Source organism: Lactuca serriola, chromosome 7 (assembly GCF_051521515.1).
Source record: "Lactuca serriola cultivar US96UC23 chromosome 7, Lser_US96UC23_V15, whole genome shotgun sequence".
NCBI lineage: Eukaryota > Viridiplantae > Streptophyta > Magnoliopsida > Asterales > Asteraceae > Lactuca > Lactuca serriola.
In genome coordinates, this window is record NC_136414.1 from 131,402,799 (window position 1) to 131,474,887 (window position 72,089).

The 72,089-nt window shown below is 39.2% G+C and overlaps 1 protein-coding gene across 1 annotated transcript; it reads left to right on the top strand.

Moving 5' to 3' along the window:
• Nucleotides 1–33,651: 33,651 nt before the first annotated feature.
• Nucleotides 33,652–39,250, top strand: LOC145063318 (auxin response factor 1). Its single transcript, XM_079010908.1, has 14 exons — nt 33,652–33,898; nt 34,433–34,556; nt 34,662–34,777; nt 34,889–34,984; nt 35,080–35,136; nt 35,226–35,378; nt 35,451–35,535; nt 35,611–35,701; nt 35,785–35,949; nt 36,173–36,368; nt 36,490–36,658; nt 37,261–37,697; nt 37,873–38,063; nt 38,855–39,250. The coding sequence occupies exons 1-14, from the start codon at nt 33,839–33,841 to the stop codon at nt 39,018–39,020; spliced, it is 2,106 nt and encodes a 701-aa protein (XP_078867034.1). The 5' UTR covers nt 33,652–33,838; the 3' UTR covers nt 39,021–39,250.
• The last annotated feature ends 32,839 nt before the right edge of the window (nt 39,251–72,089 follow it).

A 72,089-nucleotide genomic window follows, 5' to 3' on the forward strand; every position in this document is an offset into this window, starting at 1 on the left:
TTTGCCGAACCCCCAATCAACACAACCCTCAACCCAAGAACCCACTAGGGCCTCCATTCTCCCTATCAGGTTGTGAAACTTATCCCCGTTTCAAAACCTCTCCCACTTCCGCATCTCGGGGTAACACTCCCCCATTTAGATTCGACTAACCCTCATAATACATCAAGATTGGAGGATTCCCAATCCTTCTCACTTCCCAACGATCGATCTGATGACAACCAATTCTTTCCCACTAGTGCTCCATTACTAGTTAGTCACAATTCATCACACATTTCTAAGAACTAGATGAACACTTCCTGAATCCCAGTGAAACCGATAGCCACTAATGCTTGAGTGACCTTACACTCACGTCCTGAAGACCACAAGATAGATGCTCCAACTAATACCTCGGCAATGAGTAACTTCTCTTGGCGCTTTAGTCCGTCAATCACTAACGGTTGCTAAAACCACTGAATCTTGACAATGCTGAATAACCATCTTGTGGAACCCTATCTGCAAACCTCCCACATAATACCCCTTTTTTAATGAATCCCTGAACTCTAATCACCTACAATCCTTTGATAATAAATTTCTCCTGACACCTCCAATGGCCTAACCACTCATTAAACTTTGCGACACATAAAATAGACAGAACATGTAACTAACCCGAAATTACAGCTTGTCCACATTCAATAATACTCCAAGACAAAATAGAAACCAATCATGGACGATTTGACCAAAATATTATTACAAAATTGGGGCTTTCCAATTACATACCAACGACTTCTTTCGGCTCGAACTTGAACTCCTGAGGAACGATGACTGCTGGAATCTGAATCCCTTCCGTCCTCAATGCAGGACAGCTAGACCTGAAATGACCTGGCTGGTGACAGTGAAAGCATATATGATCCTTCTAGCAATCTCGTTGCATATGCCCTCTCTCGCCGCACTTGTAGCACCAGAATTTGTGACAAGAAAATTCGTAGGTTCCCCCACACTTGCCACACACCTCCTGACCCTCCTGACTTCCAGTACTTAGGTTAGCTGTCTCCAACTCTTCGTCCTCTACTGAAAAGTCCCTACTCCTCTTTCCAAGTTGTGACCCCACCACCGGCACTCCCCCAGAATTCATCCTGGTGGTAACATCTCTCACAGATTGCAACGCTGCAACATGCTCCTCGAACTTGGCGATCACCCTGGCGGTGACCCGGTCCACGACACCAAAAAATTCTTCTCGAAAAATCTGAGAAACCTCCACGGAAATCATCTCCCATAACTGATCGAAGGACAATACCGGCCTATCCTGGCCACTCGCTTCCGATACTGATCCGGATCCCGCCTTAAATCGATTCGCCATCACCATACTGAACATATACCAGGAAGATATCAGATAATCCACATACACGCCGGGGAACCTACTCCCAACGAAACCCTAGGGGTTGTGACTTCCTTGCTATGCGTATGGGTCATATGCTTTCGGTAATACGGACCCATACTACCTTCCACACCTACCCATATTTGTCTCAAGTATCACCACAACACCCTAACAATATTCATAAACATAGCGAGCGATCCATCCTCACTCCTAAAGGAACACTAAATATCTCATAACTGGCCTCCCTTCCCTTCACTACCCACCCATCCACCAACTGCCACACGACCCTCCATTGGTGCCAGTTAACTATTGCATGAATACAATCACATACTGCATGGCTTAAACAATCTTAGACTAAAAGATTTAATCCCATAACGGTTGGACTCAGAGAAGAGTTGCACAACAAGACCGAATCCCTTACCCTAAGACCATTTAACCCATGTAGCATGTTATATGGAGTATTCACCCAATAGTAAGTTCACACGCGAAAGAGTCATACAACAATCAATGAGGTACTCTACATAAGATAAGGCATCAAAGATCAGGCAATTCTATCATATGGTTCCTGAGGATCCCTATCTTAGTATTAGCATGTTGTCCTAACATATCACAATATCAAATAACGGTATGGTATTTTGGGGTCTACTTATTGGCTCCGGCTGATCGTACACTCTGCATCCTCCTTTACATATTTTGAAAACATTTTAAAATCTTTTCCTTGATTTGAGACTGGATTCACACGAGTGTTCCTCCAATTCACTCAAACCAAGGCTCTGATACCAACTTGTAACACCCATAAAATTCAAGCCAATTTAAAACATTTTAACCCATTCGAAAACCATTAAGTTATTACAACTTGTTTTCAAAATAGTTTAAACATCAGAGTATCTCCAGAACCAAATCACAAGATCAAGAAATATGAGGAGCGGTATGATCATGCCTTCGCCTTGCCACGATCACCTGATGTACCTGAAACAATAAACTAAAACCGTAAGCTCGAAAGCTTAGTGAGTTCCACGAAAATACCCGTACACACATAACCATACACATACAACAATGAACAACATACTATGGGTCCAAACAACCGTCGGGTTGGAGTACCCACACACCTATACATACAATAACTACTATGGGTCCACAGGTTTACGAGCTGATTACCCCTGGGTCCTCAGTACGAGTCTGGAATGCCTACCGGGCCCTCAGCTGGTATTTGAAATGCCATCGAGTCCTCAATACGAGTCTGGAATGCCTAATGGGCCCTCAGCTCGTATCTGGAATGCTCTCGAGTCCTCAGTATGAGTCTGGAATGCCTACCGGGCCCTCAGCTCGTATCTGGAATGCTCTCGAGTCGTCAGTATGAGTCTGGAATGCCTTTCCTGGCCCTCAACTCATATCTGGAATACTCTAGGGTTTGTTGGCTACCGCACGAAGCAGTACAACCTCAACCCATACCACATAACATGTAACACATAACATAACTACTGAGCATGCAATAATCATATAACATCATAGGTGGCCCTACAGATCTACCTAACTAGGATAACCACTAACATGCAACACTAACTCATACTCAACATCTCACTGCTAGGATAACATATCCAATGGGACGGACTTTGTGCCTTAGACCCCTTAGTATATTGAGGATAACTCACCTTGCAACTGCCGAAAAAAACAACGAAAGCACAAACTCGAAGCACTACCCCAAACTCCAACACCTATAGCCATCAATGATCCATTGACATAAATATCCAAATTACCATAATACCCTTGAAGGTCAAACTGGTCAAAGTCAAAGTCCTGGCCAAAGTCAACCTTCTTGATTGACTCTACTCGCCGAGTCAACCCGTCGACTCGCCGAGTTCTCAAACTCAAAAAACTCTCAAAGCACGACTCAACTCGCCGAGTCACCCCAAGACTTGTCGATTCCAATGATCTATGAGTCCCATCTTGTCAAACTCATTGAGTCGCCAATCGACTCACTAATTTGAGGCTTTAACCAAAAGAGATTGGGGTTCTGCGACCTGACTCGCCGAGTCCAAGAACAAACTCGTCGAGTCCAAGGCAATCTTCAACAGACTCTCCGAGTTGTTCTTCCAACTCGTCGAGTTCATTCCTATCTTCATATGACTCGCCGAGTCCACCCAAGGAACTCGCCGAGTCTCTTCAGTCCTTCATCCATACAGAGGCTTTTTGAGCCATGTAGGGGCTCCAAACTATAGATCCACTCTTCTAGGGCATTACTCTCACATAAAGTTGCAAACTTTACGTGAAACCAAGGAGTTAAAGGTCCAAATCACTCTAGGGCTAGGATTTAAGACAAAAGGGCTTCACCAACAACTCATTGACTGATGCTTTATGACATTCTAGACCAACACAAGTCTAGATCCGGAGTAGCAACTTCATATCTGAACTCCAAACCCGAAATAGATCTCAAACATACCAAAATGGGCCCAAATCTCATCCATGAATAGATCTAGATGCAAAAGAGTGAAGGTAACAACTTATTACCTCCAAGATGTGCCCAAACTGAAGTAGATTTGGGACTTACACCACTCTCCTGATTGAAGCCCTTTTGGTCTTAAAGTTTCTTCCACTAGAAACAACTTCCAAAGCTTCAATCTCTCTCCAAAGGCCTCACACACACGAGCTTAGGGTTTTCTGGTTCTCAATGGCAATAAGGAGGCTAAGAGAAGGACATAAAGACCTTTAAATAGGGTGCAACCCTCGAGATTAGGGTTTTTCTCATTCCAGCACCAAATCGTCGAGTCCAGCTTCCAACTCGGCGAGTTGGTCACTTAATTCGTGACCCAAAACCCGCTCCGACTCCGCGAGTAAGCATACCTACTCGTCGAGTCCCTTCTTCGAAATTACACTTTAAACCCTTAAATCATACTTCTGAAATTCGGGACGTTACAAATGGAAGAAGATGGTGTGGTTTTCGGCCTTTAACAGTTCCTTGAAGAGAACTTTCGAACTTAGAGGTTTTCTAGGAAGTATGATCACCAAATGAAGTCACGTAAGGAGTTGTTCTTAGTTTAAGAATGGAAACCAAGACTTATGTATAACAATAACTTACCAATGATGGTAATTTAAGTGAAAGATCTTCTTGGAGCCACACTAATTTTCGAGATTTTGTGGGAGGTAAGAAGATGTTCTTGAAAGGTTTGAGAGAGTTTGAAATGAAAGTTGAAGGTGGTGAGGGTGTGTGTGTTCGGTCGAGGGTAGAAAAGAAGAGGGAAGAAGAGAGAGAGAGAGTGAGGTGATAGATGCATGGGGATGTGAGAATGGTGCATTACATACAATTTTGAGGTGTCACCCCCCCCCCCCCCTTAATCTCCCATTAATCTCATTTATCTCTTTTTTTATCTTGGGCCGAAATGGGCCTAATGAAAGAAGATATGGATTAATTTGGCCCACTTTTGGCCTTGATTCGAAACTATGAGGTTTATAGAGAAGGTTTTCGACCCATTGGGCTCCTTTGGATAGTTCATGGCCTATTTAGTATAAAAGAATGGGTTTTTATGGTTCATTAGGGTTAATTTGTTTTGTTATGGCCCAACAAGGCCCATTAAGGATAATTCAATTCATTTTGGATCCATTATGGCTCAACATGTTAGGTTTCATGAAAGTGGGTCCAATTAGGGCCCATTTAAGGTTTCTAAGCCAAAAATAGTCAAATTGGAAACTTATTGGTCCATTGGGCCCAACAAGGAAATCCTAGTCCAAAACAAACTTATGCTGGGATTCTTAGTGTTTCCAGTCTTTCGTTGACCAATTGAAGTGTTTGTATAGAGTTTTTGATGGAGTTATGTTGTCATTGAATAAACATCAAGCATGCTTTCAAAAATTTGGTTACAATGGCTATCATTGTTATAGTTACAAGGATATAAAATTTCCTAGTTGTGACATCATCCCCCCGTTAGAGGGAATTTTGTCCCGAAATTCTTTTTGACGCTAGATTTGAGAATGCGAGAATAAGTTACGGTACTTTTACTTCATATGGTCTTCATGTTCCCATGTGAATTCCTATCCACACTTTCCGTTCCATCGAACTTTCTCAATCGAAATGTGACTTTTCTTAGTACGCTTCACTTCCTTGTCCATGATTTCAACTGGTTCCTCGATGAACAGGTGATTCTTGTTGATTTGATTTCTTCCAATGGGATGACAAGAGTTTCATCAGATAAGCACTTTTTCAGATTGGAAACATGGAACTCGGGGTGTACGCTGTTGAGCCCGGCACGTAGCTGCAGCCTATAAGCCACTGGACCGATTCAGGCTAGAATCTCGAATGGCCCAATGTATAGTGGGCTTAGTTTCCCCCGTTTCCCAAAACGAATCACCCCTTTCCAGGGAGAGACCTTCAATAACACCCGATCCCCGACTTGAAATTCTAGGGGCTTTCGCCGTTTATCAGCATAGCTCTTCTGTCGATCTCGTGATGCCTTAATTTGAGCTCTGATTTGAACTATATTTTATGTTGTTTCAGGTATGATTTATGGCCCTGTTAAAGCATTGTTTGGTGTCTGTCCTCTTGCTAGCTGAGTGTTACCTACCTCGGCCCAGCATAATGGTGATCTAAATTTACGACCATATAATACTTCAAAAGGAGCAACTTTGATGCTTGTGTGATAATTGTTATTGTACGAAAACTCGATTAAAGGCAAGTGGGTATCCCACGACCTTCTAAAGTCTATCACACATGCACGGAGCATATCTTCAAGCATTTGAATGGTTCGCTCACTTTGACCATCCGTCTGTGGGTGGTAAGCAGTGCTCATGTCGAGTTGTGTTACCATAGCCTTTTGAAGTGATTGCCAAAAGCGTGAAGTGAATCTACTATCTTGATCCGAGATGATAGATATTGGCACTCCATGAAGTCTCACTACCTCCTTGATATATATCCTGGTTAATCTTTCCATTTTATAGGACTCTTTTATTGGTAGAAAATGGGCGGATTTCGTCAATCTGTCGACTATCACCTATATTGCATCCAATCCATTAGTTGTTTTGGGTAATTTGGTCACAAATTCCATGGTAATCCTTTCCCATTTCCACTCGGGTATTACCGGCTGTTGCAATAGTCCTGAGGGCTTTTGATATTCCACTTTCACTTTAGCGCAAGTAAGGCACTTGCCCACGTAAATGGCAATTTCTGCTTTCATATTTGGCCACCAATAATGTTGTTTGATATCTAGGTACATCTTATTTGATCCTGAATGGATGGAGTATCGCGTCTTGTAAGCTTCATTCATGACTACTTCTCTGAATTTCCCAAATTTAGGGACCCAGATTTTATCCATGAAATATTATGCTCCATCCTCTTTGACTTCAAGGTTCTTCCGCATCCCGCGTAATGATTCACTTGTAGTGTTCTTGGGTTTCGATTCATCCAAATGGGCTTCTTTGATCTGCGAGATTAGGTGCGATCGAATGGTTATCAAGAGGGTTTTCACGTGACGACTTGAATATTCTTTTAGGCTCAGGGCATCAGCCACCACGTTAGCCTTACACGGATGATACTTGATTTCGCACTCGTAATCGTTTAGCAGTTCGACCCATCTCTGTTGCCTCATACTTAATTCCTTCTGGTTCAGGAGGTGCTGGAGGCTTTTGTGGTGGGTGAAGATGGTGCACTTTGTACCATAAAGGTAGTGCCTCCAAATCTTCAATGCGAAGACCACTGCTCCCAATTCGAGATCATGAGTGTTAAAGTCTTCGGTTCCTTCTGGTAAGGATAGCATAGGTGCACTGCAGAGGGCTTTCTTCAGGGTTTGGAAGGCAACTTCCTACTTCTCTGTCCATTCGAATGGTACGCCTTTTTGTGTAAGTGTGGTAAGAGTGTAATGCCCCATTCCTGGTACGTATTTATTTTGATTAAATGTTCTTTTGGGAAGAGCTACTCAGCGACTTGTAGCCCTAACTCGCCGAGTAGATGTCGAGTGGATGCGGGTTTTAAGTGATCTACTCGGCGAGTCCATGACTGGACTCGGCGAGTAGGCCAATCAGGAGGAGGCCCTAATCCTTAGGTTTTGCACCCTATTTAAACGTCCTTACAGCCCCATCTCAGCCCCCATCACCCTCAGAGCATTCCTTATCGAAAACCCTAGCCTCCATTGATAAGTTTGAGTGATTGTTGCCTTGTGAAGGGACTTTTGGTGCACCTTGGAGCAAGTGGAAGAAGGGAGAGGTTGAAGAGTTCAAGGAGGGGGACTTAGATCCATAACACATTCATTTGTGGTCATCCATTCTGGTAATAAAGTTTTCATCTTGGTTATTGATCTATTAGATCTTGTTTGTCCCTAAATTGTTGCTTTTAAGCCCTAAAACCCCAAATCCTTGAAGAGAAATCTTATGGTTGGGTTATACTCTAGATCTGGACTCTCATTACCTTCTTGAAGTGTTAAGTTTCAGTCATATTGGTGATTAAGGTCCCTCTTGAGCTTAGAACCCCATTAAGAGCTTAGTTTGGACATTTGAAGCCTCTAAAGCTATGCATGCACGTTAAGTTTGCAACTTTACATGATAAGCATGCCCTAGAATCCTAGATCTGTGGTTTGGAGCCGCTACATGACTCAAATCAGGTCTGTATCGACAAAGGACTGAATGAACTCGGCGATTAGAACGATGGACTCAGCGAGTCCTATGAAGTTAGCTGTGGACTCGGCGAGTTGGATGAGCAACTCGGCGAGTCCGATGAAGATTGCCTTAGACTCTACGGGTTGTTCTTCAACTCGGTGAGTCAGATGAACTTGGACTTAGTATGTATGCATCGAGAAAGAACGCGTCGAGTCTTCGCTAAGCTCGACGAGTAGAAATGGGTGTAGAACTAGAATAGATGGAAGGAACTCGGCGAGTTGGCGAGCCAACTCGGCGAGTCTGGTCAACCAGGAAGTTGACTTTGATCAGGATGTTGACTTTGACCGGGGGTAAAATAGTCATTTTACCCTAATATTAGTTATCAGTATCTGACTTAGTGTTTATGGAAATTGTAGCCGGGGAGTTCCGGTTTAGCAGTCAGGTGCTCAGCAAGCAAACTTTCAGCAACTACTTCGAGGTGAGTTACCTTCCAGTAGCGGTGGGTCTAAGGCCACAATGCTGGCCCACTAGTAGGAATTGTATGATTAGATGATTGTCTCTGTGATATTCATCTAGGGTTGCCACTACCTGTGTTAAGTTTATGTGTTTGTACGATATGATGCTATGTGCTAGCGATAGAAGGGGAGATAGTCCCCAGGTTACCGGTCGATAGGGCCGAAGGGGCAGTCGTGCCCAGCCATGCTAAATAGATTATGTGATACGTGTTATGTGGTAGTGGTAGGGGTGAAATAGTCCCCAGTATCCGGTCGAAAGGACCGAAGGGGAGACTAGCACCCAGATATGCTAGTCAGTATCCGGTCGAAAGGACCGAAGGGGAGACCAGCACCCAGATATGCTAGTCAGTATCTGGTCGAAAGGACGGAAGGGGAGACCAGCACCCAGATATGCTAGTCATTATCCGGTCGAGAGGACCGAAGGGGTAGGTCGGGCACCCAGATATGCCTGACAATATTTGTATGTTATATGGTTATTTGGTATGCGGTATGTTGGGGGAACTCACTAAGATTCGTGCTGACGGTTTTTAGTTGTTGTTTCAGGTACCTCTTCAGCCAAGGGGAAGGAGCTGGCGCGGTAGCGGCATATCACACACACGCTCTTGTTTTTCCGCACTATGAGACATTCTGGGATTTGTACTCTAATATTATTATGATTTACGTTCTGGTCTACAAATGCGAGACATGTTTTATTAAATGATATGGTCGAATGATATTTTGTTACTAACTTTTTGCAAATCACTTAATTAAAAATGAAATTTTTGGTCCATAATTTTTGGGATGTTACAAGTTGGTATCAGAGCCTTGGTTTGAGGGATTCAGACACACCTTCAGAGGTGTCTGAACTCAAATCAAGGGATTACAAGATTTTGAAAAAGAAAAATGTTTTCTAAAAGGTTAAGTAATGAATCTTAAGAAGGAACAAAGTGTGTGATGTGCGACCGGCCGAGCTCAAGTAAGTATTCCCCAATGTACACATACAAGTTTATGTATGTTTATCTGTTTCAGTAGAACAGCATGCTAGAATAGGACTAGGGATCTAGGAGTGATGCCTTATGTGCCTGCTTATTGTGCTTAAGTATATGAAAATTGCACGCTAGGATTGAGTAGACAGCAGTAGGATAGCCTGTTTAGGTTATGCCTGATATCATGAGCTTAGCATTGTATGCTTGTACAGTCTCCCATTGTGAGGATAGAATTGCTTGAGTAGTCTCCTACGTCTGAATGTTGCTTGCTTTATGCTTTGTGGGACTCTAAGTGATGGGAGTTAGCCATTAGGTGAATGCATCACGTCACATGCGAACAGGGTTGAATAATCTCAAAGTGCTAGACTTGGCCCTATTGCGCAGCTCTTGTCTGAGTCTAACCGTTGTAGGGACGAGTCTTCTACTTGAAGGATTATCTAAGCCTCGCCGCATGTGATGGTATTCAAGTGATGGCTAATTAGCATCATAAGGAGGCTTTCAGCAGCTGAGGACTAGATCAGGTATAGTCAAAGAACTCCCTAGGGCAAGCCTAGGATGGGAGTAGCAGAGATTATTAGCAGTAATAGTGACTTGGTGGAGTCAAGGCAGTACTTGAGGAAAGTACGGATAGATGTGGAAGGTAGTATGGGCCCGTACTACTGGAAGCAGAGGATCCGTACTCGAATCAAGGAAAGCTGAGATGAGTCAGGAAACTTGTGGTAGTAGTGATTCCTCGAGATATACCAGTGTTCATGACGTTTATTATGTTGTGTTTCAGAATGGTGGTATTACGCCCTAGACTAGCAGTTGGCAGTTCAGGGGAGGGAACGGGTTCGGGATCAAGTTCCGAGCTGGTGAATGAGAGGCTACACGATTTCATCACATCAGAGATCATCAGGGGCATCCTTCAGTCGACCCTCATTATCTTCGGGTCGATCAAGGAAGGGATAGTTGAGCTGATGGAGGATCGCCTTCGGGCATTCAGGAGCGACATGACATCTGGCCAGTCGCGATCTCGCACACTGTCCTTCAAGGACCTCATGGGCAGTGGTGCGCCGGATTTTCATGGGGCAAAGGACCCCATAGCTGCCAGGCGATGGATTTCAGACATTCAGTATGCACAGTTGACTAGCTTCTGACCTGAGGGGTCGAAGGTAAGATTTGCAGCAGGATGTCTGAGGGATCAAGCCAGGGATTGGTAGGAGTCCGTTGGTGACTCGTTGGGAGCCTCGGCTGTCGAGGCTATGACCTGGTCGAACTTCGTGACCAGGTTCAGGGCAGAGTTTGCACCAGCTGTCGAGCTTCAGCAGCTGGCCAGGGAGTTTTTAGGTATGAGGCAGATGACGGAGACTGTGGCAGAGATCACCGCCAAGTTCCGGGAGAGGGCGTTGTTGGTGCCCCAGTACGCGGGAGATGAGGATATGAGGAGGACCCGCTATCATGACATGTTACGAGCTGATATTCGGGAACATGTTAGTTTTTCAGCTTGCCCTACCCTGGAATCTATGATTGTCAGGGCAAGGGAGAGGGAGATAGATCTGGAGCACATCCGGAAGAGGAAGGCAGAAGAGGGTCATGTTTTGGGGGCTTCGGGAAGAAGGCCAAGGGACCAGATGCGGGGCCGAAAGGCTAACAGGGGCGGGGCCGCTGCAGGAGATGCGGCATGGCGCACGAGGGAGCGTGCAAGTCAGGATCGTCAGGCTGCTATAAGTGCGGCAAATCAGGGCACTTTAGCAAGGATTGTACCTCCCCTACGCCTGTGATACAGACGTCCGAGTTGCTATGTTTCCATTGCAACCAGAGGGGCCACAAGAGGGCCAGTTGCCCCCAGTTGACAGCAGCATCGGCGCCAGTAAAGGCGCCAGCTCCAGCGACCCTGCAGATCACGGATGGCCGACAGGGCAAGGCAGAGGCTCCAGTGGTGAGGAGCCGGGCGTTTCAGTTGACTATTAAGGAGGCACGCGTCGCACCCGATGTGGTGACGGGTATGATTCTTTCCCTCTATTTCATTTTCATGTTGTTATGTTATTGATATGCGCTCTATGTATATGCCTTAGGATCGTTCCATGTGAACGGTATCCCTATTCAGGTGTTGTTTGACTCGGGTGCCACCCGATCTTTTATTTCTCTTGCGCTTAGCAAGAAGTTTCCTGAGTCTTCAGGCATGTTGGATTACCCTTTAGAGGTAGAGATCGCCGATGATCTATCGGTGCGGGCATCAGCGGTGTTCAGAGATTGCGTTCTGAGGTTATTCGAGGAGCGCTACTTGGTGGATTTGGTTCCTATTCCGTTGTGTGTGAACCAGGTGATTATAGGCATGGATTGGTTGAGCCCTAATGGGCGGTGATAGATTGTGCACAGCAGCTAGTGCGAATCAAGACCCCAAGTGGAGGAGAGTTGGTGATCCACGACGAGAGGCCACAACGTGGACCCACAGTATGTTCAGCAGCGAGAGCTAGGCGCTACCTTCAGCAGGGTTGCGCGGGATATGTCGTGTATGTTGTGGATACCTGGGAGGCGGGTAAGGCGACGGTGAACGAGGTTCCAGTGGTGCGAGACTACGCTCATGTGTTCCCGGAGGAGCTTCCTGGAATAACTCCGGAGCGACAGATAAAGTTCAGGATCGACCTAGTTCCTGGTGCGGCTCCGATAGCCAAGACACCATATCGGTTGGCTCCTCCTGAGATACAGGAGTTGTCTACACAGTTACAGGAGCTGTTAGACAAGGGATTCATTAGACCGAGCAGTTCACCCTGGGGAGCCCCGATCCTTTTTGTGAAGAAGAAGGACGGGTCGCATCGGATGTGTATAGATTACCAAGAGCTGAACAAGGTAACGGTGAAGAACCGTTACCCGCTCCCGAGGATTGACGACCTCTTTGATCAGTTGCAGGGAGCATCTTTTTTCTCCAAGATCGATTTGCGTCCAGGTTATCATCAGATGAGGGTCAGAGAGGAGGATGTGCAGAAGACCGCGTTTCGGACGCGTTATGGCCATTATGAGTTCGTGGTGATGCCGTTCGGGCTCACCAATGCTCCTGCCGCGTTCATGGACCTCATGAACCGCGTATGCAGACCGATGTTGGATCGATCGGTGATAGTTTTCATTGATGATATCTTGGTTTATTCCAAGACGCAGGAGGAGCACGAGGAGCATCTGAGAGAGGTTTTAGAGACTCTGAGGAGGGAGAGCTTGTACGATAAGTTCTCCAAGTGCGAGTTCTGGTTGCGCGAGGTGCAATTCCTTGGGCACCTTGTCAACCAGAATGGTATACTGGTCGACCCGGCTAAGATAGAGGCCGTGATGAGATGGGAGGTTCCGAAGTCTCCATCCGAGATTCGAAGTTTCCTGGGTTTAGCGGGATACTATCGAAGATTCATCCAGGACTTCTCCAAGATAGTCGTACCCCTGACACGGTTGACTAAGAAAGTCGTAGTCTTTCGATGGGGGCCTGAGCAGCAGGCATCATTCGAGGCTCTGAGACAGAGATTGTGCGAGGCGCCAATCTTAGCCCTGCCAGAGGGCATACAGGATTTTGTGGTATATTGTGACGCGTCCATTTCGGGGTTGGGCGCGGTGCTGATGCAGAGAGGGCACGTCATAGCCTACGCTTCGAGGCAGCTGAAGCCTCACAAGGCAAATGTCACACCCCAAAACCGAAACGACGGAAACGTTCTGGGGTGGATGACGTCATGTCAAATATCACAACACATGCATTATAGTAATCAAAGTACAACAACCATTGCATTAATAGTAATAGTTTTACATAGTTTACATTATAATACATCAAGGTAATACAAGTAAATATAATAAGTACAGCATGGTACTAAGCTATCTTCATCAACAGCTCCGGGGATGTACCTGTCTAAATACTGACCTGAGAATACAAGTTATTTGAAAAGCGAGTATCAGCATTTTTACAAATGCTAGTGAGTTCATAAGTATTTAGTGGCATTTTATCCAAATAACTTAATAAAAGTGGTAGTTTTAGTGTATCCATTACATTAGTGTCTTTTCCAGAAAATCCTATATTTTCTTTAGTAAAAACAGTCTTCTACCAAGACTGGACGGAGTTATGTGGTAAAAAGGTAGTTTTTCCCTTAATCGCTATCATTATCAAAATACAGAATTTGATTATTAAAGAAAGCAAGAGGAATCAGGGAAAATAATGTGTGCCTCAGCAGTGAGGACTGCTGACTAAGGCAAAAAGAATCATAGACTCCAGGAGAGTATCGAATGAACGACACGCCTGGCTCAGTCTAATAGAAAGAGACACAGACCCCAGACGGTACCAAATGAAAGGTACGACTAGTAAGGTCTAAAACAGAGGATATAGACCCCAGACAGTATCAAATGAAAGATACAGCTAGTAAGGTCTAAAGCAGAGGATATAGACCCCAGACAGTATCAAATGAAAGATACAGCTAGTAAGGTCTAAAGCAGAGGAAATAGACCCCAGACAGTATCAAATGAAAGATACAACTAGTAAGGTCTAAAACAAAGAATACAAACCCTAGACAGTATCAAATGAAAGATACAGCTAGTAAGGTCTAAAACAGTGTGACTCTGAGAGTGGGTTCCCAGCATACAGTGTAAAGTACATTGTAAAATACAGTGTGAAATACCGTTACCTTAAGGCCATGAATTATAAGGAAACTTGGGATACTCGTAACCATACTAACCGACACTAGAGTACCTGACGCCCTACAAGCGTCTATAAAATATGACATTTGTCACCCCTTGGCTTGGTGGGTCGTGGACTGTAGCTAGCAGTCAGGGTGCGGGGGTGTCAATCCCGTATAGATCTATACACACGATGTCCGCTCTCCTTACAGGAGACTCTGGTTACCAACTAGACGACGAAGAAAGTCGTGTCCCGAAGATGCATCTCAAATAGTGGGTAATGTGTTTCCAATACAGTGTTGAACTAGAGGTAGAGACTCATAACTTAACTGACTAAAGTAAACCTATATGTCTATGCTTGTGTACATAATACATAACTAATGAATCAAACGACCTTCGGATGGACATCCGATCCCACCAGACCACATCTCAACGAAGAAAAGGAAATAGGGCGGACAATCCTTCCTAAGTCCTTTAATCATTACTTATATGCATCTAAACAAGCACAGACATACATCTATCTACGCTTGAGTGTGTAACAAGTGGAATCTTATCGCGAAGTATAATCGAATCGTATGGAATAACCGGATCGTGAAGTATACGTGTACAGTGTGGATTAATCGTATCGTGATGAATAACCGAACAGTGTGGAATAACCGGATCGTGAAGTATAAGCGTTAACTAATATAAGTGTATCATGAAGTAGAAGCGACAACAGGTGAAGTAAGAGCGTCTAACAGGTATAAGCTACCACAAGTATAAGCGAAGTATAGGTAATAACAGGTATAAACGCATCACGAAGTGAAAGCGTTATCAAGTAGGAACTTTAACTAAGAAAGAGTATCAAAACATGGAAGAAAAACCTTTATTCTTGAGAAAATCATGACAGGGTATTATGTTGTAAAATAAGTTTGAAAAACCTTTAGAAATCCTTTGGCAACTTTTCGTAAACCAGTTTAAAATGATCTTTGATAAAACAACATAAGTAAGAGTTTTGAACAAATGAAAACCTTTTAGAAAACCATTTATAGTGTCCTACTTGGTGAAACAGTTTACAGTGTGGTAAATCCTTGTGCATGCGGGTTATCAATCACATGTGATTGATATGATAACTGGCATGTTTAACTTGTATTCCCCCTATAAAACATGTAAAAACATTTAAAAGGTTCATTCAGGGGTATGAACTCACCTGGAGTAAGTGGATCCGACGAAGGCGCCGGTTGGGTGCTCGGTGTCAAGTAAGGACTTGGACACACTTAGTGACCTATTTAACATATGATAACATATGTTCACATACAATTAGTACATTTAATACTAATCAAATAAGCATACACACCCTAAAGAGCAGAAAACACTTTGGTTAAGTGTTTGGGGTGTCCCGGGTAACATTTAAGGGCTCAAATGGCTTAGGAATGGAGTTTACTCTTCAAGAGTAAACCCACCTTATGGTGTTTACGGCCCAGGGACAACTCCCCATGAGTTTACGGCCTTAAACTCATGGTGAGGGGTTCTAGGGTGTTTTAAGGCCTCATATCAATTGTGGAATTTTGCTAGACTCAAATATCAAATGTGTGAATGGGTTTAAAGCACCTATATGGACCAATTTGGAGTTTACGGTCCTAACCAAGGGAGTTTACGGCCGTAAACTCCTAGGGACATATTCCTTGGTTGTATTAAGTGCTTAAGTGATATAGAATAAATCCTATGTATTTTTCCAAGTTGAATGAAGGAGTTTGGGCACCATTTGGGCATTAAATGGGAGTTTACGGCCCATGAACCACCCCTATGGGAGTTCACGGCCGTGAAATCCTACTCCCCTAGTTTTATTGAAGTTTGAGGCTTCTACAATGTTGGTATTGCTTCAAGGTATTTTTCCAAGGCCATAAGGGGGGTGTTTGGGGCATTTCTAGCAAGAAATCTTGAGTTTACTCCCCATGAAGAGGAGTTTACGGCCCAAGCATGTTCTTGGGGAGTAAACTCATGTTTACTCTTCAAAACCTCGTTTCAAGGTGTTCTAAGTCCGAATATGTGAGCCTAAAAGTCATATCTAAGCCTTAGGGGCAATTTGGAGGGGTTTTGGGGCTTAAAAACCCCATTAAATGATGTTCACGGCCCAAGAGTGTTCTTGGGCCGTAAACTCATGATTTTGTCCCTATTTTATGTTTTAACCTCTAATTTGCAGGCTAGATAAGTTATAAAACGAGTTAGGATAGTTTACCTACTCGTTTGGGGCTCGAAACAGGCGATTTTTGGCTCGAATTTAAGTTGTAGAGAGAGAGAGTGGGGAGAGTGTAAAAAGTCTCCAATGGACTCCACTCACCCTTATATAGGGGTTGGAGTTGAGGCTCAGTGGGATTCTACCCGATACTGCCGTTAGACGGGGCTTTTAGTCGCACCCGATTTAGTGGTCGTAATAATAAAAACTAACTTTTTCCAATTAAATGGAAATGTATATTACGAGTCTTTATTTATCTTATCACGACGTATAAAGACATGGAAAATAAATAAATAAAACATTTATTTATTTTACGACCTCAAATTAACGGAACTTTTATACAGTGGAATATTCCGTTAACGGTAATGGGGTAATGTAACGGAATAAACTTGGGTTGTCACATCAAACTACCCGAGAAGTTGGCTGACATCTATATCAGGGAGATAGTGGCGTGGCACGGGGTGCCAGTGTCAGTGATTTCAGACTGAGATGTGCATTTTACTTCCAGGTTTTGGAAGAAGTTTCATGATGAGTTGGGCACTCGTCTGCATCTTAGCATTGCCTTCCACCCGCAGACGGATGGTCAGAGTGAGCGGACCATCCAGACTCTTGAGGATATGTTGCAGGCATGCGTGCTAGATTTCGGCGGCAGTTGGGATACGTATCTTCCGTTAGCAGAATTTTCGTATAACAACAGTTACCATGCGAGTATTGACCACCCTCCTTTAGAGATGATCTACAGGAGAAAGTGCAGGACCCCGATTTGTTGGGGCGAGGTCGGTCAGCGTGTCATCGGGAGCACCGAAGTGGTGCTCAAGACGACAGAGTTAATCCAACAGGTTCGTAGTAGACTGCAGATTGCGTAGAGTCGGCAGAAGAGTTACGCCGATAGGAGGCGTTCAGACTTGGAGTTTCAGGTGGGTGACATGGTCCTCCTGAAGGTATCACCCTGGAAGGGTGTCATTAGGTTCCGGAAGAGGGGCAAGTTGGCCCCCAGGTTCATTGGTCGTTTTAGGGTTTTGGCCCGGGTGGGCCGAGCTGCCTATCGATTGGATCTTCCAGCAGAGCTTAGCCAGATCCACAACACTTTTCATGTTTCTCAGTTGAGAAAGTGTTTGGTGGACGAGTCAGCAGTTGTACCCTTGGAGGATATTCAGGTTGATAGAAACCTGAATTATATCGAGAGACCAGTTGTGATCTCAGATCGAAAGGCGAAGACCCTGAGGAACAAGGTGGTTCAGTTGGTGAAGGTGTAGTGGCAGCACCGGAAGGGTTCGGAGTGGACTTGGGAGGCGGAGGAGGAGATGAGGGAGCACTACCCCGAGTTGTTTCTGGAGACAGCAGACTTCGAGGACGATGTCTAAGATAAGTGGGGGAGAATAGTAACGCCCCGTTCCTGGTACGTATTTATTTTGATTAAATGTTCTTTTAGGAAGAGCTACTTGGTGAGTTGTAGCCCTAACTCGTCGAGTAGATGTCGAGTGGATGCGGGCTTTAAGTGATCTACTCGGCGAGTCCATGCCTGGACTCGGCGCGTAGGCCAATCAGTAGGAGACCCTAACCCTTAGGATTTGCACCCTATTTAAACGTCCTTATAGCCCCCATCTCAGCCCCCATCACCCTCAGAGCATTCCTTATCGAAAACCCTAGCCTCCATTGATAAGTTTGAGTGATTGTTGCCTTGTGAAGGGACTTTTGGTGCACCTTGGAGCAAGTGGAAGAAGGGAGAGGTTGAAGAGTTCAAGGAGGGGGACTTAGATCCATAACACATTCATTTGTGGTCATCCATTCTGGTAATAAAGTTTTCATCTTGGTTATTGATCTATTAGATCTTGTTTGTCCCTAAATTGTTGCTTTTAAGCCCTAAAACCCCAAATCCTTGAAGAGAAATCTTATGGTTGGGTTATACTCCAGATCTGGACTCTTATTACCTTCTTGAAGTGTTAAGTTTCAGTCATATTGGTGATTAAGGTCCCTCTTGAGCTTAGAACCCCATTAAGAGCTTAGTTTGGACATTTGAAGCCTCTAAAGCTATGCATGCACGTTAAGTTTGCAACTTTACGTGATAAGCATGCCCTAGAATCCTAGATCTGTGGTTTGGAGCCGCTACATGACTCAAATCAGGTCTGTATCGAAAAAGGACTGAATGAACTCGGCGATTAGAACGATGGACTCGGCGAGTCCTATGAAGTTAGCCGTGGACTCGGCGAGTTGGATGAGCAACTCGGCGAGTCCGATGAAGATTGCCTTAGACTCTACGGGTTATTCTTCAACTCGGCGAGTCAGATGAACTTGGACTTAGTATGTATGCATCGAGGAAGAACGCGTCGAGTCTTCGCTAAGCTCGACGAGAAGAAACGGGTGTAGAACTAGAACAGATGGAAGGAACTCGGCGAGTTGGCGAGCCAACTCGGCAAGTCCGGTCAACCAGGAAGTTGACTTTGATCAGGATGTTGACTTTGAACGGGGGTAAAATAGTCATTTTACCCTAATATTAGTTATCAGTATCTGACTTAGTGCTTATGGAAATTGTAGCCGGGGAGTTCCGGTTCAGCAGTCAGGTGCTCAGCAAGCAAACTTTCAGCAGCTACTTCGAGGTGAGTTACCTTCCAGTAGCGGTGGGTCTAAGGCCACAATGCCGGCCCACCAGTAGGAATTGTATGATTAGATGATTGTCTCTGTGATATTCATCTAGGGTTGCCACTACCTGTGTTAAGTTTATGTGTTTGTACGATATGATGCTATGTGCTAGCGATAGAAGGGGAGATAGTCCCCAGGTTACCGGTCGATAGGGCCGAAGGGGCAGTCGTGCCCATCCATGCTAAATAGATTATGTGATACGTGTTATGTGATAGTGGTAGGGGTGAAATAGTCCCCAGTATCCGGTCGAAAGGACCGAAGGGGAGACCAGCACCCAGATATGCTAGTCAGTATCCGGTCGAAAGGACCGAAGAGGAGACCAGCACCCAGATATGCTAGTCAGTATCCGGTCGAAAGGACCGAAGGGGAGACCAGCACCCAGATATGCTAGTCATTATTCGGTCGAGAGGACCGAAGGGGTAGGTCGGGCACCCAGATATGCCTGACAATATTTGTATGTTATATGGTTATTTGGTATGCAGTATGTTGGGGGAACTCACTAAGCTTCGTGCTTACGGTTTTTAGTTGTTGTTTCAGGTACCTCTTCAGCCAAGGGAAAAGAGCTGGCGCGGTAGCGGCATATCATACACACACTCTTGTTTTTCTGCACTATGAGACATTCTGGGATTTGTACTCTGATATTATTATGATTTACGTTCTGGTCTACAAACGCGAGACATGTTTTATTAAATGATATGGTCGAATGATATTTTGTTACTAACGTTTTGCAAATCACTTAATTAAAAATGAAATTTTTGGTCCATAATTTTTGGGATGTTACAAAGAGGCTTGGCTGTCCTGGAGAAGTTCTAGATTAATCTTCTGTAATAGCCTGTAAGACCCAGAAATTGACGAATTTATGTCGGTGTCGTGGGGACTTCCCATCCTTTAATGGCTTTAGGGTCCACATATATCCCTTCTTGGCTGACAACATGACCTAAAAAGTTTACGCTACGGAGCCAGAACTCACACTTAGAGAGTTTTGCGTACAACTTTTCGGCTCGCAGGGTTTCCAAAATTTGTCGGAGATGTCGACTATGTTCTTCTTCGCTTCAAGAATAGACTAGGATATCGTCGATGAATACGATTACAAAGTTGTCAAGGAATGGATGGCAAACTCGATTCATCAGGTCCATAAATGCGGCAGGGGCATTCGTTAGACCGAAGGGCATTATAACAAATTCATAATGTCCATAGCTAGTTCGGAAAGCGGTCTTGGAAATATCCTCCTCTCGGACCTTGAGTTGATGATAGTCGGATTGTAGATCTATCTTAGAGAAGTAATTTGCTCCTTGAAGTTGGTCGAATAGATCGTCGATTCGTGGAAGTGGGTAGCAATTTTTGATAGTGAGCTTATTTAGCTCTCTATAGTCGATGCACATCCTAAAGGATCCGTCCTTCTTCTTAACAAAAAGGACCGGAGCTCCCCAAGGTGAGAAGTTGGGTCTGATGAATCCTTTGTTCAAGAGTTCGCTGAGTTGGCTTGACAATTCCTGCATTTCCGCAGGAACCAACCTATAAGGCGATTTGGCGATGGGAATAGCTCCTGGCACAAGGTTGATTTGGAACTCGACCTGTCTTTCTGTGGGTATCCCCATAAGATCTTCAGGAAAGATGTCAGAGAAATCGCAAGCCAATGGGATGTCTTGAATGTTAACCTCTTCATTGGATTTATCCACAATGTGATCCAAAAACGCAGAGTCCTTCTTTTGTAGACATTTTTGTGCCTTAATACATGAGATAAGACGAAGGTTCGTACCGGGTTTGTCTCCGTATATGATTAGGGTTTCGTGGTTAGGGAGATGAACGCGAACGGCCTTCTCACGGCACATAATATCGGCATGATGGGGGATCAACAAATCCATGCCGATCATCACATCGAAACTCCTAATATTCACAGGCATCACGTTTATTTGGAAAGTGTGGTGGTTAAATGTTAACGTGCACCCTACATAGATATCCCTAGTTGACTCTGTTTTCCCATTAGCCATTTCCACCGTGAAGGCTTCATTGAGCTTCTGGGGTTTTTGATTTAGTAAGTGTTTAAACTTGTTACTAACGAAGCTTCGCTCCGCTCCACTATCGAATATGATGCATACATATGTGTTGTTAAGTAGAAACGTACTGGTGACAACGGTAGGGTCTTGGACTGCTTCGCCTTGTTCTAGAGTCAAAACCCTTCCTGGTCCTCCATTTCCTTGATTGTTGACATTGGGGTAGTTTCGCCGGAAATGCCCAATCCGTCCACATCCATAACAAGTGTGGCTAGCCCCAGCGTTGTTTCCGTTGTTGTTCTTGGTGGTGTTGTTGTTGTTGTTGCGGTTATTGTTGTTGTTTTTTCCCTGTTGCTGGTTCTGTGGAGGATAGGTCCTACAGTATCTTGTCGTATGACCCTTTCGGTTGCAACAGTTACAATGCATCTCTCTGCATTCACCATTGTGATGGAGATTGCATTTGTTTCACTTTGGGAGATTTCCGGAATACTGCTTAGGGGCACTTGGGGTGGATGAGGCTGGAGCATGTGGTATGGAGGGGACTTGGGTGGTTACAGCATGAACTATCACTGTTTGTTGTTTCTTTGACGACTCTGAGCCTTGTCGTCCCTTCCACTTGTTATGCTTTCCCTTCTTGTTATCGCTCTCCTTCTTGCTTTCAGTTTCCCCTGCTTTTTCGCCCTTCTTGTTGTTGTGGTCGTACAACTTCTTGGCCAACCTCTTAGCGCTGTCAAAGGTTTCAGGATTTGCAGCTATCACGTTTCCTTAAATTAGGGAGGTTAATCCCCAGATGAATCGTTCGATCTTCTTTCCTTCCGAGGTAAACATGCCAGGGCACAACAGAGACATTTTACTGAACCTTGATATGTAGGCATCGATGTCGGAGTTTCGGACAGTGAGGTTCCATAACTCTTGCTCCATTTTCTGAACCTCGCCACGCGGGCAGTATTCAGCCATTAGCATTTCTATCAATTCTGCCCATGGCATGGCATTAGCCACCGGAAGAGTCATAGCCTCCACATGTCCTTTCCACCAGGTGAGGGCTTGATCAACAAATGTACATGCTGCAAACTTCACCTTGAATTCTTCAGGGCATCTGCATATCTCGAACATCGATTCCACCTTTTCAATCCATCTTTTTTAGGGTTATTACTCCCCCTGTGCCATTAAAGGTTCGCGGTTTGGCGTTGGTGAAATCTTTGTATGAGCATGTCTTGGTAGGCCTCTGGTTCATTCCGTTGTTTGAACTTCCGGCCCCCTGTCCGTTTCCTCCACCATTGTTTCCATGTGAAACTGCGCCAACGCTGCTGTGACTGCAGCAGATACAACCACTTGAAATGCAACTTAGTTGATTTCTGGTGGCGGCGGTGGTTGATTGTTTCCACGGTTTGGTCTTTGTGGCATCTTGCTGTCATGGAGCATAAAGATGTTGAGTACGCATCATATTTTAGTTGGGAATTCCGTGAATCGATTGTGCATCTAAGTGGTTCCATGGACTTACACCAAATAATAAGAATATAAAACACATAGCAGATAACAACATTACGATAAAACACATAATATTTTACACTAATAATATCCGCCTTTGATACATGAAAATTTGTCTGAAAAGGGCATACACAAAGGTACAAAGTTTGGCAGCATAACGACTCTATGAGTAGTGTGATCACTTAAACATAGAGTCGGTAATACATAATGTAGTGCGCATAAACGAAACACTAGCAGGGGGTCTACTGATTCTAAACACACTAGGAGGTGTCTAACAGTGGTAGCGAAATCATATCCCAATATGTTGTGCCAATAACTGAGCCATCTCAGTCATTTCCCCGATGACCTCATCCTTTTCCTGCTCAGCTTGCACGGCTCGTGCCTCCATGGCAAATAGCTGTTGCCGAAGTGTGGCAGCCTCTGCCTCCAGAGAACGATCCTCACCAACGGGATTTCCTGGTGGAGCAGGGTGGTCCTGGTGTGCCTCGTCGGTAGGTGGTTTGACGGGGGCTTCGTCTGTTTCTCCTTCCTCCTCCATGTCATCATGTCCCATCAAACTCGTAGTCCATATCAGTGTACTCATCGGGCTCAATGCCTGGTGCTGCCCTTGTCCTTCCTCGGGGTCGTCTTCAATCATTCCGTGGGCCACTAGGGCCTGGTGAAACTGAATGCCTTGATGCTCCTCCTCCATGGTGACTGTGCGAGAAATTTGTGATGAGGAACGCGTAAAGAGGGTAAATTTTGTAGAAATGAAATTTTCTTCTTCTGGGTATTGAGTTTTTGTTTTATCGATCATTACTGATATGTGTGTTTTTATATATATATTTATGTGAAACATATCTTAATATTTTAGCCTTTATTATTATTATTTTGTCACAACTGAAAATTTTGAGCCATGTAATCTATACATTCAAGTTAATGTGAATCCAAAAACTTCAATCAAACACAACATGCTAGTACTACAAATAGTCATCAAACAATTGGAGACCCTAGAAGCTCTTATTAAGTCTATTTTAGACTAGAACTTCCTTATTGGATCCAAATGGGCCAATAAGCTTCCAATTAGACTATCATGGGCTTAGAACCCTAATTGGGCTCTAATTGGACCCACACTTATTTATTTCAACATTTTGGACCATGTTGGACCTAGAATGAAATAAATCACAAGCTTTGATCCATAATTTAACGTAACTTCGCCTAATAAAGCATAAAAATCACAATTTTATCTTATAAGGCCAATGGTCACCCAAACTACCTCAAATATTGGGCTTAAGGGCCAAAAGGCCCAAAAATCTTTTTTTTCCCCACCATTCTCGGCCCAAAGGCCCAAACCCAAGAAGATAAGGAAGAGTTGACTTAAGGGTGCCACCTCATTATTGTCCATAGGGTATCCATGCAATATAGTCCATGTATCCATGCAACATCACTTCAAAATCACTTCTTCCTTCTCTCCTCTCTCACTCTCGGCCATACACCCACACACACACTCAAAAATCTCTCAAATCCTCTCTAGATCACTCAAGAACAACTCTTCCCCTCCATCCAAAATCTCGAAAATTAGGAAGCATTCAAGAAGGTTCTTCCACAAAAATCATCATCTAAGGTAAGGTTTTGCTTGGATCTATAACTTGTATTCCTTATTTATCAAACATCTCTTCCTAATCCATGCAAAAATCATGATCTTGCACTCTAGAAACCCCCATAATCTCGAAAAGTTCATCAAGGAGTGCAAAGGCCAAAAATCACTTCATTTCTTCCAATCTTTCTTCAAGAACCGAAACTACCCCCCAAGGTGAGCTTCATACCCCCTATTTTCTGTTTTTATGAGTTTTGTGGGGGGGGAATACAAGTGAAAGTGTAGATCTATATGTGTTTTGTATGCCTTGTATGATTTTCATGCTTATATGTATGCTTTTATGTGTTTTAATGTTGGATCTAGCCATTAAACCCCTCAAAACCGAGATATAACTTATGTTTTATGATTTTAGCTTCAAATATATTTCTACATATAAAGTGATACAAGAAAAATAGCTAAGTGGTTAGCAACAATTTTCTTTAAGCTAAAAACACACATTTTGGGCCAAAAATGTGAAAAATACAAAATTAAGGGCCCAAATTGACATTTCACAGATTCTGATGGATGAAATGTGCCAAAACAGTTTCCATAAAACTATTTCTGGAATTATATTCAATTAGAGGATTAAAAACATAAATTTCAAGCTTATTGGGCTAAAAATGAAAATTTCGGCCCAAGGAGGCCCATTATGCGAATTTTTCTGTTTTGGAGGGCCAAAACTGTGAATTTCTGTAAAACAGTGGACTATAAGTGTCCCAAATCCTTTTCAAAGGTTTAAAATGCTTTTTAAATTTAAAAAGGACCAAAGTTGCAAAAATTTTCCAATTTGGGCCAAAATTGTCAAAATTGCGAAAAGAAGGGCTAAAACCGAGAAAAACTGCATTTTCAGGGACTTAAACTGTTTTCTATGAAAAATATGCTGGAAAATATTAATTTCAATAATTTTTGGTGTTAAAATGTCAAGAAAAATAGTTTAAGGACCAAACCGGGAAATATTACATAAAAAGGGTTGAAAATGTAAATTTTACAAATAATGAGGGGCTGAAAACAGAAATATTTCAAGGCTAATTCAATATGTACAATTTGATCAAATAATGACACCGCGACTATCGACGAAATACAACTCATTACAATACCAAAAGTCGTTGTTAAACGAATTGGCTCGGTCTCGAGCCAATGGAAATCTACAACTACTAACTCTTCGATACTACGATTCATACAAATAACGTTTGGTAATACATATACATACGAGTGTGCACAGACGTCTACGCACCATCTTCGGGCCCCAAAAGTGTAAAATCTTGCTTGTTGGGCCTAGCTAGCCCAATGACCTGATCTTAAGGCCCGAAGACACATATTTTCTACGAAGTGTTGAGTTTCACCGACTTGGCACAACGTAGAGTGACTTTCAATGGCTTGTACCACTGGTCCCCAAGGGTCCTTGGTATTGCTAGAAGAGTCTGCATATTTTACGAGGCGGGTCGGGGACCCCTCGCACGCATATTTTCCCCAACCGGTTAATGGAGTCACCGGGGTCTTCGTGACCTCTTTCTCTTCGGATGTGGGACTACACCTTGTCCGGGCGATTGGATAACGCGATTAGTACTGACGACGCCTTCGGGTTCGTTAGTATATCTATAAACGGAGCGTTTGTGTAACGCGGGTTTGTAGTAAATAATCCTGCTCGAGAACCTTCCAACGTCGCCTGGGACTGACACTATACGCTATGCAACGGTTTCAATGTAACTTCATGTAACTCAAGGAACTAGGAGAACGTCGGGTTTTCCTAGGGATTTCAATACATACAGATTTGAAAAGCATACATATTCAATGAATATATTTTTTTTACAAGTATAGAAACAAACAAGCATACCTATGGATCTTCACAAACGTTTTCAAAAGCTTTTCTTTTCAGAAAATATCGGATTTTCTGGTGGTTTTTCAAGCAATACAAACATTCGATTTCAAACACTACTTATGAACTCACCAACATTTCATATGTTGACGTTTTTCAAAATACTTGTATTCTCAGGGAACCAGTGAATCAAGGGAAATCATATTCAGTGACGGTTGCAGTTTATTTTTGAATGAATGGAACAAATTAATTTTTGGGAATGTAATGTTTTAAACAATGTATGACATGTAAACACTACTGGTTGTACTATGTAATGAATGGTGACGAATGTTGTTATGTTTCATATATATTCAATGTTATGGTATGCAATTGAGTCACGACAGCCCCCGGACGTTTCCGCCGTCTGGTTCGGGGGTGTGACATATTTAGACCTAAAATATACTTAATATGCTTTGAAATATTTAATTACAGTAAAAATGGGAGTTGGAATGCAAAAGGAAGAGAATGGAGCTGAAAAGATGCAAAAAGGATATTGCTGGCAGATTGACCCCTCTTTAGTGTTTCGGGTATATCTGATGACTCACAAGTCCAATTGACGAGATTCAAAATGTTCTGAAAACTAGACGAAATTTCCTACTACTTATGTGAGAGGGACTTTTGGCTAATTCGACACTTATCTTATCCAAAATCGGCCTTGAAGATGAAGCATAAAAGCTGGACAGAAATTCCCTCCAAGTTACTTATTCCCCAAGCACCACTTTCCTTATCTTTATTCGCTTAATCCCTAAGCCACATTAGTTTCCTTATTCCAATCCAACTCTAATATTCCATATAATTCCATCTCCATCAACTATAAATACCCCATATCATTCCACCAGTTTCATAATCTATGATATTCCACTTCGACTTGTGCAACTAGAAAACTTCATAGTTGTCGTTTTGAGGGTCTAGGAGGTGGCCGGAAGGCCGTTAAGCTAACGGGAGTGGAGATCGGAAGGATTGGAGAGCGGATACATGTCGGTAATCATATGGGTTGTTAACGTGACCATGTTTAGCATTCCATTGTGTTACTATTCTGTATTTAGTTTCTGATTTAGGTGTAAAAACCTTTTACTTTGCGTTTATGATTGAATGAAACTTTGACTATTAGACTAATTCCTATATTAAATTGTTTGTTTGTGTTTAATTTATCTTGTCAAGCTTGTTAAAAGATCCTTACGTATTAATGATAATTATTTGCTGTTAATTGTTAAGTAAATTGAGTTGTATGAACATCTGCTTGATTGCTTGTCTCTTATGATTTTGATGACCACCGAGATTATAAGTCTAGGAATAACGAATGTGAAACTAGGATTAACTTGAGAATAAGTAAGTTAATGTGTGAGCATTGTTTGATGACCATCAACAAGAGGTTAAATTGAATTAGTAATTTGATTAACTATATTTACAAGTCTTGCTTGATACGAACTGAACACTAGGAAGCATGTTAGTTTAATCAACTGATCACTGTTTAAATTGACTTGTTTGCTAAAGGATTAGTTATAGTGAACGCGAATCTAATCATTTTAGGAATCGGTGAACATGAATAAATGAATTTGTGTATGCAATTGTCTATGTTTTAAGGTGTAATTTATCTAAACCAAAGTATCTGAAGAGATGTGTTTTCCTATTAGTTTATCGAGAGTTGTTAATTGTTAGTTTGAGATTTATTAAACTATTTTCTTTATTATTTTCGCGTGACCTGTAACCTATAATCAAATATATTAAATTAATCCACCGTTCCCTGTGATCGACACCCGACTTACCTAAGCTATACTGTAATCTGACTAGGTACACTGCCTATAAGTGCATAGATAGTCTAAGTTTGTTAGGTTATAAATATTAAAATTAGTGGGTACTTTTGTGCACATCAATTACAATCACACCCGAGCACATGACAATCGTACCTTGGGTGAATGTAGTTGATCAGGCTACATTTACCCCCATTACGGGTTCATAACTGTCCGAGCACAATTGAAAATGTTCGAATCCTCCAAAGACTTTTAAATGTTGTTATATTGTTGTTTTTAATATAAGCACATAAGTATGAAATTTTATTTTTGTTCAGAGTTATTTATTCCCGTTATGTTTATGGTTACATATCATGTATGGTTAGATATGCTAGTTCACTATAAACAAAGCTCTGATACCAACCTGTCACACCCCCGAACCAGACGGCGGAAACGTCCAAGGGCTCGTGTGACTTAAATTGAAATATCATCACAATGAATATACATGAGACATAACATAAACTTATTAATGCATTACAATTGACCTTGTTCACATCAAGTACATTGTTTACATTACAACATCACAGAACATAAATTGTTTAACGATTGACATTGCACAAAAGAAATTTCAGAAACACGCTTGATGATTCTTCATTCTAACGGTTACCTGAGAATACAACTTATTTTGAAAACGGTCAACATATATAATGTTGGTGAGTTCATAAGCATGTTTGATATATAAAAAAATAGTTTGTATTGTTTGTAAAACCCAGAAAATTCGATATTTTCTGTAACAAAAACTATTTACGAAAAAGATGTGATGATCCCATAAGTGTATATGTATGTGATTTCAAAACATGTAAAAGCGAATGCCTTTCATAATTGTTCCTTGTATTGTAGTTGTTGTATGTAGAAGTGAATAATGTCGTTCCCCGGAAAACCCGATGTTTTCCAATTTAAATAGTTTGATAGTTTTGTATTATTGTATAAATCACTTTGCATCGTCACGGTGTATGAATATGATTTCCCATGAGTCGGTGTATGAATATGATTTCCCATGAGTACTTAGATGGTAATGGATCTCTATGAGAGTCGTTCTAACCATGCATAATAGTGACTAATTCGCCTGGCTTGGCATTTTTCCTAACGCCGGTTTTGATCAAGATTTTGTCGCCCTAGACTGGCCGAGTCTAACTGTAGCGAACAGCTCAGGTGTGGGGGAGTCACCCCCGTATAGATCAATACACAAACTCTCGCTCTCCCTCCAGAAGATTATAACTACAGGCTACAACTCTTATTGGTGCCACCCGTTATTTCTCACTAAATCCCAATGAAATTGAATAACATTGTTTTACAACCTGATTGATGTTTACGTGAATATGAAGTAAGCCTAACATACACGAAAGAAGACAACGGTGGCCCACTAATCATGTATGTTATTATAGGCTGTCAAGTATGCTACGGACACGTTATAGACCATTGAGCATGTGATAAAAGTTTAGGGCCATATTAGCAATGCAAATGGGCCACTAAGGCCCAATAGCATGTTAAAGATGATAAAGGTCCATTGGGCATGTAATTGGGTCACCAAGGCCCAATAAACATGTTTTGATTATATTGGCCCCAACAATCGTATAATTGGGTCACGAAGGCCCAATAAGCACGAGTATGAAATATTGGGCTCAGCCATTGAATCGTTTTTATGTTTGTCGATATAAGTTGTAGTATGAAATTTGGTTTACACTAGGTGTTTACTTTCAATGTTAAAATACTCAATGTTGGTTTATAACGATATTCTTAGTTTTTATAAAAATACCATTTTTAAACCTCCATGTTGTAAAAATTTGTATCTTTGATCCAATTGTTTAGAAATTTACATATTTGGCCCAAAATGTTTATTTGACCATTTCAGTCCCTTTTTCTTACAAAATTTACATTTTCATCCCTTAATGGTGCAAAATGACACTTTTAGTCCTTTTTGATGAAAAATGACATTTTAGTCCATTAGATTATTTAACTTGGCATTTTCGGCCCAAAAAAAATCTTAAATTATAATTTCAGCCCAAAATACAACTTTTGACATTTTCAGCCCTTACTTGCTAAAAATTTACATATTTTTGCCCATTTGCCTTAAGTTTTACAATTTTGGCCCAAAATCTAAAATCTTTGCATTATTAGTCCAATTTAGCAACAAGGGTCATTTTCAGCCCCTGAATTTAATTTATTCACGTTTTTGATTTATACTTTGATTAATTTACAATTTCAGCCTCGAGTTTCATCCTTTTCGCAAATTTGGGCCCAAAAACCATTGGGGCCCAAATATAAGCCCAATAAGCAAACATTTATGTTTTTGGTCCTTTGAGAAACACTGTTTCCATAAAAATCATATTTTGTATAGATATATATACCATATTATCCTTATAAAAACTGAAAATGTCATCTTTTAACCAAATCTTTGTTATTTTGCAAAAATGACACTTATGAAAATCTTTGGCCTTGTTTTTCACTTCTTGAACATAAAGACTCTTAGATCTTTGAAGTATGTTGTTTATTATGTTTTTATTTATGTATCCTTCACACTTTAGCCATAGATCTCGAGATATAACAAATCATATCACATTTTCACAACACAAGCCAAAGAAATCACATATAACATGCAAACACACATAGATCAACACATAACACTTGTATTCTCCCCCCAAAAAACAAGTAAAACTGAAAACAAGGGGTTATGAACTCACCTTGGGTTTGTGGTTTCGGTTTTGAAGAAGAATGGAAGAAGATGGTGTGGTTTTCGGCCTTAGACACTTCCTTGAAGAGAACTTTCAAACTTAGAGGTTTTCTAGGAAGTATGATTACCAAATAAAGTCACATAAGGAGTTGTTCTTAGCTTAAGAATGGAAACCAAGACTTATGTATAACAATAACTTACCAATGATGGTGATATAAGTGAAAGATCTTCTTGGAGCCACATTAATTTTCGAGATTTTGAGGGAGGTAAGAAGATGTTCTTGAAAGGTTTGAGAGAGTTTGAAATGAAAGTTGAAGGTGGTGAGGGTGTGTGTGTTCGGCCGAGGGTAGAAAAGAAGAGGGAAGAAGAGAGAGAGTGAGGTGATAGATGCATGGGGATGTGAGAATGGTGCATTATTATCGTACATACAATTTTGAGGTGTCACCCCACCTCCCCTTAATCTCCCATTAATCTCATTTCTTTTTTTTTTTTTTATCTTGGGCCGAAATGGGCCTAATGAAAAAAGATATGGATTAATTTGGCCCACTTTTGGCCTTGGTTCGAAACTATGAGGTTCATAGAGAAGGTTTTCGACCCATTGGGCTCCTTTGGATAGTTCATGGCCTAATTAGTATAAAATAATGGGTTTTTTATGGTCCATTAGGGTTAATTTGTTTTGTTATGGCCCAACAAGGCCCATTAAGAAAAATTCAATTCATTTTGGATCCATTATGGCTCAACATGTTAGGTTTCATGAAAGTGGGTCCAATTAGAGCCCATTTAAGGTTTCTAAGCCCAAAATAGTCAAATTGGAAACTTATTGGTCCATTGGGCCCAACAAGGAAATCCTAGTCCAAAATGAACTTATGCTGGGATTCTTAGTGTTTCCAGTCTTTTGTTGACCAATTGAAGTGTTTGTATAGAGTTTTTGATGGAGTTATGTTGTCATTGAATAAACATCAAGCATGCTTTCAATTTTTTGGTTACAATGGCTATCATTGTTATAGTTACAAGGATATAGAATTTCCTAGTTGTGACATGCACTGATCTATTTGGATGCATAACGGTACCTTATTGAAGGAGAAGGGGGTTAAAACGATCTTGATATGTGAAAAATTGAGATCTGTTGAAAAAGCTTGCAATCCTATCTTACAGCAATTCCTCCACATCACCTAAAGCCAATTTCAACATGTTTACACCAACAATATAAATAAATTGGTTTGAACATGAATCAACAATATAAATAAATCGGTAGACTCACCGTCGATGGCTGTGGAGGAGGCGGTGGACCTCAACACCTGCGTCTGCCCTGACACGTCGACAGGCACCACTCCTTTTTCTGAGAAATCAATGACACCTACAAACCCATATCGCAATATACAAATGTGAAATATCGATCAATTGTTTCAGAGAGGAACAAATACATGAAGAGATAGATGAATAACAAATACAATTCAACCTCTTCTTCCTCTTGTTCTTCAGATTGATCACCGAAATTTTTTTGCATCATCAGATGCCTTTTCTCTTCCCCCGCCATTATTTTCATTGTTGGCGGCCACGCCCAAGACAACAGGCGAATCCTGAAGAAGAAATCTAAGTGGTGGAATGGGTATGAGTAGTATTTTGGGGAAGAACATGACACCAGAACAGGAGACGTTATCTAAAACTGTTGATCTAGCTCCTTACACTAGTGGGGATGGGTCGATCCTCAGCTTCATCTCCACAGGTGGGACGTCGAGTCCGGATAGAAAATCGACAGTGGTGTGGTTGATAATCGGTTGAGAGAAACCGAGAAAGGAACGAAGTAGAAGAAATCGGATGAAAGAAGATATTGGATAAGAGGCAGTGGGAAGGATTCGAAGGCGGTGACCGTAGTAAAGTTAGAATAACCATGGTGAAGTTAGGTACAATACACCAAAACGACCAAAAATATAAAAAACAAACGTAAACTGAAGTAGAGAAAGTAGGACCAAAATAGACAAAAAAAAATAGGAACTTTACTATTGCTAACTTAGGACATTTTTAATATATATATATATATATATATATATATATATATATATATATATATATATATATATATATGTATTAATAATATGTATAATTTGAAAGGACTAGATGATGTTTTTCCAAATAAAATGTTTTGCACCTAATTTCTCAATTTGGATTTATTTAAGCTTTTTATCATTATCTTATATGCTAAAAATATTGCAGCTTTTTGTTAGCGTTTTAAAAACTGTTTTAAAATCTATTTTTAATTAGTTTGTTATTAATTTGCTTAACATACTTTAAAATCAACGATTGCAGTTATATATTGTAAATTTATAATTTATAATTTATAGTTAGATAATTGACATAATTCTTTAGAAAATTTAATTATTTATATTTCCATATTCAAATCAATATTTAAGGGCTTGTTCTTTTATTTGGTATCTACATTTCAAGACACATTATAAGCTTTCATATTTATAATCAAATAAGGAACATATATAGTTGATATTTTTTTTATATAATTATGTATTTTTGTGCAGTTAATCTATAATCGAATAAAGGAAATATTATTTGAAAATTTTATTTATATTGTTTATTTGTTTCTCTATGTTGATTTCCGATTATATATTTATGTTGTTTATGTTATTAACCTTTGAAATAGAAATATGGATGTTGATGACGAGGGAGATGAGACTGAAGTATATGATATGCATCAGACTAGAAATATATGACTTAGTTATGAGATGAAACTGTTAAGTAGTTAAAACAAAATATGAAATGAATAATTAAAAAAAATTATTATGGTTGTTTAAATTATATTTTCAGTGTTGTAAAACTAGAATTATTTAAATTTCAGTTTTGAAAAACTTTTTTAAGTTTAAAAATCAATGTATTTATATTACTATTTATTTTAACAACTTGCAAACGTTAATAAAACAAATAATTTTCTTCTTATACATTACAAACATTTGATCCGACAAGAGTGCATACATCTTATCTCTTAGAAAACAAACATCATTTTAATTTGTTAAGTATTATCTTCTTAATTTTCTTTCTAATTATCTTTCAATCCTTTTCAAATGATGATAAATATATTAAAATATAATTAATATTATCTAAATATAATATTTATCACCTTTTCATATGAATAAAAATATAAATAGAAAAAAAGAATAAAAATATAAGTAGAAAAAAAAAGTTAGGATAATATTTAAATTTTCACTAATAAATTATGTTATTAACTTATTTTGGATGGAGAGTTATTTTAAGGCGAAACAAAATATACTATTGTATAAATTTAATAATAAAAGAAATTCATTTTATTTATTTATTGATGTTTTAAATACTGTGTGTGCAGGGGTCGTGTCGGCTTCAACCAGGCAAAGACCATCAATAATCCATCATCTTTAATCTTCCCCTTTTCACCTTTACTCTTTTCTTCGAAACCCTAATCATTTACTATAACACACATCTTTCTATCAACTCCTTCTTTGATCCTCAATTTTTGCGTTGGTTAGATTGCGATTGGTGTGGATATGTTGGATGCTGTGGATTCTCATTGATTTTCCGTCACTTTTGCTTCAATCTGTGGGCACATTCATTGTAAGTTGTTCATATGTCCCGTTGATTGTTTTTGATTCTAGTTTGTTTCGTGTATAATAACTTTTTTATTCTTTTAGAGCTGTTGAAATTCTGTTGACTTAAATCTGAATACAATTAACTTCGATTTTTGTTCCTTCAAATTTATTTCATTGTTGTGTCCGATCTATTGTGTCTGGATATCATGTTTGATCTGCAATCCACGGATATACGTTTTTCGGTGTACCTCGTATGGAGTATGGTAGATGGAAATGATGGATGTAGTCGGGTAGGTGAAGATACTTTAGACGATAGTAGGTGAAGATACTTGTGAATCGGCTCACTTTGTGAAGAGATTTATCTGAGTCCAATTAGGAGCATACGATTCACCCATGAAACATTCAGTGCTTTCTTGATGATGTTGGAGGTGGAATACCAGTGTCTTACAGACCATATGTCTTGTAGTAGACTAGTACTTTTTGATTAATGTTATGGAGTTCTTTTTGATTACATACTGACTACCACTCTGGTTATTCTTTGTGTTTGTGTTTGTTACAGGTACTCAATACAAGACTGTGCTTCAGTGCTCACACTTTGTTATATCTAGTGTTGCTCCCTAAATTAAATTGTTTCTTCATGGCACATGTTGCTGCTACTCATTTTCCTGGAGGGCCTCAATCAGGTTATAACTAATTATCTTTTTAAAAAATCGGTATCAAACACATATGCATATCAATACAGTAATTCACATATGTTTGTTATATAATATAATACTCATGTTTTTCAGGATCCTCTGGTGATGCCATATACAAAGAATTGTGGCATGCCTGTGCTGGCCCTCTTGTCAATGTCCCTCGTGAAGGAGAACGTGTTTATTACTTCCCTCAAGGCCACATGGAACAGGTTTGTTATATAATTTCCTTTCAAGGCTTCATTTTTAAACTTTTGATGTGAATCTTTTCTTTTTATTTCAAGACCACATGCAATGACACAGAATTTTGGTTATTCTTACAGCTTGAGGCTTCCATGCATCAAGGATTAGACCAGCAGCTCCCATCATTTAATTTACCAGCCAAAATACTATGTAAAGTGATGAATGTTCACCTTCGGGTAAGTCAGTGAGGGTAGTTTAGTCTTTTTCAGAGAGTAATACTCATAATCCATTTGGGTATTCAAGTAATTCAGTTCTGGAATCATTTTTTCAGGCTGAACCAGAAACTGATGAAGTTTATGCACAAATAACACTCTTGCCTGACACAAATGTGAGCTTATTAAGTTATATGTTAAGAATACCATTTTTCTTTTTCTTTTTTTAGTTCAAAATTTATTTTTATGTTCTTTTGTGGATCAGCAAAATGAGGTAACAAGCCCAGATCCTCCACTTCCAGAACCTCCTAATTGCACTGTCCACTCATTCTGCAAGACACTTACTGCATCTGATACAAGCACTCATGGTGGATTCTCTGTTCTTCGTAGGCATGCAGATGACTGTTTGCCCCCACTGGTAACATTTACCATTTTACCCTTCTGTTGGTTTTTCTCTTCCATGCTTACTAACTTTGAGTTTTGTAATCAGGACATGTCCCAACAGCCACCCTGGCAAGAACTGGTTGCTAGTGATCTTCATGGCAACGAATGGCATTTTCGTCATATTTTCCGAGGTTGTTACCCTTTTTGTGACTTTTTCTCATAAATTCTGTTGACTTGTTGACTGATTTTGGATATAAAATTTTCAGGTCAACCTCGTCGTCACTTGTTGACTACTGGATGGAGTGTGTTTGTTAGTGCAAAAAAGTTGGTTGCTGGTGACGCTTTTATCTTTTTAAGGTGAGTTGTATGAAGAATAACTTGAATTAGTGATTAAGTTAATGATTTTCAATAAGTTAACATTATGACCATATTGCCCTCAGGGGGGAAAATGGGGAGCTACGCGTTGGAGTAAGGAGGCTTATGAGACTTTTAAACAATATGCCATCATCTGTGATATCAAGTCATAGCATGCATCTTGGTGTTCTTGCTACTGCCTCTCATGCAATTGCAACTGGAACCCTTTTTTCAGTTTTTTATAAACCAAGGTATTCATTAATCATTAGCCGTAGTTTATTTCTAATTTCTTTATGAATGGGTGGAAAATTAATATTTTAGTTTGACAAATCAATCAGCAGGAATAATTAATATGGAAAGAACAATTTGCTGTTAATCATCTTAATTGTTATTGGTGGTTTATATTATCAACAAACACGTGATTATGATCATTTATCTTTATAATTTGCTAAATTTGGCACTATTTGTGATCAGAACTAGTCGATCAGAGTTCATTGTGAGCCTTAACAAGTACCTTGAAGCTCAAAACCATAAGCTTTCAGTTGGAATGAGGTTTAAAATGAGATTTGAAGGTGAAGAGGTTCCTGAAAGAAGGTTTAGTGGGACCATAGTTGGTGTTGGAGATACCGCGTCATCAAAATGGCTGGATTCTGAATGGCGATCCCTAAAGGTGCTCAGAATAGCATCCTAATTTCATTTCTTCTTATTACAAAATGTATTTTGAAAAGTCTACCCAATTATAGCAATGTCATCTAAATTCAAAAAATGTGGAATGTTTTTGGCTACTTCAGGTTCAATGGGATGAACCCTCATCAATATTACGCCCAGATAGAGTCTCACCTTGGGAACTGGAACCACTTGTAGCATCCAACACTTCATCAAACCCTCAACCTCCACATAGAAATAAGCGGGCCCGCCCTCCCGTCTTACCTTCTTCCATGCCAGATCTTTCCACACTTGGTATTTTATTTAACTCATCTGTTATGCATATCACATGACATGACAGAACAGGTTGTACTGCGTTTGGCATGCATTGTACTGTGACTGAGACAGGTGTCAATGGGACAAAAACTACAACTTCTGGTCCTGCCTAAAAAGGTAGGACAAGATGGGACAGAGACTCAGCTCTTGGTTTCTTGTATGTGCAAAAGACAAAAACGCCCTTCTCATCCTTATCATTGAAATAGCCCTAGAACGCCTATCCAGTCAGTCAATCCTCTCCATTCCATCCAGTCCAGGAGAGTCTCTCCTGGACTGGACTAAACTGGATTGACGTGACTGGACAGGCTTTCTAGGGCTATTTCAATGATAAGGATGAGAAGGGCGTTTTTGTCTTTTTGCTCAGACAAGAAACCAAGAGCTGAGTCTCTGTCCCATCTTGTCCTACCTTTTTAGGCAGAACAAGAAGTTGTAGTTTTTGTCCCATTGACACCTGTCTCAGTCACAGTACAATCCATGACAAACACAGTACAACCTGTCATGTCATGTCATGTCATGCATAACAAAAACACAAGACTTTCAAAATCATTTGTTCCTAATTTTCTCTCAATGGAAATTTTTAGGGATGTGGAAACCGCCTGCTGATCGCCACTCAGCATTTCAATATTGTGAGCCACAACGTGGGCGTGATATTTACCCATCAAATAATGTCAACAGTATCTCCCTGAGTTACAGTGAAAATGGTTCTATGCCACCTGTTTCCACCACATCTATTCAATGGTCAAACTTAAGGGAGCCACTAACAGAATCATTTGAACATGTGGCTAATAAAGAAAATGGTGAAAAGAGACAGAGTAATGGGTACAGACTATTTGGAATCGAGTTGCTTGAACACTCAACTGTGGATGAAACTTCACCCGTTGGTATGGGCATGTCTAGAGGAATGACTGAGGAATTACGAATATGCCCTCTAGATACAGAATCTGATATTCCTTCAGCAAGCTGTGAGCCTGAGAAATCTAGTGTGTTGCATACTAGACAAATCCGTAGCTGCACTAAGGTATGTTTTCAGTTGTTCAAACTTTAAATTGTGATTGGTTCAGTATTTAATGTGTTTGAAAAAAAATATTGAATGTGATTTTTGTCATTTTATATATATATATATATATATATATATATATATATATATATATATATATATATATATATGATGTAGTATTTATAAATCCTTGCAGGTTCATATGCAAGGAATTGCTGTTGGTAGAGCTGTAGATTTGACACAATTTAATTGTTATGAGGATTTACTGAGCAAATTGGAAAATATGTTTGAAATTGAAGGTGAACTTCGTGAAGTACCAAAAAAATGGCAAGTTGTATACACGGATGTCGAGGATGACATCATGATGGTTGGAGATGATCCATGGCAGTAAGTTATATACATATCAGAGTTAACACAGAAAGAACGACTTAACAGATGAATCAAGGAAGTTTGACATTCCCCATTAAGTCCCAACTTTTCACAATTTATTTTTTGTTCTTTTTTCTCATATTTTCTAAACATACAAAAAAAGAGTAAATCACATTTTTGGCCTCAAAAAGTTTTTTCTGTGCAAAAACGGTCCTTATATGAGGTTTTTTTTGTAACCAAGTAAAATGAATATAATTGTTGGGCCAAAATTGCAAAAATTAGCTATGCTTAGGGACAAAAAATAGTCATTTTACTTGCAACGTCCTAAATGTTACAAGAACCTCAAATAACAACCAATGTTGCAAGAGAAAATGTTTAGGGGCCAAAATTGCAAAAGTCAGCTATGTTTAGGGACCAAAAGTAGTCATTTTACTTGGTAAAGGGACCAAAAACATTAAAAGAACCTACTCAAATAACGACCAAAGTTGGACAAGAAAACTTTTGGGGACCAAAATTGAAATATCAATTATACTTGGGGACCAAAAATGTAATTACAAAAAAGATTTACGTAAAGTAGAAAATGTAAGGTGGACTAGACAAGCTATCTAGGACTATTTTCGATGACAGATGATGTGGAGGGTATTTTTGTCTTTTACCCAAGCAAGAGATCAAGAGTTGGTAAAAAAATTGCTATTCTTGTCGTATTGACATGCATCTCGATCCATTAATGCACACCAAACACAATACAACTTGTTCTTTTAAGTCGAATATTTAATGTTTTTTGTTTTTTTTATTTTTTAAATGTGTAGTGAGTTTTGCAATATGGTGAGAAAGATCTTCATATACACTACCGAAGAAGCCAAGAGGCTTTCCCCAAAAATAAAACTTCCAGAAAACGATGAAATAATACAAGGGAAACCGGCTCAAGATAGCACCGAAGAACATTCATCATCAAATGAAGGTTCTGGTTGCTGATTTTTTTTTTCTAAAAAAATATATATTCTAAGAGTAAAAAACAATTTTTTTTTTCGGGGGACCTTATAAGGGTCTGATCTTGTTAAGTTTAATATGTTGTTTTGGGTTTACCCACATCTATCCTACAAAGAAAGAGATAGAGTAGTGTGACTAGTTTCTAACGTATTTTATATTATTTTTGATATACGCTGGACTGTTGATTTCTGTATATATAGTACAAATGTTGTCTAGATTGTCTTTTATGTAATTTTTGCTCATTTTTCTCTTGTGAAAATGGAAGATTTGTTGAGCAAACAAGTATTTAGTTTATTAATTAGTTGTACATTCTTGACTTTGGGGAGGATCGATCATAAAAATGGCTACCATTTAGATGAATAGGCAAAATGATTACTAATTTGGTAACTTGATTACTGAAGGTGATATCATGCTATCATGTAGTGATTTTCTTTGTTGCTTTTTTAAACAATTATGGTATGTTTTGGTGCTTTGCTTAAACATTGTTTTTTGAGGTTATGTATTCCCGACACTTGCGATAACTTTTGTTTTAGGATGGTATCATGGCATGTAGGTAGGTAACCCTTGTGTTTCTAGTTTTGCTAGTATTTTGTTGTGATTGAGGTGTTTCTTGCGGGAATGGTTCTATTTCAATGGGTGCTAGAGTGTAATACGTAAAGTTTCTTTAGATTTCGAGTCAGTGTCGTAAGATTAATCATGCTTATTCGTGTTATTGTTGCCAATGCTTCTGTCTCTACCTATTTTGTAAAATGATCGATTTCTGTAATATAGTTCAATACATATCGATTGAAGGCAAATGGGTAACAAGCTGCGCCGCTAGCTCTTTTTGGATAGCAAAACCAATTCTTTTGAAAACTACATTTGTGGATCTAGGAGATATGACATTAGAATGCATGACCCGTTGGACTCTATTGAGGAGCTCCACTGCATCTGGTGCGAGAAAACCAAATGTATCAAATGCAAAAGGAATAAACACATGTTGATTTGCTATACATGCATTCTGGTGCTTTACCACCTTGCACGCATCGGCTTTCAAAGCGGCATGCCCAGTCGTGAAACCCCCGCTCCCCAAACCAACGAGAGGAGAGACCCCAGTAAGATCCACGCACGCATGCTTCCCTCATATCCAAACAAAGACCAAAATGTCAGCCGGTCTAAGTGTGGACCTTCCATCCTCCAGGTCCGTCAAAAAGTTCACAGGCGCTTCTTTCTTCACCAAAATACCAGCACGCCGACAAGCATCAAAGAGAACATCCCGAACCACATCATGTCTATACTTGAAACCAGGGAGCTCTATACAATGAACCGCGTGTTCCCCAAAGGTATCCAAACATGCCTTGCGACAAACTAGACATATCTCGTCAATTGGGAATATGGGAATCATGAGGTGGTAACGAAGGATAGTTCGGTACTCCACAGGAGACATATGTTGGCCAGGACCATCAGTAGGGATAATTAGCAGAAAATCCTGAGCATGAGGCGCCCGCAGACACTCAAAGACTGCTTTCTGTCTAACAGTCATGTCAAAGTCGACTTCCATATCTTGGACGATTTTGCTAAAAAGGGCACACGCCAAAGCTTTTTGGGATTTAGGGGGGGGGGGGCGGTGTCCTTATTAGTGAAACCGCTACAATCAAATCCCGTAATCGTATTGCGAAGACGAGTCATAGCACATAGGTAATCCAAGTCCATACCACATACGCCACTGTCACGTAAGATGTGGTCTTGTAATGCCCAAGATTGGGCCCTCGAGGCTACAAATGCGTAGGAGGAAACCTCGTAGGCCGAGTACAAACCCAAACCACCGAAACGAATACGTAAGGAAGCCAGACGCCACTGAATGTCTCCAAAGAAGGGCCTCCACAAACCACCATATCCTCGATAGACCTGCGTAATCCTTTGTCAAAGAATAACGCTGCCTCTTCTATGTGTATCGGCTGGCATGTCCTTAAACCAAAGAAAAGTTTTGCAATACCCGTACATGATCGAAGAAAAAGGAGCTCACTCTGTGGGTCACATAGTTGTGGAAGAAGGCACATCAAATCAACAACATTGACCGCTCTCTTCATGGCCAGCCCGCTAATAAACCCTGGGTCTCTGCTAACAGCCCCCCCCCCCCCCCCCCAAGGAGCTTCACCCCCAAAGAAGGTCTCCCTATATCTGTTGGGAATAAATCGGCACGAAGCTTCCTACCATCACAGGCGGGCCAAAAAATCTCCGTTTTCTTGATGTTCAACTCCAAACCCAAACCTGGACTATGCAACCGAATTATGTTCAACACTCTAGCCACCTCCTCTGAATCCCCAATGACAGTCCCATCAATTAGAAACTTGATTTTTCTAGTTGCTTCTAGAAAGGGTCAACTATGTCAAATCTGAAATGCTACTGACCATTATGTTTGCTAAGATTCATGGAACCGGTGTGTGCTGTTGACACTTTTTTCACATTTTAAGATTGTTTTCTCGACAACATTATACATAGTTGGCCAGTAGAATCTTAACCTTACAATTTTTTTTCTTGCGAGTTGCGATTGTTTGCAAGCCAATGTAGGCCCCGACTAATCCTCAATATGTTTCCATGATGAAGTATTCAACTTCCTTTTTTTGTTTAAACATCTTAGCCATGTCCTTGCTTGTATATGATTCCTTTCTTAGATCATATTTTGGTGCCTTTACTCTTATTTTCATGGCTTCTTCTTCATCATCTATTACTATGCCATCTTCGAGGCATATGATGATCGGAGATCCAATTTTTTTCTTCTTCGTTAGTGTTGTGGTTTCGTTTCTTTGATGTATAGAGAGTCAACTCGTCCTATGTATTTTTTTATTGTTTTTTTCTTTCGATTTTATGTAATTTTGTGATGAAATCAGCTAGTTAATGTTTTCTTTGGTATATATTCTATCTCATGATTAGCCATCTCAACTTCACATTTCACTATTTTACCTGATTTCTCAACTTTCAATAGTATTTCATTTATTGGTTCATTTGTTAATACTCGCACCGGATGGGATTGGAAATATCTTCTTAGTCTGCGTACTGTGTATACTATGTAACTGTTGGGTTTTATTCAAAATTGTTTTCCTAAAAACGCTAAAAACGGAAACGAAAACTTTAAAATTGTGAATAAATTTAAATCATTTTAAACTACCAAATGAATATTTTGCAATCATAGAAATATTAAATCAACTATAAAAGTAAAAAAATATTACAACCTTATAAAACTTTAATTCTCAAGAGAGATCGGTAGTTGATGAAGTGTGGCAAAAACTTCAAGGTAGAAGCTCTCTAGAGGTATCCACCAAATAAGAGTAAACCGCTAAAACATTCTAGTCTTCACTTGTATTAAGTTGTTCTTAAGCCTTAAGACAAATACCAAATAAGTCCAAGGACAAGCAACTAATAGCCTCTTAGTTCATGCACCAAATAAGTCTAATGGGTCTCATTAAATTTAATTTGTATGAATTCTAGGAATACGATCATTTCCATATTTGACTTTACTTTATAGTTAATATCTTGGAGAATTTGATTGATGTTGTGATGTTACATAGAGTCTCTTAACTTGATTAATTCTATTCTTAAAGTCTCAATATTTATAGGTTATCCTTAAATGGAAGGGCTTAGTTTTTCAATGAACTCATTCATTCAATCATATTTGATTACAACTTCTGAAGTAGCTGTGTATTTTGATTATGTAGTAGACTATGCATTTGGGCTTATTTAGTCATAAAAATCATGCATGATCTTAATACTTTATGTTAATTTTATCTTAAATAATGAACCAAAGGTGCTTAATTAGCTTAAATATTTCATTTTCAGCAACAATGAAATGCTCGGATGGAAAAGGAAGCGGATTTAGCAATTGGAAGCTTGGATCTTGGATTTTAAAGAAAGAAGGATGTTGTTGGACAGTTTGACACATCGTCAGTGTTTTGGCCATATCTCATGAATCGTAACCCTGATTGACGGGATTCAAAATGTTCTAAAAAGTAGACACAATTTTGGACAAATTTCATGTTTTGAGAAAATGTTGATTCCAAAAGGAATCGACGAGTTGGGCCTCAACTCGACGAGTTGATCAGAAAGTTTGCGATTCTGGACGTTGACTTGCCGTACACAGGATTTTAGGTGATGGACTCGCCGAGTCGCCCCTGTTTTCAGAATTTATATATAGAAACGCTTCTTATTCGAAGCCTAACAAATGGGGGTAGTTTAGGACGATTTTTGGAGGCCAGAAGGGTTCTTAGAAGCTGTGGTTTTCGAGATTTCAACTTAGATATCAATTTGGAAGAAGATCAAAGGCAATAACACATTACTTTTATCTTAATCTTTTGTATGAACCATGTTTCAATCATTAGATTATGTTTTTAGTTTGTTATTTGCTGTAGATATGAGCTAAAAACTCATAACTTCTATTTAGGATAGATGATTTTATGAATATGGTTTGATTTTATGATTGGATTAATTTAATTTGGTGATTTTGTTTTGTTAAGCTTGTTAAAGAATCTTATGTGTTAATTACAACTATTTTCTGTTAATTAACCAGTAATTTAGTTGCATGAACATCTCTTAGTTGCTAATATCATATGATTTATGTGAAAACATTGTTATATGCCTAGGAATTGCAAACGTGAAACTAGGGTTAACTAGAAAATAGATACGTTAATGTGTTAGCTTGTGTGACGAACCATCACCAAGGAGTTAATTGAATTAGCATATTTGATTAGCTCATTACAAGTCTTACTTAACCCGAACCAATAAACTAGGAAAGATCCCAATATTTACAAATTGGTCCAAAGAAAATATTCAATGCAATGGAATTGATTTTATTAGAAGTTTTGTAACATCCCGGAATTCAGGTATATCTCTTTGATCCTTTTCTTTCCTCAAATTGTCAAAATTAGTCCTTGAAAAGAATGTATGGCTTTTGAGTACGCTGGGCGTAAGGGAGTGTACGCTGCACGTACTCATGAGCGTGTTCTTGACGCGGAGGCTACCCAGTATGATGGGCGTACCATAGTGTACGCTAGGCGTACTAGGTTCAGATTGAAACCCTAATTGTGGGGGTGAGCCCTATATAAGGAACGTTAAGGCCTCACTTTTAGCCACCATTTCTAGAGAGCAAAACCCTAAGTGTGCCCTAACCCTCATTCTAGAGCTTGTGTGAGTGTGGTTGAGCTTGAAAGTGTTCTTGTGTGCTTTTGAAGAGAAGGAGGTGATGGGTTTTAGTCATAAGAACATCCTATGTGCTCATACAAACCCTAATGCTTGGATCTAGGTTTCTCTATTGTACATGCAAGTTATCCAAGACTATAAACCCTAATTCTAGCATACAAGTAATCATATTAACATAAGAATGGGTTTAAGATATTACCTTGATTGTTATGTAGCAATAACACTCACAATTCCTCCTTGTAATGACTTTAGAAAGCTTAGAGTCACAAATGTCACTCCTCTAATGGTTCACAAACACCAAGAGCAAGAGGATGAAGAGAAGAAGGTTGCCCAAAACGTGTGGAAACCCTAGAAGGAAGCTTGTCCACGTGTTGGGGCATAAGGGCTCTTTAAATAGTGAGGCTATTAGGGTTATCTAACAAGGAAACCCTAATTTGGATGCTTAAGCCCTAAGCAACCCATGGACTCCTTTCCTTAAAGGCCTTGGACGATTTCTAACGGGTTTCCCCATAGAATTCGTCCAACCTTATAATATAAGTTAATCCATAGCCCAATTGCAATTATCTTATAATTACAATTTTAGTCCCTTAAGTTTAATTAATCTCTTTTAGCCACAAACTTAATTCTTATTAATTCTTGACTAATATTAATTAAACAATATGATTTCTCCTTTAATATATTATTCTCATAATATATTAATAAATCATATTTAATCATTTCTCTCCATAATTCATCCTATCAAGTTGCTTTGGTGAAGGCAACCCAAAAGGACCATGCACCATCGGGTCAAGTACATACCAAAATAGTTATGGACTTAGACACTAATCCAATAGTCTCCCACTTGGATAAGTCTAATAACTATTATGCGTATGACTTCAGATCATGATCTGCAATCGTAGCTTTCCAAAGCCGTTGTCAACTCTGATCCTATCAAATACGCGTGTCCTTTAGATAAGGGATCATATATTCCTCCATTCTAGATATCGTATGAGACATGATTTCTAATCATTCTCTTTGTACTATTTCTCGACTTCCGATTTATGACGACTGACTAATTGAACAAATCAAATTAGCCCTAGCCCGACCGAGCATTTACGTTTGTCATCACAAAATCATCGAGGGGCCCAAAGATATCGCTTTTATCCTACTTTGGATAAAAGGAACGGATAAACTTTGATACAATGCTCGCTTGCAATCACTCACCGAATCACACACAACAATATGTTTTATGACACCAAGTTACTGGTGCATTTACATATTATCAATGTGCAACCGATTTGCAAGATACAACTCACACATCTTGATTTCAAGAATATAAGATGTTATCGTCTCACCAATCACTTGTGATACAATTCATGGAGTGATCCAAGTGAGCGTGGGTTTAATCCAATGCTCAAATCATATTCATAAGCACTCATAAACGTTGCAGCAAACATTTGCTTATGTCTAATACTCTTTAGACAATCCACACACCAATTCACGACAGTCTTTATTCATACATACTTCCAACTGTAGAGAATTGTTATCAAGATTTGAGAAAGCAAAGTTTGATTTCAGTAATTGAAGATTTAGAACAAGAAGAGTAAATATTAATCAGATCTCATATTGATAAAGACTGATTACAGAATAAGCAGAAAAGATATATTTGTTATCAAAAGTCTCCTTTCTACTTCTAACCTCAGTCCCTATTTATAGGGAACATGACTGTATAAAAAATATACTAAGTCTAGACATTTCACTTCGCACAAAGATGACTTAGTAAAATAACATAAAATGCGAAACTATACAAAACACTATATTCGACTTTTACAATTTTACATCTACACCAACATATGAACGACTGTGGCCTGTTTGAATAATTTGACTTGTCTAAACCAATTAAATTATTCAGGAAGTCAGAACATGCAAAGTGAAACACAAGGATAATACTAATCCCATATGGCCTCAAACCTTTGAGTATAAATAAAACACCTTTTATTTATCACCATATCGATTACTCATTATTTGTTGTTTCGGGTAATCAACTTCTTACTTGAATTATTACTACACTTGTCCCATGCTCCTAGAATGCACACAATGTTTACTTATGGTTCTTACTTTGTGAAATAGATCAAATGAACACATTTCCAATCATACTCATTTCACAACTCCCAATCCTTTTCACAAGTGAAAGAATATCAAATTCTTGCCACTTATGGAATATGTTGGATTCTAACATTTTATGCAATGATCCTTTTGTAATATCACCGCACTAAAGTCACAATGACTATTGCCAATGAAATTACAAAGTCCTTTATCGGAGACAATTCCATAGATGTGATGTCTCTCACTCAAAGTACATTCCTTTGAACATCCTTTTGCATAAAAGTTTCTACTCTAGAAATAGATTTTCAATATTCAATTCCCAATATGGAAAACTTTCCATACTTACCATATGACAACTCATTCTCAATAGAATCTTATCTATTCATAATAATGTCGATATGGTCCATCCAATACTATACTTCCAACTACTCACAAGTGACCACTCCTCGGCGAACTTTGGATTGTCCTTTGATAGTTGTTTAATTATCTTAGTCAAAACCGATTCTCACCCTTTTTCCCTCTAAATGCGCTAGACATTTGGAAAATTTTAGAATGGTCAAATATTATAGCATTTGCAATCAATCCTATACCCGAAGCGTATGGGACACGATGCATAATGTCTTACATGAAGATTCGATACTTTATCAATCTTCTGCCATAATATTTTATGTGCTACGTTCTCAAAATTCGAACTATGAAGAGGAATGCCGTAATCATAATCGAATTTTTAAGAACACACTATGTTTCCTTGACTAAATTATTAACATTCCACAACCTAAGCCTTTAGATTTGAAATGAAGCTTAATATTCTCTCCCTTAATTATAGCAAAACAACTTTACAACCATTACGACTTTGCAAAGTATAACTCTTGTTTTCTATAATTAATATTGCTAACTTGCAATACTTGCCTTAATAATCATGCAGTCACAACATTTATGCTCCCACTATCACGATGATTATTATAAACATAACACTTATGCTCCCACTAGCTTTGACATGTATTCAGAAACAGCTTAACTTTCAGAAAACAATACTTATTGAATTTCTTAAGTTCATGTTTCTAATACCTAATGCTTTGATAATACTTTATCTAAGCTTATACACCTTTCCCTTAGATAGCTCATATGTGTATCTAAACAATTCAGACTAATTGCCAAATCTCACAATTCGAATCATGGAAAGGGATACCGTAACCATAATCGAATTCGAGAATTCAATTTCACAATCACTATCTTTTTAAAATCTCTCCTAGTGAAAGCATTTCCTCACAATCATTTTCATGAAGGAGGGAATCTTATGACACTTAGATTTTAATGGTGTATGTGTTCCTTTCCATGTGAATTTGTCAAAACCAAAGTTTACGATAAATTCAAACTCATATGGACCGAACTTTCTTAATCTTGACTTCTTGCCTTATGGTAACACAGCTGCCCACCATGTCTTCCAAGTAGTTAAGCAGCTCACCCTTTCCTATCAATGTACTTTCCATTGATCAAGGTGCCTGCCTTTTATGCGCTCAAATGAGAACTCATAGAACTCATATGCATAATTAACTCAATTGGAATGGCACAGAAACAAAATAGTGTCAACACGATAGGTTGTAAACCTCAACTCGTGTGCTAGTGATGATCGATAAGGTCTATTTTGATTTGTTCTTGAAACCTTTCAAGACCATTAAGACTCCCACTGACTCCTTGACATATAAGATTCTCTTGTCAATAAACATTTCTTGACAAACAAATATTCAAGAGTTAGTGTAGTTTTTATCAAAACACTTCATAAATTGGTCCTAGTTGGTCTTTGTCTTATCCAAGACATCACAACTTTCCACATTTGATGAATGCTATAAACCTTCTTAATACTTTTCACTCAATGTCACAATCTTAACTCTAAGACTTGTTTTGGAACGAAGTATGATTGACTTCTTGATTTAACCATTTCTTCAATTCTTGATTCCTCTTCTTAGACATACAATTGTACTAAGACTCATTTAGAGGATCAATTGAGATATGGTTTTTAATCATTAAGACCTATCATAAAGCATAAACGGTACTCTCCCTTCTTCTTAGAATAGAGAAACTTTTATCTTTCTGCCTACTTGATTCTTCTTATTCGTTCTGCTGTTGATCTAAACTCTTTCAATCAATTCAGAATCACACGTAACCTTATAAGTATAATCATATTTACTAAATCTTTAGTAAATCATGACGAATATCTTTGTTGCTCTTGTGGCGGACTTGATCAACACACAACTTTGTATACTCGATCTCCTAGTCCTTTACTTGACACTTTGTCAATGAATTAGTCTAATTTCCAAATATGAAATTTCTCATTCATCGTGCAACCAAGTTGCATGATTCCAAGTTTCTGTCCAATTGAAACTTGGGCGATGAGAAACTTTCCCCATTCGGTAAATTTTCGACATTTTCACAAATAACATAGTTAAGAATCAAAACCATTATTGCTAATAATAGAAACATTTTAACATCAATTTTTCATACATGCCATTGTAAGGATAAATAAATAAAATTTATTTTATTGCGGAAATAATTTGTCCTTACAATGCAATTCATTGAAAAAACTATGCTAATACATCTTTCTTAGCAATCTAATTCTAACTCTAAGTAGCAGCTCAAGAATCTAATCTTCAAGTAATGCGATCGAAATCCATTCCTTCACGGTTCGATTCTGCTCACTTCTTCCCTTAAGCTTCCTCTCTTTTCTTTGATCCTACAAAACATCAATTGTAATCTTATCACATTATGTATTAAGAATCTAGAATAGAAGCGTAAAAGAGTTAGTCAATGGATTTTTTACCTAAAGCAGAGCCATACGTTTTGACTCTCCCATCTCTTAAATCTCTTAAGTAAATAGGGCAGCTTCGTCTCCAATGCCCCTTCTCTTGGCAATAAAAGCAAATTGACTCTTTTGGAACAGCACATGGAACTACTTCAGATATTGCCTTTCTCTTATGATCAAACTCTTCGATCATGGCATGTCTTTCGTTGTCATTGCCTATATCCATAGAGGTCTGGAAAGCAGATTCACCAATCAACTTTGCTTTTCCATTGCGCCAAACCATTGCTGATTCAACAGCAATAAGCATATAAGTGAGATCTATAAGGGTCACGTCGTGGTTCATCATATAGTACTCTCTTACGAACTCACTATACGAGTTAGGAAGTGACTGAAGAACCCAGTCAACAACCATCTTCTCACAGACAACGGATCCCAACATTCTTAACCTATCAATGTGTGACTTCATCCCTAGGACATGTGCACACACCGACTTTCCTTCTTTATGTTTACTTGCCAAAATGGCTTGAGTGAGCTTGAACTTTTCAAGTCTTCGAACTTGTGGGTTAGGGAGAATAATTGGAGGAGGTGGAGGAAGTGAAGCATGATCTCTTATTCCTCGATTGAATCGTGGAATATCATCTTCATGTGGAAAGCTTGTTCCACGGGATTTAGGAAGACCATAGTTGTCGAACTTTGACATCTACAAAATGGGAGAAAACGAATTCAAGTTAGTTGATTGATTGAGTCCTTAGTATATCACCCAAATGAGATACTAAGGCTAGGACCCAACACAATACGCTACAACCTAGAAAAGGGATGCCTTAATCTAGTTGCAGAATATTTGAAGGTAAGTGGATGACGATTCACTAATTTCCACCATGAAAAACGAAAAAGAAATTTAAGTTTTAAATTCTATGAAAAATCCTAGATCATTTGAGGTTCATTGAACATTTCAATGGCATGTTTAAATCTCGATATGCCCCTCTAGTTTGTGATTGGGATGCCGAGGATCACAAAGCGGGTGTGAATAACCATGCAAACTTACATGGTGCCCTCACATGTTACAGTCACCTATTCGATGTGCCGGTAAACCACACACGCTCCACCGAACTATGAAGAACATTGAGTCACCCTTTGCTACCTTTTCTTAGAACCATTTAGTGTGCCGGTTAATCATACACGCTCCACTAACGTCTTCGCAATGGCACAAAGTGTTATTTCATGGAATTGCATCAATTCACTTTTGCCTAAGTAATTAAGATTGGGAATTAGTAAAACATTCAGTTACTTTTGTACTTCCTTATACTTATAATGGAAGGTTTTGTCCTATCCTACCCGTTCGGATAACGACCCTCCACTAGTCAAGAGTGCGGTGGGTAAGAGTGGATACCCAATCAACCGCCATTTTATAGGCAATTTCCTTAAACACCCCTTATAGACCAACTTCGTGAATGAGGCCTACTAACGGTAAGACCGACTTTTACTCATACATATATATAATGTTAGAGTTTTAATGTTATATATAGTATAGGGTGTATTTTACTCTTTTAAAATACTAGGAGGTCAAATTTAACAATTATACTTTTAATTTAATTAAATTGTAAACCTAAACTTTTATGGATTTATTAAACCTCTTTTAATTATACACCTTAATTAATTAATAAAACCATAAGGGTGTGATTTGAACTTTTCAAAACAATACTTGGGTTTTAGAATTTAACATTCCTAAATTAAACCTTTAATCCACTTTTAAATTCCAAAACTTGAGGACAAGTTTTGAAACATTTCAAAACATTAGGGTTTAGAATTTAAATATACATCGAAATTAAACTTTTAATCAAAATTTAAATTCCAAAACTTGAGAGCAAGTTTTGAAACCTTTTCAAAACATTAGGGTTTCAACTATTTAAATTTCAAAACTAAACTTTTGAGTTTAAATTTAAACTATAAAACCTAAAGGGGAAAAATTGAAACTTTTCATAACACAAGGATCAAATAACAAATAATATAAATTAAACAATTAATTTCATCATTATCTATATTTGACCTAATTTCAATTTCTTGCAAAATAAGATACCCAATTAATACAAATAATCCAATCTTTATCATATAAGAAAGTTATTATCTAATCAATTTGTAATTATCTTGTGTTTTGGCAAGGATATTCATTAAGAAACAATAAAATTCGTATTTTATAGGTTTAAAACGAATATGGTAATAATCCTTAAGCAAAACAGCAACAAAATCCGAAGTTTCCTCTGTCTGACGCTCCGACTCGCCGAGTCACACTTTGGAACTCGTCGAGTAGGGCTGACTCACCGAGTCCAAGTAGTGACTCGCCGAGTCAGGTCGAACAGTAAGCCAGATTTCGATTTTTAGGTACATAATGCATCAATACAATAGAAACCAATCAAGTCTCTGATACCACTGATGGGTTTTAGTCATAAGAACATCCTATGTGCTCATACAAACCCCAATGCTTGGATCTAGGTTTCTCTATTGTACATGCAAGTTATCCAAGACTATAAACCCTAATTCTAGCATACAAGTAATCATATTAACATAAGAATGGGTTTAAGATATTACCTTGATTGTTATGTAGCAATAACACTCACAATTCCTCCTTGTAATGACTTTAGAAAGCTTAGAGTCACAAATGTCACTCCTCTAATGGTTCACAAACACCAAGAGCAAGAGGATGAAGAGAAGAAGAGAAGGAGGCTGCCCAAAACGTGTGGAAACCCTAGAAGGAATCTTGTCCACGTTTTGGGGCATAAGGGCTCTTTAAATAGTGAGGCTATTAGGGTTATCTAACAAGGAAACCCTAATTTGGATGCTTAAGCCCTAAGCAACCCATGGACTCCTTTCCTTAAAGGCCTTGGACGATTTCTAATGGGTTTCCCCATAGAATTCGTCCAACCTTATAATATAAGGTAATCCATAGCCCAATTGCAATTATCTTATAATTACAATTCTAGTCCCTTAAGTTTAATTAATCTCTTTTAGCCACAAACTTAATTCTTATTAATTCTTGACTAATATTAATTAAACAATATGATTTCTCCTTTAATATATTATTCTCATAATATATTAATAAATCATATTTAATCCTTTCTCTCCATAATTCATCCTATCAAGTTGCTTTGGTGAAGGCAACCCAAAAGGACCATGCACCATCGGGTCAAGTACATACCAAAATAGTTATGGACTTAGACACTAATCCAACAGGAGGTGCTATTGAAGGAGCTAGAGTTGGAGGGCAAGCTTTGGATCTGAGCTTTCTGAGGTTGGAGCATCAGCTGGAGGTAAAAAGATCAGAGCTTTTTCAACTATTTTGATTTGTGCATTATGGACCATTTCTAAGGTTTTTGTCCCAAAGGTGGAGACCTTATGAGTAAAGGAGCTCCATAGACCTTGATCTACCCATATTCAATGTATAATGTGATATAGATCCATAAAAATTTGTGACATCCCCAAAATCACGGCCAGAAAAGACCAGTTTCATTTATGCTTTTAAAATAATTTCAGAGTAAACTCTTTTGATTTAAAAGCATTGCGGAATTTGTTCCCAAAAACAAAATATGATAAAATAATACTTACCAAAGCATTTCATAAAGAAATGTATTTTCATTATAAAATCAAAACTCGGGATGTCATGTTCCGATACAGACCAAAAAGCATAAACGACATATTACAAGCCATACAACAGTTATATACATGTACAGGCTTATAAACAAACTAACTTGATGATTCATCCATCTTATGCCATCGCGCCACTACCTGTAATACAAATAAACGGAGTGGGTCAGGCTTAGGAGGCTGGTGAGCATATAGGGTTTCCAAACCACAATAAATAATTATATTTAATTCAACAATCAACAATAACCCGATTAGCCATTCCCGTTATCCTCACTTTACGTCCCTAAAACAACTATCACAAGGGACATAATCTAGGATTTTCATCGAGACGGACATTACTGCAAATGGGTTTCCTTTACAGTAGATGTCCTAAAGGCAACCATGAGGGGGATAGAGTACACCGGTGAACACATCGTTCACAACAACTACAGGTTATGGACCTGCCAGCGTTCCACATGACTGTCTAGAAAGAGTCTGTGGTCGTCATCCATACTCTGCTAGATGACTAGATTAACAACAACATCGAGGCCTCTCATCATTTTATTTCATCACACATCCACTATCTACCCATGTTCTACCCAACATCTTTGTAGATATATATATATATATATATATATATATATATATATATGTGTGTGTGTGTGTGTGTGTGTATATATATATATATATATATAATCACAACATAACATATGTATAAAACATTCAACCGATACTCATTTCAAATAACATATAACATATAAACACATAACACGTATTTTATGGAAATACTTTGTATTTATGTGTTGGAAGAAAGTAACTACACACTCACCTGATTAGAAGATGATTAGATAGCACTACGACTCTTGAAATAATCTTTTGCAACGAAACCGGGTTGTTTTCCTCCAAAACCGGGCTTCACGCGGGCAGAGCTTCGGCTCGGGAATCTTACTTCTCGGGATCTTCGGGGCTGGGACTTACTTCGGGTCTCGGGGATGATACCGGGGGAGCAACCTCGCACCCCTTTATATAGGGCCTGAACCCTCGCATTACGCTAGGCGTAATGCTCAACTACGCTGGGCGTTACCCGGATAAGTCCGGTGACGCCCCCCTTCGGATAATATCGGACATTTATATTTAAATTTAATATTTTAATTATTTAATAAACTTAAAAAATTCATATCTTCCTCATACGAAATCCGTTTTCGATGTTCTTTATATCCACGCGTAGGTGAGACTACGCTCTACAACTTTTGTTTAGACTTCGTCGACTAATTTTGACTTTATTTTTATTATTTATTTTTAGTAGGCCGGGACAGGAAAACTCCGTTATAAATTCATAACTTCTTCATCTGACGTCCGTTTTCGTCTGTCTTTTTATCGTTGCACTATTAATAATGAGATCTTCAATTCTCATTTAGATTGCTTCGGCTAGAAATCACTTGATCTCATAATCGAACTTCGAGCTGCATACTGCTAAGTTGAAACTTAGAAAAATCATAACTTCCTCATACGAAGTCAGATCTGGGCATTCTTTTTATGCACGCTCTCGGTTTAACGAACTCTACGACCTTCGTTTAGATCACTAAGGCTAAATATCTCTCTATCGTAAATTCACTATTTATGTCACGCAGTGTCGTGTCAGTTCTGTCGCGAAACATCGACATGTCATAAGTTTTTCGTTGTAATTCGGATTTCGGCATTCTTTATATATCCGGAACCCTTGTCACGACCACTACAACTTCCTTCATAGATATTGGGCTTATCTAATATATTATTATTACGCTTATTTCTATTCTTAATCATTTAAATCACACAATTAAGCAATAAACACATAATACTCAAATAATACATCTTTATTATTTCAAGACGGGTTACAAAGGTTAACCAAGACTATTACATCAACATTAATTCCTGGCCCAGAAACATGGGCGTTACAAAATCCAATCTTGGACGTTAGGAGTGAGCCATGCTTGAGATATGAGCTCCTTAGTGAAGGAAGTGGTCTGATTTGGATGATGATGACCTTGACGGCCATGCAAAGGCGTAAAGTCACTGACTTTATGGATTAAGAGGCATTAGAGTGACCAGATTTGGGATATGAGCTTGTGTCTTAATCAATTAAGAGCAAAATCATGAAGATTGTGAAAACTGGGTGTACGCTGGGCGTAATCCCAGTACGCGCAACGTAGGGGTCGAGTGTCCTCGATTCTGTATCGCATCCGAGTACGCCCAGCGTATAGAGTTGTTACATGCCGCGTACTCCTCAGGGTTTACTTTCGTTGACTTTTAGGGTTTAGTCAACAAGTGGACTTATGGACCATTGGAGGGGTAGAATGGTCTTTTACCCTTCTGAGAGAGCATAGGAAGGGATTAGTCTAGCCTTTGAGAGCCATAATTAATTAGAGATAATTTATGTATGTGATTAGGCAAAGGCTAGATCAGTATTTCGAGTTCGAGATCATTCGAGTTTACACGAGGTGAGTCTTCTCACTATACCTTACCTAGAATGGTAACTATGTGTATGTATGAGACTTTATGTGATATGTGACCGAAAGGTCTTATATATAGATATGAGTTACGTGACTTTATGTGATATGTATATGTCGTATGTTTGGGACCGGAAGGTCAACAGAGTTAAGGCCGCAAGGCAATCAGGGTTAAGGCCGGAAGGCAATTAGAGTTAAGGCCGGAAGGCAATTAGAGTTAAGACCGGAAGGCAATCAGATTTGGGGCCAGAAGGCAAGTCATGGTAGGGCCGGAAGGTCTACCAGAGTTGTGGGACCGGAAGGTCCCATTGAGACACATTGACCGGAAGGTCTTACAGAGTCATAGCCTCGAGTGGCTAATATGTGTATGTGGTATTTTGGGGAACTCACTAAGCTTTGTGCTTACCGTGTTATGTGTTATGTGTTTCAGGTTTCTCAGGATCGCAGGAAGGCAGCGGCCCGATTGTACACACACAAGAGAAAAGAGACATGAATGTGGATCCTGGATTTTGATAATTACTTTTGAAAACTATTTTGAAATATGTTATGACATCGACAATTGAAATTTTGGAAATTATTATATGTGATGTTGGTAATTTAAAATTGAAAATTTTGTTTGAAAATTTACGGTGTTACAAGTTTATTAAGTTGGGAGTCCAACTCAAGACTTGCACAAAAAGAAGCGCTTGCAGAAGGCAACCCGCCGTTTGAGTTTGCTTTTCTTTTCCTTTTTCTTCTAGTATTTAGGGATAATTTAGGATTTTAAATTTGATGTTTGTTTTCCTGTTATTATGTTGTTTTGTCTTTGATCTTTGCAGAAGCTAGGGTGAGATTAGAGTGATTTCTTAAAGCGTGAGGGAATTAAAGTGAGGGGTCGAGTCGTTTACGAGAAGATTAGAAGATTTGAGTGATTTGTTGAGTCTGATAGTTTGAATGGTTATAAAGAGTCCCATCACTAAAGAAAATAAGGAGATGTATTACCTTGATACTCTCCTTGAACACAAAATTATTCCTGAAGTAGAAAGAAGAAATTGCATGATCAAAGTTGAAAACTCGTCGAGTGTATCTATAAAACTCGACGAGTCCAAGAGAAAATTACCAATTTCTTCCATATTACGATCCAACTCAACGAGTTGCTCATACAATTTTCTTTCAAGTTTTCGATTTGATTCCATTCAAGGTGGGCATTGACTATATTTTTTGAAGTCCATTTTTGAAGTTTTCCAAGAAGTTTTTTTCTGAATATTTAGAGCTATCAACCACATGAGATTTTGACACCCAAGGTGTGGATGAGTTGTTCCCATGCCTAAAGTCAGCTGAAGATGGAGCTAAATATAAGAAGATCACCCTCTCCACTACTATCCCATGGGAGTTTGTTTGAGTTCTCTCTTTACTTTTATGTTCTATATCATGCATAACATGTAATCGGGACATTGCATGAATTAAGTGTGGGGTAGGGGGTTGGTTACATTAGTTGAAATTTTAGTTAAATTTTGAAAACTTTGTATTAAAATTGGTAGGATTAAATTAGAAAATTTTGGTAAAAGCAATTATGAATCATGTTAGTATTATGTTTGATGATTTTATGAAGACCCAAATGTTTAGTTTATCCCCTACATACGTTATAGTGCATTTGTAGCCCCCCTTTATTCTAGTGAAATAATGGGACAAAAACACAACCTCGCTTAGTTTGAGGGTCACAATATGTTTAGCATCGTGTACCAGAAATGTATCCAGGAAAGCTTAAGTAGTCATTGTGTAGCACCTGGTTCTTGGTACGTATTCTTTTATTAATATTTTTGCATTTTGGCCTTGGACTCGGAGAGTTGAAGGACCAACTCGCCGAGTAGAAGCGGGATGAGACATGGGGTTTAAGCTGTGGACTTGACGAGTTGGGTCCCGGACTCGACAAGTAGGCCCTATCTGAATAAAACCCTAACCCATGGGTTTGCACCCTATTTAAACACCTTAAATCGGCCTCCTTTGTCCCATTTGCTCCCAGAAGACCCCCATAGCAAACCCTAGCTATTATTGAAGCAATCTAAGTCACTTGGAGTGATTTTGGTGCTTTTGTGACCCAAGGAAGGAAGGAAAAGCTTGAAGGATCAAGAGGAGGCTAGAAGGATTCGATTTTGAGGATCCGATTTTGAGCATCATTTGCAGTCTACAGAAGGTATAAAGTCTATACCTTGTTTGTTCTTTTGATAGATCCCATTTTGTGGAGTTTTAGGGATTTTTAAGCCATTTTGGTCACCAACCATGATTGCAAGAATGGTTAGGGGTTGATGTTTCAAATCTAGGTCCTTAGAGGGGTTACAAGGAAGAAAGGAGTGGCTCTTGCACTCAAAGAAGGCCCCATGCGTTGTAAGAGATTGTTTTAGGACCTTTTGAGCTCAAAGTCCCACGCAAGCACGTAAAGGTTGTAACTTTACGTGCTAGATCGATTGTAGAAGCATAGATCTATCTTTTGATCAAGGGTTGTACATCAGAAATCGAAGATTTAGTGAGAGGATGTGACCAACTCGACGAGTCCATTCTTGGACTCGGCGAGTCCAAGGTTTCTGTCCCATATCAGTTGAGGGTCATAAGGACCCAGTTGAGTGTGGAAAGGTTTTAGGGGGTCCCGGGGAGTGCCCCAACGTTTTAGACTAAGCCATTGTTCTGGAAATTCATGGGACTCTGCGAGTCCAAGGCAATCTTCTAAGGATGAAGATGAACTCGACGAGTTGTTCATACAAATCGGCGAGTCAAGGACAGGACCTGTGTATCAGTTGAAGATGAACTCAACGATATTTTCATACAACTCGGAGAGTCGGATGAGGATTCAGTCGATGTTCAATTAGAAGGAAAACTCGTCGAGTCATCGCCTAACTCGACGAGTAGAGACGGGTATAAGGACAAATCGAAGGATAGGGACTCGGCGAGTTGGCGAGCTAAATCGGCAAGTCAGGTCAACGGGAAGTTGACTTAGACTTTGACTTGGTCAGGGGTAAAATGGTCATTTTACCCTAAGAACAGTTAGCAGTGTATGACTAAGTGTTTTGTGGGAATTATAGTCGGAGGATTTCCTGAGCAGCAGCGGCAGAAGTCAGAGGATTCCCGCACAGCTCAGCAGCTACTACGAGGTGAGTTACCTTCCAGTAGCGGCGGGTCTACGACCACAATGTCGTCCCACCAGTAGGAGTTGTATGTTAGATGATTGTCTTTGTGATATCATCTACGTTTGCTACTACCTGATATGTTATATGCTGGCATGATATGTTATATGTGATAGTAGTAGAGTTCGGTTGTTAGGACCGAAGGGTACGCCAAACACCCAAGATATGTCTGACAGTATGTGATGATATGTTTATATGCTGGCATGCTATGTTATATGTGATAGTGGTAGTAGGAGGGGAATAGTCCCCAAGTTCGGTTGTTAGGACCGAAGGGTAGTTCGGACACCCCAGATATGTCTTATAGTATGTTTATGCTATGTTGTATGTGATAGTAGCAGTAGGGGTGGAATAGTCCCCGAGGGTCGGTTGTTAGGACCGACGGGTAGGTCAGCACCCCGGAATGGCTCGACACGAGTAGGTCGGCACCCCAGAATGGCCATACCGGGTAGGTCGGGCACCCCAGAATTGCCCGACAGTATGTATGCCATGAGATTGTATGTTATGTGGTAAGATGGGGGAACTCACTAAGCTACTTGCTTACAGTTTACAGTTTTGGTTTTAGGTACCTCTTCAACGAAGGGGAAGGAGCTGGCATGGTAGCGGCACATCATACACACACTATTTGTTTTCCGCACCATGAGTTATTCTGGGATTTGTACTCTGACATTATTATGTTTTTACGATTCGGTTTTCAGATACGAGACATGTTTTATTAAATGTTATGATCGGATGATATTTTGTTACAAATGTTTTGCAAATCACTTAATCAAAAATGAAATTTTTGGACGTGAAAATTGGGTCGTTACACATTGCACTAAGACTAATACCTTAACCAATAACGGTTGAAATTGAGCGCCCTTGCTTAAACATGTAGGTTTTGAGAGAGAAAAAAGTGAGGTACATGTGAAAAAAATAATAATAATAAGAGACATTTACAAGGAAAGTTGAAGAATTTTTGGAGCAATCAAAGTGAAGATCAAAAGATCAAAATTCTGAAGATTCAAAAAGTTGAAGATACCAAAAATTAAAAAAGGTGGTGAATTAAAAGAAATCGAGATCAAATTATCAAAGAAGTGAATAATTCAAATAACTCCATAGTGGTATCAAAAACTTGTAATTTTTTCAAGATTATGTATGCTTGGGTTGCTTGAACAAAAATACCTTGAGGTTAGAAAGTTTTTTGCGGATGGATTCGGAGGGATACATAAAATGAGCATTGTTCAAAAGAAGTGAGCGAGTGTTTATGAGGATTGTAAGTATTTAGAATTAGGGGGCGTCCTTAAGAAAAAAATTTAGACACAAATGCATGCATTGTGGTCTTGGCATAATGGCTGGGTTCAATTGGGGTTGTCTTATGTGATATTAGTGTGCTAAAATTCAGTTTTGCTTGTGGGCAAGCAAAAGTCAAGTGTGGGGTATTTTGATATGGACTTATTTAGTCATAAAAATCATGCATGATCTTAATACTTTATGTTAATTTTATGTCACATAATGAACCAAAGGTGCTTAATTATCTTAAATATTTCATTTTCAGCAACAATGAAATGCTCGGATGGAAAAGGAAGCAGATTTAGCAATTGGAAGCTTGGATCTTGGATTTTAAAGAAAGAAGAATGTTGTTGGACAGCTTGACCCCTCGTCAGTGTTTTTTGGGGTCAGGGACCCCATTGTTAGTTGACACTGGGTGGCGGACATAGAGAACGCCCAGCGCACGAGTTCTTGCCCTGATGCAGCAAAGATGGGGTTTGCTTCATGTATGCTGAGGGATCATGCCCGGGATTGGTGGGGAGAGGTGACTAGCCCGGTGGGAGCAGCCGGTGTGGGTGAGATGACATATGTGACATCCCCATTTTCACGCCAAGAAAAGACCGATTTTGTTTATGCTTTATAAAAGTCAGAGTACCTCATTTAATAAAAATGTTGTGGAATTTGTTCCCAGTAAAACATGATAAATACGTTATCAAAGCATTTCCAAAGAAAAGTATTTTTATTCATTTTAAAATATTTGGGATGTCATCGTCAATACAGAAACATAAGCATACACAGAACATACATTCATTATCACTAGTGATTTATATCTCCTTAATCTCTATGTGTAATGTGACATCATATCAACACCTGTGATATAAATAAACTGAGTGGGTTAGGTTGGGAAACCTGGTGAGTACATAGGGTTTTCAACCCACAATAAATAAGTTTATTAACTTTATCAAACCAAACAAACCCGATTATCCATTCCCGTTATCCTCACTGTACGTCCATAAAACATCTAACACAAGGGACCTAGTCTAAGGACTTTCATTGAGGCGACAATACATGCTTCGGGGGTTCCTCAACAATTCATGTCAAATAAGGCAACCATGTGGGGGATGGATTACTGTTGGTGAGTACATAGCTCAAACAAACACCTACAGGTTGCGAGCCGGCTAGCGTTCCACTGCACTGTCTAGAGTAGTCCGTGGTCGTCATCTATACTCCGCTAGATGACTGGATCATCAATAACATCTATATCGAGGCCTCCCATTATCTTATTTGGTCACACAACAACTATTACATCTACCCATGTTTTACCCAGCACATTTTGTAGATATAAAATACTTATATAGTTTAAATCATTTAAAACATGTATAAAATCGTTCATCCAGCATAGATAGCAAGTATACAGATAATATGCACACACACAACACGTAATTTATATAAAATACTTCATATTTATGTGTAAGATGAAAGTAACTATACACTCACCTGGTAAGGTGGTGACTCGGTACTCGGACAACACTTCGTTACCTCAAAACAATTTTCCCTTGACAAAACCTAGTATCAATACCACTAGGGTTTAGTCTAATGTTTATCGTGACTAATTAATAGTCTATCTATTATTACTATTATATAAGCGTTAAAAAATACTTGTATAACCCATAACAATAGCCCAAGTACTTATTATAAGTTCCTAATAAGGTTACTATATTAAAACATAAACTATACTAACGATAGGGTAGTTATAGCTCACTTACAGCTGGTTTCCTTGGAAACTGGGCTCCGCTGGAGCAGAGTTTCTGAGCCGGAGGCTCTTCTTTTCAGAGCTGGCAGGCACTCCGGGGCTTCCGCCTCGTGCTAGGGGGTTCCCTAGGCTTTCCGGGGGGTTTTAGGGCTTAGAGAGAGAGAGTATAGAGAGAGGAATGAAGGGTTAAGGTGTGAAGAATGAAGGAGAGGGGCATCTCTATTTATAGGAGGATGAAGAGGCTCCCACGTCGTGGCCATTGATGCCCACGTCGTGGCCAGCTGGGTACAGCCAGGCACAACCTGGTGCTGATACGTGGCATCACATACATGGTGGAAATTAGCCGATTTTCAAAAATTCATAACTTTCGCATAAAAATCTATTTTTGATGTTATTTATATCCACGCGTAGGTAAAAATAAGATCTACAACTTTCATTTTGACTCCGTCGGCTAATTCTCGACCGATCTTAAATTTAACAGTAGGAGGAGTTTAGGCTGTTAAATGACCGCGAAGAATTCGTAACTCCTTCACACGGACTCCGTTTTCGTCAGTCTTTTTACCGTTGAGTTCCTATTAATGAGATCTTCAACTCTCATTTAGGTCGCGTAGGCCAAAAACCGCTCGAACTAAAATTCGAGTTTCGGGTCGTGCACTGCTAAGCCAAATCTTAGAAAAATCATAACTTCCTCATACGAAGTCAGATTTGGGCGTTCTTTTTATGGACGCTCTCATGTTAACATATTCTACGACTTTCAATTAGATCAGTAAGGCTAAAAGTCGCTCTATCATAAATTCACTATTTACGTCTTCGCGGTGTCGTGCCGGTTCCGTTGCGAAACTTCGGCGGGTCATAACTTCTTCGTTATAAATCAGATTTTGGTGCTCTTTATATGTACGGAACCCTTGATACATATTCTAAAACTTGGTTAAGATTATTTATTCTAATTAATATTTTGTCAAAAAGTCGTTTTCGACCCCTATTATCTCTAAATTGACTAGCCCGAATCTACGGGCGCTACAATTATCTCCGCCTTAGGATGATTACGTCCCGGAATCATCAACGAAACAGGAGTCACGTGATGACTCCATACGTTATGTCTTCATCCTAAGTAATAATCATAACTTTCATGTTTCCTTGAATGAGTATCTAACTCTAAGACTTCCTGACTATAGGTGGTGCCCGATCTTGGACCCGTTCTCTATCTCATATTAGACTTCCAATCATGATCTTCATGTCACGATCTCGATCTTTATTGGAGACTCCTTCTTTAACAAACTTGAGATAAGTTTCTTCCTTCGATTATCATAATGGACCGATGGGTCATGTTCTAATGGTCTCTCATCGTATGATGCATCGCTTGGACTCATGTCTTTTAGAGTCAAATTCCAGAACAAACCATACCTTCCTTCATGTTCTAACCACATCTTAAAAGGTCGCATTTCTAGCTACAAGAAACTTTTTGCGATACCTCTATTGATCGCTTTTTATTTCAATCTTCCGTCTTAAGTCAGATGCTACATCGAACTTGATTCTCTGAACCACATAACATACTCAGCGTAGTCGGACTCAATTTGATATGACCACTAGGGTTAGAATAACAATCATCTTCTTAGTCATTACTGAAATGATGGTAATGACATACTTAAATAAAACATAATGAATTACTAGCTTCTTGGTAACCTTGTGACTTTCCCTGATCCAAGCGTTAGTCATGTGCTTCCGGTAGTATATGCATCTACTACCTGTCATATCTACTCATACTCGTCCCAAGTATTCTCTCGCAGTTTTCCAAGTTACCATTCAAGAAAATCACATAACAGTTTAACACACCCAATAACAAAATGAAGATTTTATTATTTCTTGAAACTATTACATAGGTGTTCATGTTCAACCTATACTATGCCTCTAATAGGCTATACCACGTGGTATTATTTACACGACTACTTCATAGATCCTTATTCTTGACCCCTTTCATTTCCATCTGCTTCGTCAAGGATCATATGGAACGCTCTTGCCTTTGGTTTTGGTGGAATGTTGGGCCTTGCCGCCTCTTTCTTCTTTGGGCAATCCTTAGCAACATGCCCTTCTTCACGACATTCATAACACACCCTTTTGCTGGCGGTGCATTCGTTGGCATAATGCCCGGTCTTCCCACACTTGTAGCAGGTCACCTCCTCTCTACATTTCCCGAAGTGCTTCTTCTTGCACTTCTCGCACCACTTCGCTTCATTTCCTACTCCGAACTTTCCTGAACCAGACTTGCTCTTCTTAGTGGGTTTAGTAGACCCTTCAAACTTCCTCTTCTCACCAACCTCAACCTTGCTGGCGGCTCTTCCCTTGATCATATCCTTCACAGATTTGGCAGCCCAAATATCTGCCTCCAGAGTAGGTGCCTGATGTACTGGCACCGTGTACTCCCATGGAAGTCCCTTTGCATACTTGTCGATTTTTGTCAGTTCATCTGGGACAAGACGCAAGGCAAACTCCATCTTCTCTGTGAAGTTTTTGGTGTATTCATCAATTGACATGCTTCCTTTCTTCACGGCCAGGAACTGGTTCTCTAGCTCGAGCAGGTTTTGGGCTGAGCAGTACTTGCGTTTGAACTGCACCAAAAACTCTGCCCATGTCAGTTTCAGGGGCTCATTGGGAATCAGAGTCTTCCCCAGGGTATTCCACCAGCATACAGCACCTCCTCGGAACTGACGTACTGCAAAGTTGGTCTGTAACTTGCCTCTGCAACCACACGTCATGAAAGCTAACTCCATCTCCGAGATCCAATCCATGACTCCGATCGGATCTTCCTTTCCAATGAAAGTCGATGGCTTTCAAGTCAGAAAATCCTTGTACTTGCATCCATTCCTCTCGACTCCGTCATATTGAATGTTCCTCCTAATTATTGGCGGATCAGCTTGACCAACGGTCCCACTGTAGTTACCTCCTTCTGACTGCCCGTCATTCAGCTCGGGCTCTACAATTGATATGATGGCTTCCTCACGATTTTGTTGGAGTAAACGCTTGGTTTACTCCATTTGACGATCCAACATCATCTGGATCATTGCCTGCACTCCGGCCATCGTCATTGGCTCAGGAGCGGCTACCACAACTGGTATTTGCTCAATTACTGGAGGTTGGTTTTTGTTTCCATTCGTATTCCCGGCTCCACTGCGGGTTCTCGTCATTTTGATCTTTACACCAAATAGGGTGAATTTAGATCTTTACTTAGGATAGACGTTTAAATCATCCTTATCCCTCCGAAACATTTATATGCTAGTTCTAATATTGTAGTTGTACGTTTAGAATCCTAAACACATAAGGTTTCCAGATCCGGTCGGCAACAAACCATAGATCCAAACAAATAACAACATGTCAAGCACAAAGCATTTAGCACATAAAAGCATTTTTTGGCATAATTTCTAAAATAAGCTAGTGCTCACATCTCACAATCATCGCTTAAAATTCTAAGTTTAAGTCTAAAAATCCTGCAAATTCCTAGTTCGCTTAAATTAATGCTCTGATACCAACTGTGACATCCCCATTTTCACGGCCAGAAAAGACCGATTTTGTTTATGCTTTATAAAAGTCAGAGTACCTCTTTTAATAAAAATCTTTCGGAATTTGTTCCCAGTAAAACATGATAAAAACGTTATCAAAGCATTTCAAAAGAAAAGTATTTTTATTCATTTTAAAATATTAGGCAAGTCATCTTCAATACATAAATATAAGCATAAACAGAACTTACATACATTATCACTAGTGATTTATGTCTCCTTAATCTCTCAGTTTAATGTGACTTCATATCAACACATGTGATATAAATAAACTGAGTGGGTCAGGTTGGGAAACCTGGTGAGTGCATAGGCTTTTTAACCCACAATAAATAAGTTTATTAACTTTATCAAACCAAACAAACCCGATTACCCGTGACCGTTATCCTTAATTTACGTCTCTAAAACATCTAACACAAGGGACCTAGTCTAAGGACTTTCATCGGGGTGACAACACATGCTTCGGGGGTTCCTCAACAATTCATGTCAAATAAGGCAACCATGTGGGGGATGGATTACTGCTAGTGAGCAAACAGTTCAAATAAACACCTACAGGTTGCGAGCCTACTAGCGTTCCACTGCACTGTCTAGAATAGTCTGTGGTCGTCATATATACTCCGCTAGATGACTGGATCATCAATAACATCTATATCGAGGCCTCTATTTATTTTATTTGGTCACACAACAACTATTACATATAACCATGTTTTACCCAACACATTTTGTAGATATAAAATACTTATACAGTTTAAATTATTTAAAACATGTATAAAATCGTTCATCCAACATAGATAGCAAGTATATAGATAATATGCACACACACAAAATGTAATTTATATAAAATACTTCATATCTATGTGTAATATGAAACTAACTATTCACTCACCTGGTAAGGTGTAATATGAAACTAGCTATTCACTCACCTGTCGGCTAATTCTCGACCGATCTTAAATTTAACAGTAGCATGCCTTTATACATTTGAGTTCCTATTAATGAGATCTTCAACTCTCATTTAGGTCGCGTAGGCCAAAAACCGCTCGAACTAAAATTCAAGTTTCAGGTTGTGCACTGCTAAGCCAAATCCTAGAAAAATCATAACTTCCTCATACAAAGTCAAATTTGGGCATTCTTTTTATGGAAACTCTCAGGTTAACATATTCTACGACTTTCATTTAGACCACTAAGGCTAAAAGTCACTCTATCATAAATTCACTATTTACGTCTTCGCGGTGTCGTGCCGGTTCCGTCGCGAAACTTTGACAGGTCATAACTTCTTCGTTATAACTCAGATTTCGGCGCTCTTTATATGTACGGAACCCTTGAGACATATTCTACAACTTGGTTAAGATTATTTATTCTAAATAATATTTTGTCGAAAAGTCATTTTCGACCCCTATTATCTCTAAATTGACTAGCCCGGATCTACGGGTGTTACAACATATGCAGAGTTCGTCTGGCGTTTCGATTTGGATTTTGCACCACCCATTGAGGTGCAATGGCTAGCGAGGGAGTTTCAAGAGATTCAACATACCACCGATATTGTGGCGAAGATCACCGCCAAGTTTCGAGAATGAGCATTGTTGATCCTATAGTGTGCTACAGACGAGGATATGAGGAGGACGAGATATCATTGCATGCTGAGGGATAATATCCAAGAGTTTGTGAGCTTTACAGGGTACAAAACCCATGAACAAGATGGTGGAGAAGGACAGTGAGCGGGAGATGGAGTTGGACTTCCGCACCAAGCGGAAGCCGGAGCAGGCACAAACAGCAGTAGGTCAGGCTAAAAAGCCTAAGACCTCAGATTCTTCTAGTACAGGCCATCATGGCCATGGCAGGTGTGCTAAGTACGGTAAACCGCACAGTGGGATTTGTCGAGCAGCATTCTTGGGATGCTATGCATGTAGCCAGTCAGGCAACGTGATCAGGGATTTCCCCAAGAAGGGCTTGCTTTGTTTCCACTGCAACTAGACCGGCCTCAAACGGGCCGATTGTCCGAGGTTGCTGGGAGGAGGAGGAGAACTGGCAGTGCCTGTACCCACCACACTGAGGATTACTGATGGCCGCCCTGCTAAGACGGATGCTCCAGCAGTGAAGAGCCGCGCATTTCGGTTGACTACAGAGGAGGCTCGAGCATTGCCAGACATTATGGCTGGTACGTATTTACCTTCCACTCTATATTTATTTGCAATACTTATGTATATATTTGTATTCATGTATAAGGACCTTTTTGGTCAATGGTATGTCTGCCCACGTTTTGTTCGATTCGACAGCTACCCGATCTTTTGTATCTCTTGCACTTAGCAAGAAGTTTCGGAATGCACCGGGGATTCTGGATTCCCCGCTTGAGGTTGATATTGCAGACCACCGTACTTTGAGTGTTGCGAGGGTATATCGGGACTATGTCCTGAATGTGCTTGGGGACATGTTTCGTGTTGATCTAGTCTCGATACCATTGCGAGGGTTGAAGGTGATTGTCGGGCAGGTACGTAGCCAATATAGGGCAAGAGTGGGCATTGGCCTACCCACACAAAATTAAGGTTATATATATATATATATATATATATATATATATATATATATATATATATATATAGTATGTACAATATATATTTTTGCTAAATAAAAGGAATTAGGGTTGTGATATGACCTATTCCATTCAAAACGTGAAATTACTAGAAGAGAATAAATTGTTGTCTATGTCGAGTAGACTCAATTTTAGATTATTTTAATGATGTAATACAATATCATGTGCAGCTTAAAATAAACAATTTAGTTAAGAATGCATATATAGTTATATTTTGTATCGTTTGAAAATTTTTGCCACTCGTTCATATTTTGTATATTATTGGCCTACCCTAAAACAAAATCCTGGCTACACCAATGTTGTCGGGATGGAATGGTTGGGGGCCAATGGGGTCATGATAGATTGCGAGCACCAGTTGGTGAGGGTTCGAACCCCAAGTGAGGGAAAACTGGTTATTCATGGAGAGAGGGCCTTGCAGGGGCCAACCCTCTGTTCAGCTGCGAGGGCTAGGAGATTTCTGCAGCAGGGTTGTACGGGATTTTTGGCATATATCTCGGATACGAGGTGTCACACCCTCGAACCAGACGGCGGAAACGTCTGGGGCTTGTGTGTGACTTCATCTTGAAATATCATCACCATGAATATAAATGAAACATAACACCATCATTACCATGCATAATATAATACAACTGCCATTGTTTACATCAAGTACAATATTTTAAATTACATGACCAGAGCATTAAATGTATGATGATAACAAAATACAATAAACTCTATATTCTCTATTGACCTTCCGCTTACCGATTCCCTGAGAATATAAATGATTTTTGAAAACGTCAACATAAATTATGTGGGTGAGTTCATAAGCATGTTTGCATAAAAGCTTTTGCATGTGTGACAACCCGAAATTTTCATTTGTATAAACTCCGCAATCAAGCACATCAAAAATTTGCCAAATTCATCTCAAAACATTTTTGGCCGGATTTAAGCCCGTTCGAGTATTTTATTTTATATTCGTCAAGCAAACAAAAAAAATAAGGAAGTATACTTTAGAGTTTGCCGTATATCATGTAAGTCGCGAAACTCCAAAAGTTTGGAGTTTCCGGATGTAAACATGGAGTTTACGGCCATAAACCCCAAAGAGTATAAATATGTCACTTAGTCATTTTTAGCTCATTTTTCACTTCCTAGCCCAAGAACAACCAAGATTCTCTCTCAAGTATCATATCACTTTTCCGTCAAATCCGCCAAAATGTAAGCATTTTCTTCCTAGATTCGTTCATATAACACCTTATCTAGTGTTTTTACTCGATTTCATCCATAGAAGTCTTCTCTTTTCTTAGATCTTCAAGTGTTCATCAAGAACACCAAGAACACACACTAGTGTTCTTGGCCAAAATCGATCATTCAAGCTCCTAGATCGTAAGTACACTTGCCCTAGCTTCTTGTGTGCTTAATATGAACTTGCTTACACTCGAAAATCATCAAAATCCCCATGTTCATATGTGTTTACGGTTTGGGGAGACCTCCCAAAACCGTAAACACCTTCAAAGGGTGTTTAAGTGCCCTTAACACCTTCCAATACTTGTATAAGTGACTAGAACCTTGCATGCATAAAATAGAAACACCAAAACAAGAAAGAAATAGACAAACATGAGTTTACAACCGTAAACCCATGTGTTTACGACCGTAAACTCCCAAGGAGTGGTCCAAGGACCGTAAACTCCAAAAGGAGGTCATTTCGAGCCCCAATCACTTCCTAAGCCTTTGATTCAAATCTAGCATAATTCATTGAGTAGTTTAGGACCTTTGAACACCCAATGGCACCACTTCCATGAGTTTAAGGCCATAAACTCATGGGGGAAGTGGTCCAGAAACTGTAAACACCCCTAAGGGCCACCATTTGTGGAGTAAACTCCAATGTGAGGCCATACTCTCTTTATATGCAACCTTTGGTACTCCTAGCACTTGTAGCAAAGTGTTTTCATGCATTAGGATGTCCTTACTTGCATAATTAGTTATTAAATGACTAATTAGATACTTAAATGTATCATTACATGTTAAATAGGATTCGCGTGTGTGGTCAAGTCCTCACTTGACACTTAGGATCCTGTACCATCCGTTCATCCGAATCACCCACGTCAGGTGAGTTTATACCCCTGAATTAACCTTTAATATGAATTTAAATGCTTTTCTGGGGGGGGGGATACAAGTTGAACTATAGAGTTATTATATCAATCACATGTGATTAATAACTGTATAGCAAATATATTTTTTGCATGTTAAACTGCTTTATCTTGCTAAAAGGTTTTCAAATCTTGTTTTTATAAACTGACATCAAGTCATAAATTCTTATTGATAGATTTTCCAAATGTTTTACCAAAACCTCTTTTATGCTTTTATATTGTAAAATGCATGCCTATATATGTATAGTTATATAAGAAATGTTTGAAGGACTTAGGAAGGCTAACTCGCTTTAATTCCTTTTCCTTGTTTGGATGTGGCTTTAGGGTATCGGTTATCCGTCCGAAGGTCATTTAAATATTAGTTATATATCATGTGTACATATGTAGTCATAAAAGTTCTATTAGCCAGATCACCATCCTTTGGGTAGCAAAGGCATCTAGATAACTTTTCAAGTAAACTATAATAGGTATAGTTTAGAAACCAACCATAACTTTCATGAAGGGGAACCTAGTTATATCTATATTCTAAACACTTATACTTTTTAATAAAGAGAAAGGTTATAGAATTTGAAACACGAGATACATCCTCATGACACGGATTCCACCGTTGTCGAGTTGGTAACCAGAGTCTCCTGGAGGGAGAGCGGGCAATGTGTGTATAGATCTATATGGGACAGACACTCCCACATCCTGACTGCTAGCTACAGTCTCGGCCGACCAAGCCAAGGGGTGCCAAATGTCACACTCATTCCGACGCCAGCAGGTCGTCAAGTATTCGATTGTCAATCAGTATGGTTACGAGTATCTTTACGTTTACCTTATAATTCATGGCCTTAAGGTAATAAGTATTATCACGGTATTTTCTATATATGAAACCATGATAACCTATTTTCATAGTTATACACTAGGCCACATTTTAACCCTTTAAACCAACCCACTTAAGGCTAAAGGTTATTTTAGACTCTGCGAGGCGTATTGTTCACTTAATACTTCCTAGAGTCTTTTATTTCATTCTTTTAGACTCCCCGAGGCGTATTGTTCACTTAATACTTCCTGGAGTCTGTATTTCATTATTTTAGACTCCCCGAGGTGTATTGTTCACTTAATACCGTCTGGAGTCAGTGTTTCATTCACTTAGACTTTCCGAGGTGTATTGTTCATTCAATACTTCCTGGAGTCTGTATTTTTATTCTTTATAAACAGCAGCGTCAGTGCTGAAGAATAATATTATTTTTCCCTATCACTCTAATTGTGATCTTCTCACATGTTCCTTAAAATATAAACTATATCTTGATAATGATTGTACTTTTGGGGGAAATTACTCCTTCAACATAAAACAGTCGGGTCTTGATAGAAGACTACTTTTAGTAGAGATACTCCTAGGTTTAAACATAAAACAATTGGGTCTTGGTAAGAGACTACTTTTATTAGAAAATATAGGATTTTCTGGAAAGAATTCTAAAACTCTATAAACTCAAATGACCATCATCGAGTGAGATTATTTTGAAGTAAAACATGTATTTATAACCAATGTCATTAAATACTTATGAACTCACCAGCATTAAAATGTTGATACTCGCTTTCAAAATAACTTGTATTCTCTAGTCATCAGTAGACAGGTACAATCTGGGAGCTTTTGCAAAGTCAGCCTAGTACCAAGCTGTAGCTTATGTTATCTCCTATATCTACTCCGATGTTATTGTTAAATGTAACCTATGTAAAATTATTACTATAAATGCAATGGTTGTTGTACTTTGATTACTATACTGCATATGTTGTGATACTTGACATGACGTCCTTCATCCCAAAACATGTCCGCCGTTCCGGTTTTGGGGTGTGACAGCATGGTTGGTAAAACACCAGAAAATCCGATATTTTCTGAAAAATGGTTTGAATGTAATGTGACAAAAGTAGGTATTAATGCATGTGTGTATTCTATTTTTAGAAATGTATATCAATTTTGGTCCAGAAAATTTTGTATTTTCTGTCGTAAGTAAGAGTAATGTGTAAATGTATTCATCCCAAGAAATCTAATATTTTATGCTTTTAAGAGTATTGTAGTCGTGAATTCCCAAAACTAAGTGTCGATGTATGCTTTTAGTGTCGTCAAGATTTGTATAAGTATACCGAAATCTTTGTTGGAGTTAATCTCTAAGTGAGCCGTTACAACCATGGTTGATAATGACTAGTTCGCCTGTCTTGGCGTTTTCAGGCACCGGTTTGATTAAGGTTAGGTTTGTCACCCTAGATTAGCCTAGTCTAACTATAGCGAACAGCTAAGGCGTGGGGGTGTCACCCCCGTATAGATCTATACACAAACTCCCGCTCTCCCTCCAGGAGACTCAAGTTAAAACTACAGGCTATGATCATACACTCAAAGGTGTCAACCGACAAGTCTCACTAGATCCTTAACTTGTTTACGAGTGTTGTATTACACCATGTATAAGGTTTACGTATATGTTTTAAGTTTTCA

Excerpts from the sequence above, each read along its gene's own strand:
- LOC145063318 (XM_079010908.1), top strand. The coding sequence starts at position 33,839 with ATGCTGTGGATTCTCATTGATTTTCCGTCACTTTTGCTTCAATCTGTG. Across the intron at positions 35,702-35,784 it reads GACGCTTTTATCTTTTTAAG|GGGGGAAAATGGGGAGCTAC; the intron begins GTGAGTTGTATG and ends TATTGCCCTCAG. Across the intron at positions 36,659-37,260 it reads GCCAGATCTTTCCACACTTG|GGATGTGGAAACCGCCTGCT; the intron begins GTATTTTATTTA and ends GGAAATTTTTAG.